We start from the raw sequence: 71,893 nt of genomic DNA on the forward strand, positions 1-71,893 counted from the left end.
TGAACTATTGCATTGAAGACACAAAACAAGTGATGTTTATACAACTATAATTAGTAGAAGTACATGCACTATTTATGAAGGGGTACCTGTTATATTTTTATTCCTTCAGTGAATATAGAACAGTGCAATAAAGTTTTTAACAGCCTCTTTGGGAGACTGGGTTCCCAATTTATAGAACACATCAACACCCCCACTGTAAAAAACGTTATTGCACTGCATTATATTTCTATTCCTTCACATTTACAACCTATTGATCTGCGCTCCCCTACTGTCTACAAACGTCCAACACTGCGGACCGTTCCTTGAGAGTTGAGAAGCATTTATTTACACTTTTGTCTGCACAATTGTTTTCACTATCATATGTATTGTTTTTTTACGGTCACATTCACAGTCATCACTTCCTCCTTGGAGCGCCGTTTTGTGTTTTTTTCTCACTATATTCACTGAACATTAAAATAGTGCCTGCTGTAGGAGATAAGGAGGTTTAGGGCTTGATAATTGGAGCATGATTTCTAATGCACGATTCAAGTTATTCCAGGTAAGATGACCTCTAAGGAACATTGATGTTATCCAACTGGCACAGAAATGGTAAAGTGTATATACAGTACAATCCCTGGCATACAGGCATACCCCGGTTTAAGGACAATCACTTTAAGTACACTCGCGAGTAAGTACATAGCGCCCAATAGGCAAACAGCAGCTCACGCATGCGCCTGTCAGCACGTCCTGAACAGTAATACCAGCTCCCTACCAGTACCGAAGCTGTGCGCAAGCGGGGAGACTATAGAGCCTGTTACAAATGCCTTATTTCCATCAGTTATGCACGTATATGACGATTGCAGTACAGTACATGCATCGATAAGTGGGAAAAAGGTAGTGCTTCACTTTAAGTAAATTTTCGCTTTACATACATGCTCCGGTCCCATTGTGTAAGTTAATGCGGGGTATGCCTGTATTGATAAATTCGGTGCTTATATGGCAGCAAAGTGCATATGTTCATCAAAGCTACATAGACAAGCTTGTTTACATAACACCTTAGCTTTAAAACCAAGACAAAAACAAGTTCAAAATAAAGAAAGTGTTCAAGATGAAAGTGAAAGACAAAACCAAAAAGGGAACGACGAACATTTGACCTAGGATTTGCTGTTGTGAATCCCGCAAGAAACCAAATCACAATTACCAAATGAAGGGACTTTTTCCATAATTGTAACCTGAGCGTTCATATTTTAATAGTTTCTGCTTATATGATGCAATATGTTCACTGAAATATCATACCATTAACAGTTATACAATACAAGAGCCCACAAGCAGTGACATTTAGGCTCCTATCTAATATGATGCAAAGCTGCTCCTCTGGGCTGGAGAAGAGGAGATCAGCGCCCTTCAAACCAATGGGACAAATCTTTTCTGATATGGGGAACAAGCGTTACAGAATATTGAATAAGGGCTGTCATGTACGGCACATTGCGAGCACGCGACCTGCATACGGGACAAGGGTTTCACAATATTGAATAAGGGTCTTAGATGACGTAGATTAATTGTTAGACCTCTAACTGGCCACTTCTTTAGATGTAGATCTTGGGGTACAGGGGCATTTGCAAATGAGTCAAAACATCAGTGTGAAGGGAAAGCCAATGTTCTACACTGTATAGTACTCGCTATCCAACGTTTCCCTTTACAACGAATGGCATATCCAACGCTTTACAATGCAACCACATGGGCCGTTTTTCGCTCACCGCCACTGATTAACATGGGACTCACTTTACAACGGATTCACTATCCAACGTTACTTCCAGAACGGATTCCGTTGGATTACCAAGGACTGCCTGTACTCTAATCTAATTTAAGTGACTAATCTGCCATTGATCCAAAATAAGATCAAATCTGCTTAACAGGCAGTGGTGACTGCTAGTACAGTGGTGCGCAAGATGGGGGGTGTGGAGGTTACAGGGGCCCCGCGCTCTTCAGATGAATGCCAGGGGAGGTGTGAGGCCTCTGTAACTCACTTACCTGCAGCCAGGTCTTCGGCGATGCGGCGTCAACAAGGGGTCATGTGACAGCACGCATCGCCATGCAACGCGCGTCAAATTACATGGTGGAGTCACGTGACGTCGAGCCATTGGGAGAGGGGGGTGGTGTGCGAACGCTGCTGCTCCCGGCAAGGAGTTTGAGAACCCCTGGGCTAGTATACAGACCCCAAGATAAGGAACCACACTAATAAGGAGGAGGACCCTAGAAACAATAACACTGAGTTCAAATCAAGGAAACCTGGTCCAATTCCCTGGCACGAGTGCTGTGTGACTTTGGGCAAGTCACTTTATCTCCCTGTGCCTCAGGCACCAAAATCAGAGAGAGACTGTAAGCTCTATGGAGCAGGGACTGTAACAGCATACCGCGCACTATACTATAATCGTGTAACGCTTGGAGTCCCATTAGGAGAAAAGCATCATCTATGAAATAAAGTTATTATAATTAATATACCATGTGTAGGAGGATCCTGCCCCAAACTGGAAACATACAGTTTTCTCCCAAACAGAGATGTTATTAGATGCTGTATAGAGCACATTATAACATCCGAAATTTGTAAAGGAGAAGTTGAAACAAATACCACATTTGCAAACGGATATAAAATTATTCTACTTGCACATTGTTTATTCTTTGGTTTAAAAGAATAAGAAAGCTGCCATTGAATCAGCTACTTCCTCTCTGCCAGATCCTGCCAGCATTTCTCTGGCTCCTTGCACTTCCCAACGCAAGATCTGACCAACACATTTAAAGATAGGAAACCTGAAGCAATATTTATTTATACAAGTTATGAATTCTGTTTAAAGTCTCAGAGATGCCAGAAACGTTACATAAACTAAGTTAAAAACTAGCAAGATAAAATTCCATGGGCATGAAGCCTGTGTGTGTTTCACAATTACTTTACCCGATTAAAAGTATGACATGTTTAATTAACCGATATCTGTAACCAGCAGAATCATATACTTATTAATTATAATTACATCGATGTAAGAATACGTGGAATAGACTCCATTTCACAAGTATATATGCTGCTGTATATATCCAAGCATTTGAGTACATTAATACAAATACTTTTCCCTATGTCAGATTCGGAGGAGAAAGCATCTGTTTGCGTGTCAGTGTCAAGCGGAGAAATCTGCGCAAATGTAACAATAAGATTTTACTCTACGGTATGCATCAGATCTAAAAATAAAATGATACAAAATGAGAGAAAACAAATTGTGCTATAAAGTAAGTGTGATCACATACCTCAAAAATGACTACAATTTAAAAAATAGTTTGCTTAGACAGACAAAAAAACCACAAGATAATATTGCTCCACATAATTACTGCTGCACCCATTTTAACCATTCCAAGCTAATATATTCCTCTAAGAAACACTGCTATTTCTAACGCATTTCTAAGGCTGCGCTTATAGTGCCAGCGACATCGCTCGAAAACAAATGCATTGTCGCCGTTGCAAGCGCTTATAGTAAGCGCCGTATTTTTGAAGCCGGTCAAATTCGATTTTACAGAGGCTGTCGCCACGTGACAGCCTCTGAACCAAAGACCTGGTCGCCCGCGACGTCGCCAGAAAGCGTATTACAACTTTCGCTAGCGGCGACGTCACCGGTCGCGTCACCGCACTATAAACTCGGCCTAACACTGCCATTTCTACGCTACCATTTCCAACGCTGCGCTTATAGTGCCTGGCGACGGTGCGCCAAACAAAATCCATTTACTCCGTCGCAAGCGCTTATAGTAAGATGGAGCGCGACGGAGCAACCAAAATTTTTGAAGCCTGTTAAATTTGATTTTTTAGAGACAGTTGCCACGTGACTGTCTCTAAACCAGAGACCGCTGCCCGCCCCTTCATGACGTCACTGGCCTTGTCGCTTAAAACTAAAATATAACTTTCGCTAGTGGTGACGTAATCGGTCGCGTCCCCGGCACTATAAGCGCGGCCAGTTACATTTCTACTTCTTTCTAGGAAACCGGGAACCCCTTCCAGGGAGTTATAGGGAAACAGAGTAAATCCCAATTTAAAGAAGACAAGCATGGCAGAAGGTTGGGTTACTTTAAAGCTGTATTTGTCTATGAATCACATACCAATAAGAAACATGCTTGCATTCTCAAGCAAATCTGTAATGAGGCACTTACAGTCTAATCTTTCGTGTTCATAATAAACAATATTGAACGCCCCTTGAAGTACCCCTGCTGGCCCTCCTAGCTACGCCCGCAGAACTCACTAAACATGCCCATGGGATTGGAGGCAAAGGTGAAGTGACCTATAGACTAAATGTAGCATACGGTATAGATATATCTCCATCTATAGATAGATGATATGTTTATGTTTAATGATTTAAAACAAGCGGTGGTTCTGTAAAAGTATTTTAAATAATTTACTAAAATCTCTTATTTTAATTTGCAATAAGGACTGAACTGGGGTATGTATGTATTTATATAGCGCCATTAATGTACATAGCGCTTCACAGCAGTGGGGTGTTATTGTCAATTTTGTCCGTCTACAAATAATGCTCAAACCATTTGATGCCTGTGCCAGCCATGTCAGATTACCTACAACAGAAAGGGAAAGAACGGCTGCGGCAAGGGGGCTGAGACCCACCCACAACCAGAGTGTACCAAGTAAACGTCTCCAGCAACATCAAAACATATTTACAAATATTTCCCTGATTTATCAAAGGCTCCAATCACAGTTATAATCTACCACCATCAGTTTAATGGTTCATAAGTGGGACTCTCGCCATGAAAGAGGACCATCAGTTTGGGTGGTGTGAGTGTATGTAATAAAGGAGTGGAATGGGTGGTGGGTGGGGGAGGAAAAAAGGGGCAGAGGTGGGGGGGGGGGAGAAAGAAAGGGGCAGAGGTGGGGGGAAGAAAGGGGCAGGAGGGGGGGGAAAGAAAGGGGCAGGAGGGGGGGGGGAAGAAAGGGGCAGGAGGGGGGGGGGGAAAGAAAGGGGCAGGAGGGGGGGGGGGAAGAAAGGGGCAGGAGGGGGGGGGGGAAGAAAGGGGCAGGAGGGGGGGGAAGAAAGGGGCAGGAGGGGGGGGAAAGAAAGGGGCAGGAGGGGGGGGAAAGAAAGGGGCAGGAGAGGGGGGAAAGAAAGGGGCAGGAGGGGGGGAAGAAAGGGGCAGGAGGGGGGGGAAGAAAGGGGCAGGAGGGGGGGGAAGAAAGGGGCAGGAGGGGGGGGAAGAAAGGGGCAGGAGGGGGGGGAAGAAAGGGGCAGGAGGGGGGGGAAGAAAGGAGCAGGAGGGGGGGGAAGAAAGGGGCAGGAGGGGGGGGAAAGAAAGGGGCAGGAGGGGGGGGGAAGAAAGGGGCAGGAGGGGGGGGGAAGAAAGGGGCAGGAGGGGGGGGGAAGAAAGGGGCAGGAGGGGGGGGGGAAGAAAGGGGCAGGAGGGGGGGGGGAAGAAAGGGGCAGGAGGGGGGGGGAAGAAAGGGGCAGGAGGGGGGGGGAAGAAAGGGGCAGGAGGGGGGGGGAGAAAGGGGCAGGAGGGGGGGGAAGAAAGGGGCAGGAGGGGGGGGGAAAGAAAGGGGCAGGAGGGGGGGGAAAGATAGGGGCAGGAGGGGGGGGAAAGAAAGGGGCAGGAGGGGGGGAAAGAAAGGGGCAGGAGGGGGGGGAAGAAAGGGGCAGGAGGGGGGGGAAGAAAGGGGCAGGAGGGGGGGGAAGAAAGGGGCAGGAGGGGGGGGGGAAGAAAGGGGCAGGAGGGGGGGGGGAAGAAAGGGGCAGGAGGGGGGGGGGAAGAAAGGGGCAGGAGGGGGGGGGGGAAGAAAGGGGCAGGAGGGGGGGGGGGAAGAAAGGGGCAGGGGGGGGGGGGAAGAAAGGGGCAGGAGGGGGGGGGGAAGAAAGGGGCAGGAGGGGGGGGGAAGAAAGGGGCAGGAGGGGGGGGGGAAGAAAGGGGCAGGAGGGGGGGAAGAAAGGGGCAGGAGGGGGGGGAAGAAAGGGGCAGGAGGGGGGGGAAGAAAGGGGCAGGAGGGGGGGGAAGAAAGGGGCAGGAGGGGGGGGAAGAAAGGGGCAGGAGGGGGGGGGAAGAAAGGGGCAGGAGGGGGGGGGAAGAAAGGGGCAGGAGGGGGGGGGAAGAAAGGGGCAGGAGGGGGGGGAAGAAAGGGGCAGATGGGGGGGGGAAGAAAGGGGCAGGAGGGGGGGGGAAGAAAGGGGCAGGAGGGGGGGGGAAGAAAGGGGCAGGAGGGGGGGGGAAGAAAGGGGCAGGAGGGGGGGGAAAGAAAGGGGCAGGAGGGGGGGGAAAGAAAGGGGCAGGAGGGGGGGGAAAGAAAGGGGCAGGAGGGGGGGGAAAGAAAGGGGCAGGAGGGGGGGGAGAGAAAGGGGCAGGAGGGGGGGGAGAAGAAAGGGGCAGGAGGGGGGGAGAAGAAAGGGGCAGGAGGGGGGGGAAGAAAGGGGAAGAAAGGGGCAGGAGGGGGGGAGAAGAAAGGGGCAGGAGGGGGGGGAAGAAAGGGGAAGAAAGGGGCAGGAGGGGGGGGAGAAAGGGGCAGGAGGGGGGGGAAGAAAGGGGCAGGAGGGGGGGGAAGAAAGGGGCAGGAGGGGGGGAAAGAAAGGGGCAGGAGGGGGGGGGAAGAAAGGGGCAGGAGGGGGGGGGGAAGAAAGGGGCAGGAGGGGGGGGAAGAAAGGGGCAGGAGGGGGGGGGGAAGAAAGGGGCAGGAGGGGGGGGGAAGAAAGGGGCAGGAGGGGGGGGGAAGAAAGGGGCAGGAGGGGGGGGGAAGAAAGGGGCAGGAGGGGGGGGGAAGAAAGGGGCAGGAGGGGGGGGGAAGAAAGGGGCAGGAGGGGGGGGAAAGAAAGGGGCAGGAGGGGGGGGAAAGAAAGGGGCAGGAGGGGGGGAAAGAAAGGGGCAGGAGGGGGGGGAAGAAAGGGGCAGGAGGGGGGGGAAGAAAGGGGCAGGAGGGGGGGGAAGAAAGGGGCAGGAGGGGGGGGAAGAAAGGGGCAGGAGGGGGGGGGGAAAGAAAGGGGCAGGAGGGGGGGGGAAAGAAAGGTGCAGGAGGGGGGGGAAAGAAAGGGGCAGGAGGGGGGGGGGAAGAAAGGGGCAGGAGGGGGGGGGAAGAAAGGGGCAGGAGGGGGGGGGAAGAAAGGGGCAGGAGGGGGGGGGAAGAAAGGGGCAGGAGGGGGGGGGAAGAAAGGGGCAGGAGGGGGGGGAAAGAAAGGGGCAGGAGGGGGGGGAAAGAAAGGGGCAGGAGGGGGGGGGAAAGAAAGGGGCAGGAGGGGGGGGGAAGAAAGGGGCAGGAGGGGGGGGGAAGAAAGAGGCAGGAGGGGAGGGGAAGAAAGGGGCAGGAGGGGGGGAAGAAAGGGGCAGGAGGGGGGGGGGGAAGAAAGGGGCAGGAGGGGGGGGGGGAAGAAAGGGGCAGGAGGGGGGGGGGAAGAAAGGGGCAGGAGGGGGGGGGGAAGAAAGGGGCAGGAGGGGGGGGGGAAGAAAGGGGCAGGAGGGGGGGGGGAAGAAAGGGGCAGGAGGGGGGGGGGAAGAAAGGGGCAGGAGGGGGGGGGGAAGAAAGGGGCAGGAGGGGGGGGGAAGAAAGGGGCAGGAGGGGGGGGGAAGAAAGGGGCAGGAGGGGGGGGGGAAGAAAGGGGCAGGAGGGGGGGAAGAAAGGGGCAGGAGGGGGGGGAAGAAAGGGGCAGGAGGGGGGGGGAAGAAAGGGGCAGGAGGGGGGGGAAGAAAGGGGCAGGAGGGGGGGGGAAGAAAGGGGCAGGAGGGGGGGGGGAAGAAAGGGGCAGGAGGGGGGGGGAAGAAAGGGGCAGGAGGGGGGGGAAGAAAGGGGCAGGAGGGGGGGGGAAGAAAGGGGCAGATGGGGGGGGGAAGAAAGGGGCAGGAGGGGGGGGGAAGAAAGGGGCAGGAGGGGGGGGGAAGAAAGGGGCAGGAGGGGGGGGAAGAAAGGGGCAGGAGGGGGGGGAAAGAAAGGGGCAGGAGGGGGGGGAAAGAAAGGGGCAGGAGGGGGGGGAAAGAAAGGGGCAGGAGGGGGGGGAAAGAAAGGGGCAGGAGGGGGGGGAAAGAAAGGGGCAGGAGGGGGGGGAAAGAAAGGGGCAGGAGGGGGGGGAGAGAAAGGGGCAGGAGGGGGGGGAGAAGAAAGGGGCAGGAGGGGGGGGAGAAGAAAGGGGCAGGAGGGGGGGGAAGAAAGGGGCAGGAGGGGGGGGAAGAAAGGGGCAGGAGGGGGGGGAAGAAAGGGGCAGGAGGGGGGGAAAGAAAGGGGCAGGAGGGGGGGGAAAGAAAGGGGCAGGAGGGGGGGGAAAGAAAGGGGCAGGAGGGGGGGGAAAGAAAGGGGCAGGAGGGGGGGGAAAGAAAGGGGCAGGAGGGGGGGGAAAGAAAGGGGCAGGAGGGGGGGAAAGAAAGGGGCAGGAGGGGGGGGAAAGAAAGGGGCAGGAGGGGGGGGAAAGAAAGGGGCAGGAGGGGGGGAAAGAAAGGGGCAGGAGGGGGGGAAAGAAAGGGGCAGGAGGGGGGGAAAGAAAGGGGCAGGAGGGGGGGAAAGAAAGGGGCAGGAGAGGGGGAAGAAAGGGGCAGGAGGGGGGGAAAGAAAGGGGCAGGAGGGGGGGAAAGAAAGGGGCAGGAGGGGGGGAAAGAAAGGGGCAGGAGGGGGGGAAAGAAAGGGGCAGGAGGGGGGGAAAGAAAGGGGCAGGAGGGGGGGAAAGAAAGGGGCAGGAGGGGGGGAAAGAAAGGGGCAGGAGGGGGGGAAAGAAAGGGGCAGGAGGGGGGGAAAGAAAGGGGCAGGAGGGGGGGGGAGAAAGGGGCAGGAGGGGGGGGGGAGAAAGGGGCAGGAGGGGGGGGGAGAAAGGGGCAGGAGGGGGGGGGGAGAAAGGGGCAGGAGGGGGGGGGGGAGAAAGGGGTAGGAGGGGGGGGGAGAAAGGGGTAGGAGGGGGGGGGGAGAAAGGGGCAGGAGGAGGGGGGGGGGAGAAAGGGGCAGGAGGGGGGGGGGAGAAAGGGGCAGGAGGGGGGGGGAGAAAGGGGCAGGAGGGGGGGGGAGAAAGGGGCAGGAGGGGGGGGGGAGAAAGGGGCAGGAGGGGGGGGGAGAAAGGGGCAGGAGGGGGGGGGGAGAAAGGGGCAGGAGGGGGGGGGGAGAAAGGGGCAGGAGGGGGGGGGAGAAAGGGGCAGGAGGGGGGGGGAGAAAGGGGCAGGAGGGGGGGGGGAGAAAGGGGCAGGAGGGGGGGGGAGAAAGGGGCAGGAGGGGGGGGGGAGAAAGGGGCAGGAGGGGGGGGGAGAAAGGGGCAGGAGGGGGGGGAAGAAAGGGGCAGGAGGGGGGGGGAGAAAGGGGCAGGAGGGGGGGGGAGAAAGGGGCAGGAGGGGGGGGAGAAAGGGGCAGGAGGGGGGGGAGAAAGGGGCAGGAGGGGGGGGAGAAAGGGGCAGGAGGGGGGGGAGAAAGGGGCAGGAGGGGGGGGGAGAAAGGGGCAGGAGGGGGGGGAGAAAGGGGCAGGAGGGGGGGGAGAAAGGGGCAGGAGGGGGGGAGAAAGGGGCAGGAGGGGGGGGGAGAAAGGGGCAGGAGGGGGGGGAGAAAGGGGCAGGAGGGGGGGGAGAAAGGGGCAGGAGGGGGGGGAGAAAGGGGCAGGAGGGGGGGGGGGAGAAAGGGGCAGGAGGGGGGGGGGGAGAAAGGGGCAGGAGGGGGGGGGAGAAAGGGGCAGGAGGGGGGGGGAAAGAAAGGGGCAGGAGGGGGGGGAAAGAAAGGGGCAGGAGGGGGGGGAAAGAAAGGGGCAGGAGGGGGGGGGGAAGAAAGGGGCAGGAGGGGGGGGGGGAAGAAAGGGGCAGGAGGGGGGGGGGAAGAAAGGGGCAGGAGGGGGGGGGGAAGAAAGGGGCAGGAGGGGGGGGGGGAAGAAAGGGGCAGGAGGGGGGGGGGAAGAAAGGGGCAGGAGGGGGGGGGGGGAGAAAGGGGCAGGAGGGGGGGGGGAAGAAAGGGGCAGGAGGGGGGGGAAAGAAAGGGGCAGGAGGGGGGGGAAAGAAAGGGGCAGGAGGGGGGGGAAAGAAAGGGGCAGGAGGGGGGGGAAAGAAAGGGGCAGGAGGGGGGGGAAAGAAAGGGGCAGGAGGGGGGGGAAGAAAGGGGCAGGAGGGGGGGGAAGAAAGGGGCAGGAGGGGGGGGGGGAGAAAGGGGCAGGAGGGGGGGGGGAAGAAAGGGGCAGGAGGGGGGGGGGAAGAAAGGGGCAGGAGGGGGGGGGAAGAAAGGGGCAGGAGGGGGGGGGAAGAAAGGGGCAGGAGGGGGGGGAAGAAAGGGGCAGGAGGGGGGGGAAAGAAAGGGGCAGGAGGGGGGGGGGGAGAAAGGGGCAGGAGGGGGGGGGAAGAAAGGGGCAGGAGGGGGGGGGGAAGAAAGGGGCAGGAGGGGGGGGGGGAAGAAAGGGGCAGGAGGGGGGGGGGAAGAAAGGGGCAGGAGGGGGGGGGGAAGAAAGGGGCAGGAGGGGGGGGGGAAGAAAGGGGCAGGAGGGGGGGGGGGAAGAAAGGGGCAGGAGGGGGGGGGGAGAAAGGGGCAGGAGAGGGGGAGGGGGGGGGGAAGAAAGGGGCAGGAGGGGGGGGAAGAAAGGGGCAGGAGGGGGGGGAAGAAAGGGGCAGGAGGGGGGGAAGAAAGGGGCAGGAGAGGGGGAGAAAGGGGCAGGAGTGGGGGAGAAAGGGGCAGGAGAGGGGAAGAGAGGGGCAGGAGGAGGGGGGGCGCAGGAGGAGGGGGGGCGCTGGAGGAGGGGGGGGGCGCTGGAGGAGGGGGGGGGCGCTGGAGGAGGGGGGGGCGCTGGAGGAGGGGGGGGGGCGCTGGAGGAGGGGGGGGCGCTGGAGGAGGGGGGGCGCTGGAGGAGGGGGGGGCGCTGGAGGAGGGGGGGGGGCGCTGGAGGAGGGGGGGGGCGCTGGAGGAGGGGGGGGGGGGCGCTGGAGGAGGGGGGGGCGCTGGAGGAGGGGGGGGCGCTGGAGGAGGGGGGGGCGCTGGAGGAGGGGGGGGGCGCTGGAGGAGGGGGGGGGCGCAGGAGGCAGACGCCTGTCCTGGGCCTATACCTGCACTGCGCGGCTCAGGAAAGTGCCGGCGCCCGCCGCTAGCTTCTTCACATTGAAGTCCATGCTGCTCCCGGCGGCGGGACTGTCACACTGCGCGGCTCCGGCCCCTCACAGCAGAAGCAGCCCGTGACCGGAAGGCGGCGGCCCTGTACGTCACCAGGGCAAGGCGTAACTGCCGCTCCCCCGCGCGTCACTTCCGGCTCAGCAGAATACCGGAAGTAGTTAGGGGGTTAAGGAGAGAATTTATTATACTCTGAATCACAACAACAATAACTTTATTGAGAGGGAAACGGAGGGAAGTTACATTCCTACTCCCATAGCAGAGAATCTCTCATCGGATATATGTTCCTTTCGTTGTATTCTTTCTATTTGTGTTTATTTATAGACACACACACACACACACACTTATACAGCACATACATACACACACACACACACACACACACACACTTATACAGCACACCCATACATACACATACATACATACACATGCACACACTTACACACCGTTTGTTTTCAGAGGAAGTATGTCACCGCTCCTACTGTGTGTATAAGCATATAGGAATTAATAGTACACAGAGGTTATATTAAAAAACGCTTCTATAGCAAATGTTAATTTGCCTGGAAGCTATTCTAACCTGTGCTGATGGGGGTGCCATATATGTATTGTGATGTGTTCAGGCAGAAGGTGTTTGAGGGGAGGTGCATAGGACCCAGCACCTTCCTGGGTGTGTAAGCTTCCCTCTCACCTGAGCCCTAATTAATGAGCTACAATGTAAAAGGCTTGACAAATCATCCAAAAATCAACTCGCCGAACCAAAAAATGTACTGGCCCAAAAGCCCCGCCCGCTTTAGAAAAAAAAGAAATTGAACTAATAAGTAAGAACTAATAACAACATTCGTTTTTTACATAAGTTTATTTATTGTATTACATTTATATTTTACTACAATTAGTCCTTGTTACGTGTGTGTGTGTGTATGTCTGATCTAGGAAAAAAAGTGTCTTGATGCCCCCACTCTAAAGCAGCAATCCCACCTTGGATCTTATCTGATCCACTGTCCCTCAATATCCAGGTACCCTCATTCCCGCAATGTTATATATTGGAAGGGAGGTGTTCCCTACATGTCTTCTGGGTTAGGGGGGATTCGGATGTTTCCAGTGTGAAGCTTGGGAGTCAGATGTGGAAGAAAGTAGTGTAGGTTATTTCGGTGTAGGTATAGGACAGTTAAGATATTTAGGGTAAATAAGATATCCAGATCCAGAGTTTGAGACAGAGAGAGACACAGAGAGAGGGAGTGTTTGACAGAGAGAGAGTGTGTGACAGAGAGATTGTAACAGAGAGAGTGACACAGAAAGAGAGAGAGTGTGCGACAGAGAGAGAGTGTGCGACAGAGAGAGAGAGTGTTTGACAGAGAGAGAGTGTGTGACAGAGAGAGGCCTTCGAAGAGTTAAATAGTAGGTTTGAAACTGTAAACCAAATGAGTAAGAACTTCTTTGTCCAAGTCAGTGAAGGAGATAAAAGACTCCATGAATTAGAAGATGAGAAGAGACTATTGATAGAAGAAAAGTCAAGACTGCAATTGGCACTGGAAAAAGCAGAGGGTGCATTGGAAAAAGAAAATGACCAGTTGGAAAGTGCCAGGATGATCTTGTCATGTAAGCTGGAGAAGGCCTACGCTGATTCTACCCAGTACCAGAGTTTCATGGATCAAGTTGGCACAGCGTTGGACGTATCTCAGAAAGAAGTTCAGGGGCTGAATACTGAGCTGGAACACTAATGCCAGGAAGGTCATGGTCTAAACACAGGGCTTTGTACAGTGAGGGATGCCTATGAGATGGTCCTAAGGGACATAGAGTCAGTAAAGAAAGAGAACATAAACCTGAAGGATGAGGTTATGAATCAGACTAGTCAGGTCAGTGTAGAGACTGAGAAGCTTCACCAAGCCCAAAAAGTAAAGAATATGCTGCTGAGCCAGCTGCAAGAACTGCGTGCGAGTATGCAGGATGCCACAGAGAAACAGGCGGATGCTGAGGAGAAGCAGCGAGTTCTGCTGGTATAAAGAATCCAGACTACTAACAAAGTAAAAATGCTGCAAGAGCATTTGAGTACCCAGTGTGTTCCTAGAGAGCATGAGGAGCGAAGGCCACACTGAGCATAACCAGAGCCTCGCTGGAAGAGGCGCTTAGAAGCCAGGTAACTCTGTATGAGAGGGAGCACAAGGTGGTCCAGAAACTGAAGCAAGAGCTCGAGCAGAGACACTGCCCCACCCCAAACAGTCAGTACACCCAGGAGAAAGCAACCCTCGAAAAAGCAAGCTGCTGGGACCCTAGCGAATGAATTAGCAGAGCTCCAAAACGTAATGAAGAATGTGTGCAAGCAAGCTCAGAGTAAGCACAATGAAGAGTTGAAGGCCATGAGAGGAGAATTGCAGGATGCACTCAAACAGGGGTCTCTCGCAGAGGAGTGGAAATTGCAACAAAGCCTAGAAATGGAAGAGCTAAAGCTGGCAGCTGAACACACATCCCAGCAACTCGCAGCTCTGCAGGCGCAGATCGCTGAGCTCAAGATATAGCTCACCAAAAAGGAAGAGAGAGAGGAGGTGTCCATTTGTCAAGTGGCCGACCTGACACTGTACTTTGAGGTCAAAATGGCCGATGCCTGCGAATTACTGGACCACACAGCCCATGAGAAGGCCTGGCTGCAGCTAGAGCTGGGCAAGGCCCGGAAGGAGTACTGGCAGCTGCAGGATAGAAATAAGGAAAAGGAAAACGATTTAAGCATTGCTCTGAGTCAGCTGGGAGATGTGGAATCGCGACTCAACTCCAAAGAAGCTGAACTGGCAACTGCATTGAGTGGGAAAAGAAATGCTGAAGGACAGCCTCAAGCTGAAAACTCAGATAGCTAGTCTTAAATGCTCATTAAGTGATACCACGAAACAGCAGGAGACTGGGACAGTAGAAGTGAATTCCGGTCATCAGACAGAATTCAAAAGCAAGCTGACAGAGGCTTTGCAAGAACCTGAGCAAGGATTACAAGGAACAGGCATTTAGTGCTAAACTGAAGTCTGAAAAAATGAAGTTGGAGAAAACGATTCCAGAACTAAGAGAGATATGTTGTTCACAAAAAGAGACCACGGAGAATGAACTCCATGTCCCCACTAACTCGTATGGAAAGCCTAATGCAACCGTTCCTGATGTCCATGCCCCTGCAATTGAGTTGAATGTACCCATCAGAAAGTTCCTTGCAACGCCCGATGTACCAGTTACTGGTCCCTGCGCCATCGTGGTAGGAACAAGTTTTTTCCCCATCAACAAATCACCAGAGAGTCTGCTTTTTATCAAGGTCTCTGGAAAGAGCCTGGAGGATCATCCGGAGAATGCTCTGGAGAGGGGGGAGTAATGTCAGGGTCCCCTAGACATCCTGCTCCCATCCATAGTTAATTTCTCTGTCCACCAGGTGTGCTGCTGCTTTCTGGCTGCTCTGGGGTTCCTCTGTCTGCCTGTCTTCTTGTTGCTCCTGTTCTCTGTCCTTATAGTTTCCTGTCCCTCCCTTGCCTTTGTTTTATGTCCAGACTCCTATGCCCATGCTTCTGCCTCTGATCTGTTCCTGTACCAGTCCTGTTCTGTATTTGAGTGCTGTTCATATTAAAGGCCCTTGCTATTTAACTAGATTGGCCCAGTCTGTTTCCTGCTAGAAATTCCCAGATCTGTCCCTGCTTCCTAGTCTAAGTCCCTGCTCCTTAGTTTAGTTTCTGCTTCCCTGTCCTGCGCCTGCCTTCCTGTTGCCGAACTCTGCGTGTGACCCTGACGTTCCTGCTTGCTGCCTGCCTCCGACCTCAGCGTGTGACCCTGACGTTCCTGCTTGCTGCCTGCCTCTGACCTCACCGTGTGACTCTGACGTTCCTGCTTGCTGCCTGCCTCTGACCTCAGCCCGTGACCACAACAATCCGTGCCTGCTCCCCGCTGTTCCGGCCACCGAGGTCCTACCTGCTCCAGAAATCTCCCCTTGACAACACTGCATTTTCAGGTCATACTAATTTTGCCATGGCTGTCACTACACAGTCCACAGATCGTTTGGACAGCCAGACATGTCTTGTTTCTGTCACCATTCTGCTCACAGTTCTGCCTTCCTGAAAAATCCACTTGTAAGAGATGAGTGCAGAGGTATGCAATGGAGACAGTTTTTAAGGTGAAAATAAAATAAGGCTTTATTCCCTGTTCCTTTAAACAATACCACAACCAAAAATATACATACAACAATGAACACCTATCCCTGTGTAAGGGCTAACTTACTTCTCCAGTCCCTCTCTGCAAGGCTGTCAGCTCCCTTGTGAGCTAAGGAATCACTTTCCTGTTTCTCAGATCAGGCTTTTTCTAAAAGTCCTAATCAGCCAGGTGGAGTCTGGTTGATTGCCTGTGTCCAATTAACCAGCACACTGCTGGATTTAGAGGCAGTTTCCCTCAAAACGTGATAAGTCCCTGTTACACCACTGCTAAGGAAACATGCACTGAATTCAAACAGTCTGCTAAGACCAATGTAACAGATAAAATAGGGATGATTATGGCATGATCTCTATCCCACAAGTCTATATATTGGGATTCCTGGGGCGTTTGGTAAGAAAAAGGCATATCAGAGCTGAAATTCCATTCGGTTGCATTTATTCTCTGCCTGAACCTGCATTGGAACAGCTCTGACAGCGTAACCTCTGTGCAAAGCGCGAGAAATGCGAGTTTGAGTGCCACATTGTCCAGTTTCTGGGATTCATCGTCTCCCCAGAAGGTTTACAAATTGATCTCATCAAAGCTGTGCAAGAACGACCTGTCCTGACAGACATGAGAAGGTGTTCAATGTTTTATAGGATTCGCCAATTACCTGGCTTTATCCAGGAGCTCCCCACAATGGTGTCCTGCCTGACAACATAGGCAGGCCAAGGTCTGGGCAGGCAGCAGTCAGGAGCGTAGTCAGGCAGGAGATCGGGCAGCAAGCAAGTCAGACAGGTGGATACTCTGATCTGGCAACCAGCAAGTGGAAGTGATCCGCTTATAAATGACTTTTGGAGGTGGCGCTATAATGGATCCTTCTGCAGCCTCCTCTCCAGTATTTTTTTGTTCTACCTACATTATCGCTACCATTTATCCTTTCATGCACCCCTACTTTCTTTTATAGGCCAACAGTTTTTCCCAACACCCCCCCTCCCACCCCCCCCACTTCCCCCCTTTGGTTTATCTACCTACAGATAGGGTGGAAGACGTTTGTGTTTCAGGACTTTCATTGTCCCAAGGCTCAACAAAGTATCCGGCCGTTCCTCCTTCTCTTACCGTGCACCCCAAAACTGGAACAATCTACCGGAGACTCTCACAGCCGCCACCAGTCTAAGTTCTTTCAAAACCAAAGCTGTCTCACATTTTAACCTGGTCTGTAACTGTTTCATACGCCTATAATATATATTATCTCTAACTGTGCATGCAATGTATTGTATATAATGTATAACCCTGTTCATTTATGTTACTGTATTTTTTTAACCATATATTATTTGCCATATTAACTCTGTGCCCAGGACATACTTGAAAACGAGAGGTAACTCTCAATGTATTACTTCCTGGTAAAATATTTTATAAATAAATAAATAAAATAAATTTTAAAATACAAAGAAAAGAGATAGCACTCTGAACAACTCGCGGTCTGGATACATATCCTTACATGGGTGAAAGCAACGTCAGTACTGATACCAAAAGATCTTCCTTTATTGCAATAGAACAGCAGCACAATCACAACATGTCGGGCCTGCAAGGCCTTTCCTCAGGTAGGTGTACTCTAGTGTACACGCTACCCAGAGTAATAGCACCGTGCATAGTGGTTGTTCCTAAACATCTATTTCAGGGGTGCACAATTTTTTTTGTTCGCCCCCCCCTGCCTGTCGACCCTGCTCGCCCCACCCCCTTACCTTTTCTCCGGCATCGGCGGTGTAATTTGATGTCACGGCGTCATTTGACCCTGCGTTGTCATGGTGACGTGTCGCCAGAAGCCGCTGGAGACAAGGTAAGGGACATGCTGCTCTGACATTTTATTTAAATGTTGTGGGTAAGAACGCGGGGCCTCTACGTGCTGCGCCCCCACCAAGAAAATGTCACGCCCCCCCTCCCCCCAGTTTGCGCACCCCTGATCTATATACTTCTACATAGTGACGTCCGATGCAGGCCCTTTTTACCTGGACGTTTTGGGCTACTTTTCCCTTGTGCTCCCCTCTATGGCCAGTTTTGCCTTTGGTCCCTGCCACGCCGGTCAGCGTTTCTTCCGTGCGTTCCATGCTGAGCCACGGTTCCATTGAGACGCTCTCCCTGTGCGTGGCGGAAACGTTGGCAGCGGATTATATGTGAGGTCATTTTGGTATTAATTAAAGGACGAAGACACTTCCTACAGGCTACATTCCCTCAGCGAGGCTTTATTATTCTGGGTCTGATAAGCCTTTTATGAGTTTATTTGTTGTCGACTCCGGTCTACGTCTATGCTGCAGGTTTTAAATGTATTTTATTTGTTTTTAAGATGCCCTGTAATCAGGAGCCCTTTCCCTACCAGTTTCATGCGCATTTTCTATGCGCCAAATGTGAGTGCACAGTCACTTGTTCCTATGAACGATACATTCTGTAGACAGATCACACTATCTCTAGTCTTTCTATTTTGAGATCTGTTGGAAGATTGATACAGCACAATGAGGAGATTACATCGGAGAGATATCCTGGCTTCCATCAGAGAGAGAAAGAGTCCCCGATATGCTCTATATCTGTGGGAAATATATGAGTGGAATAGACACAAATTGATACACATTTTTTCTAAGTTGTAAATTGGTTACACTATTGTATATTTTTCTATTTTCTAAATACCGTCTTTGTGAACACTCTGCCCTCCTCTTACCTGGAAGACATCGCTCCTATCATAGGACCTGTGGAACAGCCCTGAAAGAGGGGTTGAACTGCTTTACAAATCACATTAACACATCATTTATAGATTGTAGGTGGTGGGTTCACTTTATTCACTTATTAATTGGATACACATTTCCACTTTTCTTATCCATTATACACTGTTTAAGCACTTATTTAGCACTCTTTGGACTCATTTTGCACACTCAAAAATAGATGTCTATATAGATATAAATTAAAAAGGTGGTATAATTTCCTGACCAAAGAGTCTAAGAGACTCTCTCCTTCTGTGACCGCTGGTGGCAGGAACAGATGAGGGCAGTAGTTTCCCCAAGAGAGTCCACCGGGCTGCTGAATGGATCCAACAATGCTGGGCAAGTGTCCGTTTGAGGTCTGCAAAACCTCTGCTGCTGGGCAGTTGCTGCTGAGCCTCCCCACGGAGGCAGTTTCTGTCGGTGCCTTTAGCCTTCAGTGTCTTGGTAGACTGCTCTGCCTCAGGGTAAGGCTAAGGCCCCGCTCCCTCAGTCAGCACGCCCGCACTGCAGACAGGCGGCGCGCTGACAGACACAGACCGCGATATGCAGTCTGTAGGGAGCCGGAGCGGGAGGGGGGCGGGAGTGGGAGGGGGGGGCGTGGTTTGAGCGGAGGGAACCGCTACTCCCCCCCTCCCTCCACGGACTCCCAGGCTGCAGGAGGGAGCTGCTGCGGGCTGCCGGAAGGTAAGCAGCTCCCTCCCCCTTTCCCCACAAATGCCCTCCTCACATGCTGACCATGGGCGTCCGCAGAAATTTTTTCGTGGGGGGGGGGGCATAATTTATAACCGCAGCGCAATGGCGGTCCCGGCTGCGGCACAGATTGGTCCCGACTTGGGAGTGAGACGGCTTTCATTGGTAAGTAGTGTTACCAATGAGAGCCGCATCACTCCCAAGTGCTACCAATGACAGTGCGCTGCGCTTCCTCCTGCGTAGCAGCATAGGCTAGCCTACCACTAGCTGCCTGCCGCGGCGCCAGGGGCACCCACCCCCTCCGTCCCGGTCCACCCACCTCCGTCCCGGTCCACCCAGAGTCTGTTTTTGGCGTTTATAGCGCCGTTAACGTACTGTACGGCGCCATAAATGCCAAAAACAGCCCAGGACTGCGAGTGATCCAGGCAGAGCCGCCAACAGAAATCATGGGGCCCAGGACAAATTAAAGGAGCAGGCCCCCCCCGAACCCATAGCCCCCCCCGAACCCATAGCGCACCTACCACGAAAAAATATCTTTTAGAGCGCAACTTTTACTTAACTGTTTTCTTATTGTGATACAGAAAAAAACATTACAATGCAACCTGTTTATTTTTATATTTTCAACAAAAGACATGTGTCTGCCTGCCTGGGTGGGTGAGTGGGTGAATGACAGTAGAATGAAAGTGGGTGAGTGGGTGAATGACAGTGGGTGGGTGAATGACAGTGGGTGGGTGAATGACGGTGGGTCGTGGGTGAATGACAGTGGGTGGGTGGGTGAATGACGGTTGAATGACGGTGGGTGGGTGAATGACGGTTGAATGTCGGTGGGTGGGTGGGATAATGACGGTAGGTGGGTGGATGAATGATGGTGGGTGGGTGAATGACAGTGAGTGAGTGGGTGGATGGGTGAATGACAGTGGGTGAATGACAGTGGGTGGGTGGGTGAATGTTGAATGTGGGTGGGTGAATGTTGAATGTGGGTGGGTGAATGACGATGGGAGAGTGTGACTGGGTGACAGTGACTGGGTGGGTGACAGTGACTGGGTGGGTGACAGTGACTGGGTGGGTGGGAGACAGTGACTGGGTGGGAGACAGTGACAGGGTGGGTGGGAGACAGACTGGGTGGGTGGGAGACAGTGACAGGGTGGGTGGGAGACAGTTACTGGGTGGGTGGGAGACAGTGGGTGGGTGGGAGACAGTGACTGGGTGACTGAGTGAGTGACAGTGACTGGGTGGGACAGTGACTTGACAGTGACTGGGTGGGTGACAGTGACTTGGTGAGTGACAGTCAGTGACTGGGTGGGTGACAGTGACAGTGGTTGACGTTGACAGTGGGTAATGGTGACAGTGGGTAACGGTGACAGTGGGTGACAGTGACAGTGGATGACGGTGACAGTGGGTGATGGTGACAGTGGGTGACAGTGACTGGGTGGGGTGACTTACCTTGACCGGGTGGGTGCAGCTTGTTGCCGGACGCTTCCCCCTCCTGCCCCCGATATCCCCTTCTGCCCCCGATATCCCCTTCTGCCCCCGATATCCCCTTCTGCCCCCGATATCCCCGCGGCAGCTGCCAGGGACGGGAGGTGGCTTGGGGAGGGGGCGCGGGAGGAGGGCTCAGGGGGGGCATGGGAGGTGGGCTCGGGGGGGGGAGGGGGCAAGGCCACGGGAGGTGGGCCGGGGGGCACGTGGGAGGTGGGTGCGCGGGAAGCTGGCCAAGGGGGGGGAAGTGGGCCGCAGGAGGAGCTGGTACTTCCCCCTCCGTCCCACTTTGGGACCGCGGGGAATCGGCGCCATTTTTTTAAATTTTTTTTTTTACATTTATTTAATTAACTGGTGCCCGGCCGCGCAGGGAGCCCGGCCTGACCCACGGGGCCCGGGAAGCAGTACCCTTTGTCCCCCCTGTGCCCCCCCTGTTGGAGGCCCTGGATCCAGGGGGGGACAAGCGCCCCCCCTTGCCCCCTCCTGCGGACGCCCATGATGCGGACACTCACACACACACACACACCCCACCCCCTACCTTGTGTAGGAAGCTGTCTGACAGCTCCCGCTCCCGCCCCCGCCGCTGATTGGCTCATCAGCGCACCACGTGACGTGTCACCGCTTGGGATCACAATTTTCTTGCATCCCCTGGCGGCTGATGCGTTACAGCGCGTAGTGAGCCAGCAGCGAGGGGGGACTGGGACCGGCTCGGGAGGATTCCCCTGCTGGTGGGGAATGCTCACGCGGCCGCCCGCGCCGCCGGGCGCAGCGGGTCCCAGCCCTTACTTCCTGGTCTTGCGCGATTGGTCAGGAGATGACACGCCCTCGTCCGGTTTGTCCACCTATGCGCCAGCCTTCTGAGCCTCTCCGCTGAGTGCGAATGCAGGAACAGGTCAGGAGTTAATCACAAAGATCTGTACTAGCTCTTTGTTGCTCCTACGCGTTTCTTCACTTGATGTGAGTTCGTCAGGGATATCTATATAGACACATCTATTTTTGATGCTTTTTAAATTTGTCTATTTCTCATCTCACTACTGTCACACTCTCATGACTTTGTTGGGAGGTGTGAGCATTTAATGTTGTATTGTGTTATTTTAATATCCAAAGTGATTTACAAAGTATTTTTCATTTGATTTTTTGTGCCCCTCACTTTTCCTTTCTTTGGAGGTTATCTCTCTCCTGAGAGGAGTGGTATCCTCATGTGGGGCGTGATACCCTCTCACATGGGGCGTGGTACCCTCTCACGTGGGGCGTGGTATCCTCATGTGGGGCGTGGCACCCTCTCACGTGGGGCGTGGTATCCTCATGTGGGGCAGCATCTTCTATCAAATGAACAGCACAATTACGAAATCATTTCCCACATTTATGAGGACTCTATTTGGACTGATGTGTGGGATTGTACCTGTACTGGCTACTGATTTACATCAATCAAGTCACCGCTATCAGTGGTTATATATTTATTTTATTGTTCTTACATGTTTTATTGAGTATATATATTAGTTATTTTTTTATGTCTTACACATTGTGTTTAATTTCATCACAAGGCATATCCTTCTGGTGGTCGGATTAGGGTCTCATTATAGAGTATAGACCCTTAGAGGTTTACCCACTGTTCATGGGGATAGGTGTGTATTTAGCCAAGTGCACCCCACAAGCACTTCGGTGCATATTCTTCTTTGTCATTTTGCCCACTATATCATTGTTAGGAGCACCAGTTACAAGCCCTCAGGTTTCTTTACAGTAAGGGCAGTTACAATGTGGAATTAATAACCCACGGAGACAGTGATGGCAGATACAATAAATATCTTCAAGAAAAGGTTGGACATATTTTTAGAAAGGGAAGGTATACAGGGATATACCAAATAAGTAAACATGGGAAGGATTTTGATCCAGGGAGTAATCTGTTTGCCATTATTTGGAGCCAAGAAGGAATTTATTTTTCCCTTTATGAGATCTCATTGGATATTTCACTGGGGTTTTTGGTTTGCCTTCCTCTGGATCAATACACTGTAAATACAAGTACAGTATAGGATACGTATGTCATTTAAATTTAGTATAGGTTGAACTTGATGGACGGACTGTATGTCTTTTTTCAACCTCATCTACTATGTAACTATGTAATTTGCCCTGGGCACAACAATATCTAGCTCCTCCTGTGGGTGTAGGTATACGTTACAAAGTGGGGTACATGTGTGTTTGTGTAGTCAGAAATCAAGTCACCCTTGGTTTTATTAAAATTGAATTTGCATTGAATTTCAGTTTACACTTCAATAATAGTTTGGAATACAGTTTCTGTAAAAGGATGAGGTAAGAACATATGAAAAATAGTATTACAATTGATGTAATCACATATACAAAAATATATATATTTCTCTGCATGTTTTACAAGAATATTCTAATTATTTTTACTTCAACAATATTAGCGGCAAAAATCCCTGTAATAGTTCATGTGGAGGTGGGCAATATCCTCAACACTCCCGTGGCTAGTATCGTGGCTAGTATAATGGCCGACGTTTCCTCTGTGTGAGACTTTCTGGACATTCTTGCCTTACTGTTCCTTTCTTCGGATATTTCTTATATATTAAATCAGGGGTGCGCAAACTCTTCTCCCTGCGCCCCCCTGCCTGCTCTCACCCCCTGCCTGCTCCCGCCCCCTGCCTGCTCTCACCCCCTGCCTGCTCTCGCCCCCTGCCTGCTCCCGCCTCCTGCCTGCACGCGCGCCCCTGCCTGCTCTCCCCCCCTGCCTGCTCTCCCCCCTGCCTGCTCCCGCCCCCTGCTTGCTCTCCCCCCTGCCTGCTCCCGCCCCCTGCCTGCTCCCGCCCCCTGCCTGCTCTCGCCCCCTGCCTGCTCTCGCCCCCTGCCTGCTCCCGCCCCCTGCCTGCTCCCGCCCCCTGCCTGCTCTCACCCCCTGCCTGCTCTTACCCTGCCTGCTCTCGCCCCCTGCCTGCTCCCGCCCCCTGCCTGCTCTCCCCCCCTGCCTGCTCCCGCCCCCTGCCTGCTCTCCCCCCCTGCCTGCTCGCGCCCCCCAGTTTGCGCACCCCTCTCTGAGCCCAGCAGTTTGGAAGAGGCCCTGGTTGGTGCAACAATAGGTGCATTTGTCACTTGGAGTGGAGACATTTGGCGTTAGGAGGTAGCAGTGTGGCTTTTATTAACCCTTTACTGATGGAGTGACTTGGCGATAAAGCCCTAAATTGTACAGCATATGTTGTTGCAGTATAAATAAACGTAAATAATCAATATATATGTTACAGTGTTCTTTACTCAGTGAAATAATCCAGTAGGTGTCACTATACTACAATAAACATGTACAGTTATAGCTACATCAGTAGTGCCATACAAAGTATGTATGTGTCCGGAGTGGTGTATAGACTTGTGCAGTCTGGTCAAATATTGTATGCACTATATTGGTTTGTAGACTAAGGGGCCAATTCAGTGCAGTTCAACGCGAACGGTCGCAAACCCCCCATTTAACTGAATAGGGTGGGACTAACTTTGGACTAAATAAAATCAGCTCCTAAAACAGGGGAAGCCAACTCTAGTCCTCAAGGGCCACCAACAGGTCAGGTTTTTGGGATATCCCTGCTTCAGCACAGCTGGCTCATTCGACTGCACCACCTTTGCTGAAGCAGTGATATCCTGAAAACCTGACCTGTTGTGGGTTTTGAGGACTGACGGATGCCAGCTACAACAGCTGTTCAAAGAAAAGCTTTCCACATGGCCCCTAGCGGGAAAAGCTGCGGGGAACGCTTCCTCTGCCTTATTTCTGTTCTAATAGTTATTTTTAAATTGGCCAATGTTTAAATGAACTGGCAAACTCAGAAATATTCCACGGAGGAATATTCCACGGAGAAATATTCCACGGAGAAATATTCCACGGAGGAATATTCCACGGAGAAATATTCCACGGAGAAATATTCCACGGAGAAATATTCCACGGAGGAGCTGGGGACGCGGCTCTGATCTGCAGCTCCAGGAATATTGAACCTGAATTTGCTACCATTATTTGACGGGTAATGAATAGACATAAAAGAGACTGGGACCTCACCTGAGCCAGGCGTGGGGGAGATATGAGCAGTGTCTCTCTGCATCTGCTTCTATTTCCTGTAAAGCGTTAGCACCCAGGCACCTCCTCTGCTCATAGAATGGGAGCCCCCCTCCCCCCGCCACGGTGGTTTCCGAAAAACTTACCGGGTGGGCCAATAGAAACAGAGGAAAAACAAACACACAGCAGGGGGCGCTGCTGCTATCATTAAGCTGCCACATTGTAACAGGCACAGACCGGAATGGCGATGGTTTAGGCGTGTAATATAGTCCTCGCACATTGCTATACTTCAGACACGCGTGTACGGCCGTGAGCGGTGGTGCGGCAGACCAGCAAAAATACAATAAAATTGTATTTTCGCGCTGCAGCCACGCTGCGAACCAATCACAGCGCGGTTTAATGCTGTGACGTCAGAGTCACGTCCCCTAACCGTGCACGTCACCGCTTGCACCCTAGCAACTAAACGCGCATGCCACATGCACCCACAATGCCGGGCGCGCACGCACAGCAGCAAGGATTATATTGCACGCCTAAGTGTTAGATTGCCATTCTAGTTGCTGGGAGAAATCAGCCAATCTGTTTGAGTGGCGTGTAGTTACCCCGAGCAGGAAGGAGGATACAGTGGGACAAGTATTCACATGTTTTTAAGGACATTTGATTAATTTGGCCATTAATTTGGCCATTTAGCCCGCAATGTTGGAAACAATGGAAATTAACACCAGAACCAGAACTATTGTTCTCAATTTCCCAGAAACGCCATTTGCTGAATTGTGCGTTTGCTTTTGCGGTTTAAACAAAGCAGCCTGAGCTATATTAGACAGGTCTGATTTCTGAGAGACTTCATCAAAGGCAATCAAAGCAAAATAAAGGATGGTGCCGTTCTGAATAACGATATTTTCTGGAATAAATGTAAATGTTTCGCGGGATCCAGCTGGCAGGGGGGTGAGACTGGAGATGTTAACAGAAGTGGAATTCGCAAAGTTCTCTCTCAGCTCCCGGGGGTCGGTGCTCATTCTTAAATCGTATCTGGAAGCTGAAAACGAGGAAATTGCAAATCATGACATTTGTAAATATTGTTCCAAGTTGCGCGGTGACAAAGACTTCATGTTAGGGATAGTTTTACTAGCTTCAACAGTCTTCTTGTTCTTACTATTCATCAGTTCTAGGAACGGTGCAAATTACCAGAGCATTATCAGAACATGATAATCTGCCCAGGGAAGTGATTTATCCCACCCTGTCCTTATCAGATACCCCAGGGGTGCTCAGCCTCCAAGCCCCTACAACAGGTCTGCAGGATATATACCAGCTTCAGCACAGGTGATTCAATCAATGGCTGATTGAGCCACATTATGCTGAAGCAATGACTGACTGATCCACCTGTGCTGAAGTAAGGACTGATTGAGCCACCTGTGCTGAAGCAGGGATATCCTGAAATCCTGACCTGGTGGGGGGGGGGGCGGGGACTGGAGTTGATCACCCCTGAGATAACCAATAAAGACAGGAACAAGGGGGGGAATCCGGCTGTACAAGCACATGCTGAACAAGTGCCAGGTGTGGGTAAAAAAGAAGGTATTAATATCCAGATAAGACCCATTAACGGTGTCGCTGGAATGTGCGCACATGTTCTACGCGGGATTGCGGGATCGCGGGATTGCCCCTTTAATGTACTGACTGATGATAGGCATCACAGCGTTCTCTCCGCGCTGTAAGCTTGGGAGCGTGTGTTATGCTACATGGAGGAGGATATATATTATGTGTTTATTATCCACCACCGAGGTGCGCAAGCCCAGTCCTGAAGCCCCCTCACAACAGGCCAGGTTTTCAAGATATCCCTGCTTCCACACAGGTGGCTCAGTCAGTCTTCGACTGCACCACCTGTGCTGAAGCAGGGATTCCTTGAAAACCTGGCCTGTTGGTGGCCCTTGAGGACTGGGCTTGCGCACCGCTGCTTTAAGTGCAGCAGTCCTGATGAAAATTAGGGCCACATCTGTATGACTGTATTTATTAGAACATATTTTAAATATACTCTGTATTGCAGTTTTTGTTAGTGCGTGTGTTGTATTATACCAAGAAATATGTAGGTGCTACAAAGTAACATAAATAGAAAAATATATCCGCATCGTCGGCACTAGAACCCTGGAACCCCTGTGTTAGACACGCTTCAGCACGTCACGTGTTCTCTCATTTCCCTGGGCTGCGGATACGGTGATCTAACCAGCACAAGGAAGGAATTCATTGTCTCCGTGCTCAGCATTGTACAGCTCAATATACAGCACGTCTCATCTAAAGAAGTTATTATCATTCTAATGGGGACAGAAATGGGGAATTAAGCAGCACACATACCGTTCCCCTGGTCCATATCATCACCCGTTGCTGTCCAATACAACACAATGCTGTTCTCTTTAATTCCTGCGTCCAGGTCAGTAATTCTTTCAGGTTTGTAGATGTCTGGTTGAACACCTAGGGGCACGTCAGACACTACAAAAGCCCCCCCTGAGCTTGTCCTGCTGAAAGTTTCCAGGCCGAGTTGATGGTCATTAACTGTAACTACAGGCTTTGGTGCGTTCAGGACAACGGTGCCTACAAGAGAAAGTCATCTGTGTGATCTTTGGTTGTTTTAGAACAGACGGGGGGGGGGGGGGGGGGGTGGTACCTATCAAATCTACCAGCACAGCAGGGAGCAGCTACATAATCCCCCCCCCTCAATACAGTGTATACCAGGTATAGCCAACTCCAGTACTCAAGGCCCCTTAACAGGTCAGGTTTACAGGATATCCCTGCTTCAGCACAGGTGGTGCAGGCTTTGCCTGAGCTACTGATTGCTGAAGCAGGGATATCTTAAAAACCAGACCTGTTGGCAGCCCTTGAGTCTCTGGTTCCTGTACCTATAGAAGCCCGCTGTGCCCGCAGTGTGACGCAGTCACGTGGTGCGGAATACTGGTGGAGAGAACCAAACCCGGAAGTCCTGCGGTGGCTGGCGGTGGAGGAATCGCCGGCGCAGCCTGACTCCCCTGCAGCAGTTTCACCACATACAGGTTATCTCTCCCACAACGGACACAGACTGAGCTCTATTTCCATTGCCTTTATTCTGGAGCTTTTCTGTAAGTTCCCACTGCATCCGTGTGCTCCCTGATGTTTACCAACTAAAATATTTCTGTTTTTCCCACATCTGTGTGGCAATTCTTATTTGTGTCCACTGTGCATGTCTGCATTTCCTGCTGCACTATTTCCCAATCATAGAGGTTTGAAGTAGTGGCAATTTATATCTTTGCCCACTGTGCATGTTTGCATTTCCAGCTGCATCATTTCCTTACCATACAGGATCGCACTATTTTCTGTGTTATGTTTCTTTCCCCCACATGTTCATCCTGGTGTTTGCGCTCCCTGACTTTTTGACACAGCCCTTGAGGACTGGCTTTGCCCACCCCTGGTATAAACCTTCAAAGCATTTGGTTATTGTGCAGACACTAAAAAGTTAAATAAAAAACTGTTGTGTGAATTGTAAAGAAAAAATGGTGTCATTCACCTACATTTAACCTATAGAATATGCCACAGCCATTCGTTCACTTTGGTTCCAGGAGGGACTGCCCCTTTAACGTCACTGCAGCGGTGACCATATACCATTGATTTACACTATGCGCCTCTGAAGGCCATTTCTCCTCTATATCATTTAAAGCAGCAATAGTTCTAGAAGCCTGTAGGAGTTTAGCCCATGTTATGTTAGTATCTTGCACCATGAGCATGTCCTGCTCTAAATAAAACCAAGAGGGGAGTGGGCAGGATAGGGCTTAATCTCAGCATCTGCGGTTACCATGGTAATCTCAGGCTGCAGTGGGCTGTGGAGAGAGCTCCATTTTGACCTTTATTTATTTGAAATGTTTATTTCTCCCGGACGGAGCATCAGATTTAAAAACTGAAACCAGTATTGGAAAGGGCAAGAAGAGACCTTTTTTAATTAAGCAAAAATTCAAGGTCTGCTGCTTCATTTTTTTTGCTTGTTTCTTTTGCCTTTGTAGTTTTCACCAAAACTATGACATATGTATATATTCCCACCTTATTTATGCAAATTTGGGGGGAATATTCTTTTTAACCAGCAATAAGCCACCTATTCTTTAGGATCTTGGCCCCCAAACATACACTTTCCTAAAAATGCAACATTTTTCTTACCATTTATTACATATCCCGGTAAGTACAAGGCACGGTTTTTCGGCGGTGCTAGTCTGATTTTATCTTGGCTCTCAACGCGCACTTTCAAGTTATATCTGCCGTTTCCGCTGAAGGAAATAAAGTATCTGGAATAAACGCCATCATTCTTGGTAATATCCGCACCTTCAAATAAAAATGAAATGAATTCGAACGGAACAAAGCAACAACATAAACAAACAGCCGAACACGCCACATCGCAGTCCCGATTTCCGCTCGCTGGTAGAAAAATAGTGTCAGCCTCACAAAAACAAATCGTTTTCCTGCACAAGACAACATCCTGCCCATAAATACTAATACGTTGCAGGCGTCCCTGACAGTGGGGGAGTTAAAACATTCATTCCAGGGGAAATAGTGGTGTTTAATCATGCAATAAAACTGCCAATCCATTAAGGCAGCAACACTACATCCCCCCCTTTTTCTATTTTTATTATTATTTGTATATGGAAAGCGTGTGGCAATGTATATGTCCACAATGTTACCTAATCAGGCAATCGTTTGGTGCTATAAACTGTAAAATCGTTTGGTGCTATAAACTGTAAAAATCCTGAGTGTGTGACTAACATTAACAGCTGCTTCAGTCAGTGTAACTCAGCAGCTACAATATATCCTTATATTACTAAGGTAATATTATTTATTGTTATAGTTTACAGCAGAAACTGCTGAGAATATTGGCAACAAATTATCACAAGCAGGAAAGCGTTACAAAGCTCTTGCACTGCTGGGGAAATGTGCTAAAGCCTGCTATGAAATCAAAGAATGCTTGGTGTATTAAAACTCATTAAAAATGGCATTAAGAGATTAATGAAAAACAAAAAACCGAGTCACTATTATCTAATACTTCAGAACTGATTTATTTAAAAACCATATAAGATTTCGTTTTGCTGCTTTAAGTGATAAATGCAAATAATCGTGTGTTTACTAAACGGTCCATAGAAAACGGCTGAGTGGTTTACGAGTCTCGAGTATTCCAGAGGAAGGACGAAGGAATATCCTGTGTGCACAGAAGGTTCTTAACCACGGTGTTTGTGCGATCCTTCCTTTGTGTGCGGTGTAGAAAAGTGTGTGAGAGAAATTCTCAATATCAGTCCTTTTCCTGTTTTTGATGGAGATTAACAGTTTATAGTCCAGTTCCAAAGAACCAACAACACGTGTGTGACACCAAACCTTGGTTTATTCACTCACTTGGTGCAATAACAGCTCTTTTTATTGTGGAGAGGGATACAGTGTGTGTGTGTGTGTGTGTGTGTGTGTGTGTGTGTGTGTGTGTGTGTGTGTGTGTGTGTGTGTGTGTGTGTGTGTGTGTGTGTGTGTGTGTGTGTGTGTGTGTGTGTGTGTGTGTGTGTGTGTGTGTGTGTGTGTGTGTGTACGTACGTCCATACACGGTTCTCTAGGGTTTGCACACTAACAAAGTCAGTCATTCATTTATAATTGGTGTTTTCTTTGAACATCCAGAAGACATTGATATTATTAGTATATTGTAGCAATCGGATGAATGTAAAAACAATTCAAATTACCTGCTCCATTGTCCATAAGCTCTATGCTCACCACATTTCCATTCTGTGGTTCTATGGTCGCGGTCACTTTGGCGCCCAGGACAGGCGAGAGCCCTTGATTTACCAATGCATACACAACCATTGGATTGGGATAACTGTTTGTCTCCGTATTCATATGGGTATTTACAACTATTGGGGGTACGTCAGCATCAGCTGCTCGAGAGTTCACTGTTATACCGATGACTTGATCTGCTATTTCACTGTTACACAGACTGTACTTCCAAGATCCTCTCTAAAACGCAATTGAAATACTTATTAGATTTTAACACAATATTAAACATTGAGGAACCTTTGTTCCGTTTCTCAAACATTACTAAAACATTGTACATTATTGTCACGTTACATAGAATGAAACATTTTGAAAGAATTCAGATAGCTTCAAAACAGATTGATCCACTGCCAGCGATAAAGCAATATTGGTTCTGTATAATTCATGATTAATATGAATGAAGGTCATTATAATATACAAATTGACAATTACATTTGAAACAATGACAGTCTAAAATATATTAAATAGCTTTTTTTATCATTAGAATTATACATACTTTAATCAATATATAATACAATATATAATACAGTATCATAATGTAATATTAGTATACAGTTCCTTGATTAAAATTTGACAACATAATCCCATATATGATGATATCTATATGTTAATAGATATGAATGGGCTTTAAAATAGTAGCAAATCGATTAGTTTAGCATTTATGTACACAAACACACACACACACACACACACACACACACACACACACACAATATTTGCTGCAGCTTTCTTCAAAAAGTATTTTCACACCTTGTAATTTACCAAAGGAATCCAAAGGAATCCTAAAAGCGAATAACTTTTATATATTTGTGCCTTTGTGTTCTATCTTTTACGAGTCCTTTTAGAGAGAGACAAACCTTTTATGCAACAGTGATAAGGAGGTGGGGGTTGATTTGCTGTAAATGTAGATACATTTAGATCAACCCCCACCTCCCTATCACTGTTGCATAAAAGGTGTGTGTCTCTTTCTAAAAGGACTCGTAAAAGATAGAACACAAAGGCACACATATATAGAATATGTGTATTATTGTTCTATATATTGTACGTGGACACCACTGCATACAGGACAAATAATGCACATACACAACTTAGATTTCTAAATCTAAGGGCCTCATGCAGAGAGCAGCGCTATTTCAAAACTCGCCATTTTTTGGGGAAAGTCACGCAGAAAAATGGCGAAAATGGCGAGTAACGGAAAACGCGCCATTTTTTTTTTTCGTTTTCAAAATCTCGCCACGCGGCTGGCGAGAACCTACATCTCGCCAGTTTTAAAAATATCCTAATGCAGAGAGCCGCGAACGGCATCTAGCGGCTGTTCGCGCCAAGAAAATGGCGCGATTTGCTACTATTTGCCTCGCCAAGAAAAGTTGGCAATTACATGGAGCTCGCCACCTATAGGAAAGGGAAAAAAAATGCGCGATTTTTTTTTAACACATTTCTGCAGCGCGCATCTCTCCAATTCTAACTCGCCACACGCATTAATGACAAACATTGCAGAATTCGCACGTTTCTGCACATCGAGAATAAAACTCTCCAAAAATCTACTTTTTATTAAACTCTCCAATTTTTAAATTCGCTGCTCTCTGCATGAGGCCCTAAAAATCTAATGTCCATAACTGCGTTTCTTCGGGAGCGTCCAGATGTTACTCCTATTTTGTGGTATTCTAATAACCCGGCCATTAAAGATATCTATTTTTTAACCTCATCCAAAAAAGGCATTCCTTCTAAAAAAACATAATAATTTCTACATGTTTTACTATACTTTACCAAAGTAACCTTTCGACTGGAGAGAGGCCGGAGAAATAATAAGATGAACGGCAGCAAAACAGTAACTTTGAGCTTTGTATTGTGATGCATTACTTTCAACACTACTGCTTATTAAGAGTGGAAAATGTAATCGGGAGCAAAGATGACTGTTTAGCAGTTTGTGTACCAGGCGTATTATGGACATTCCCATCATTGTGGCCATTTCTGTAGTGATGACTTGGTCACAACCAGCTACCCTCTCCCCGACATCAGGAGGGAAGAGAAAGTTCCTCCTTTTTTGATTGGCTCTAGTGTTCCAGACCCTGTAATGGTCAATGACCGTCGGAAGGGGGATACCTTAGTGTAGAATGCTGCATGTGAAAACACAGCCATTAAATGGGAAGATTAAATAACATGACTTATTCGTAGACAAAAATCCGCCATATTTTACCTCTGCCGTGCCGGGAATTATGAGACGAGCGGATTTGGAGACCGTGTCACTCACGAACTGGGCCCCCATGTAAACTTTTCCTTTTGGGTCGTTCAGGTTAATATTGGGGATCGTTCTATCCCAAGTAACTAAAAAGAAAGTGTCATTCCCCACCGTGCTGTCAATGGTTACAGCGCCTGTCAGACACGCTGCTGGCGCGACGCTTACTGCTGTACTTTCAATCTGTTGCAAAGAAAGAAAAGTGCACAGATGCGAGAAATAAAACATGTTTAATGTTTAAATAGAAACCGTGCAGAGTAACATTACTATACAGTAATATGCAGGTAAACGCTAGGGTGGGGTTATCAGCACCGGCGTGCTCAGCTCCCGTCCTCCTCCCCCCTCCAACAGGCCAGGTTTTCAGGATATCTCAGCTGACTTAGTCAAAGACTTAGCCACCTGTGTTGAAGCAGGGATATCCTGAAAGCCTGACCTGTTGGGGGGGCTTGAGGACAGGAGCTGAGCGCCCCTGATATAACACTGTGTACCCCTATATCTCAGCTATTCTGTTAAAGCCGCAATCCTTCTGATCAATTATTTTTTTTAACATATTTATTTTTACATAGCGCCATGCATGTGCCCAACACTTTACACTAGGATACAGGGGGAGGGGGGAGGGGGCAGGGAGGGGGGGGGAGAGGGTGGGGAGAGGGAGGGGGGAGAGGGAGGATATCTAACATCAAAGCACGTGACAGAAACGCGGCTCCCTGCCCTGTACTGGATTTATAAATGTTGAATTGACGTCAGGGATAAAGTATATCGCCACTGGATCAGTGAGGCCAAAAGAACGTTTTAACGGTATTGGTTTAATCATATAATACAAGTTGCTGCATTCTGTGAGATTATATATATATATATATATATATATATATATATATATATATATATATATATATATATATATATACACACACACACACACACTATATATATAATATATATATATATTTAAAAAAAATCTAGTTCGCACTTTATTACTAAATTGGGCTTTTACATTTGTGAAGTCAATTCAAATCTATGCATTCTCATAGCCCAATGTGAGTGCCTCTTAGTATGTCATTAGTTCTAATTGTGCAGTAATATGTTTGATTTATGTGCATTAAACAGAACAAAAGGAAGGTAAAAGCGATACCTTTAACTAGAGTGCATGATTACAGGGCCACTATAGTCCTTTATGCCGGCAAATCTGCCCTAATATGGGACCTTATATTGTCCTAAAATTTTGCAGTGCCTTTGAATGTGTTTTTTTCTTATCTTATTTCACCCTTGGGCTCAAGACTATCTAACCTACAAAAACGTGTTTTATTTATTATTAACTCGTCAAGTGCCCAGCTTCTCATGGGTTACAGTACTCGGGAGTCACAAACCCGGGTCTCCCCCCCTCTCCCAGCCCTTCCTCTCTCCCTCCTCACCCTCTCCCTGACCCCTCCCTCTCTCCCTTTCCCTGCTTCCTCTTTCCCTTCTCCCCCCTTCCTCTTTTCCTCACCTCTTCTTCTCTCCTTCCATCCCTCCCCCTTCTTCTCTCTTTTCCCCCCTTCCTCTCTCTTCCCCGCCTTCGACTGTCCCTTCCCCCCCTTCGACTCTCCCTTCCCCCCTTCCTCTCTCTCTCTCCCTTCCCACCCTCCTCCCCCTCTCCCTTCCCACCCTACTCCCTTCCACCTTTGCTCTCTCCCTTCCCCCTCCTTCTCTTCTCTCTTTCCCCCTATCACTTTCCTTTAATACATTATGATGTATTGTCACCAATTATTTCCCGCTGCTTTCTGTATAAACGTTATAGTTATCTGGCTCTCCTTTTCTGCCACCAGGCTATGTGCATTATGATGTCACGTGCCAGATTAGGGTTGCCATATTTAAGCTTTTATAATAGGGACGCGAAAATCGGGTATGAAATATCACTCTTACACCCCCTCTCACCCAATCCCACTACCTTCATTCCCCGCCCTCTGAAATCCCACTCCCTCCTTCCGGTGCAGCTTGGAGTGAAGACTGGGCTGCAGATGGAAAGAGCCGGAACCGGATGCCAACAGAGGCCCGGCAAATATGGGACAATTATGCATCCTGGCCGCTCTTTCAGGGACAATGAGATAATTCACTGGAGAAAGGGACAATCCCATATACAAGACGTCTGGCGACCCCATGCCAGACACGTACAGGAGCCTTCCATGTACAACACCCACTGGCTGACTTGCTTACTAACTCCATAGAATAAATGCGTTTCAGTTAAAATAATAAAAGAACTCCCAGGCGCCCATCTGTGGGGGGGCGGGGGTGGGTTTGGGGGCACTAGTACGCATGCAAAGTTTCAGGTGTCTTGGTTTCCTGTCCTTGGAGAGATGGTCCTGACAGGCTCATTAGTATAGATAATAATACTGTTAGAATGAGATACAATACCTGAAGGGATTGCTGGCTGATATTTCCACTGTTGGACACAATTCCACTGAAAGAGTCAATTAACCCATTTGCATCCACTACATCTGATGCATATAGTTTTAAACCCCCTGAAAGCAAAGAAACATTTTTTGTTACAGAATGTAAAATGGAGGAAGCAGAATGTTTTCAGCTCATGTTTAATCTCAGACAGGTATAGCGCGATGTGAATGACTAGATCTGCTAACACAAGCCCCGCATGGCGCTCTGCACACATTAGATTGCCCACCTGTCAGGTCTGCTATTTCTTCAAGGGCTTTTGATGCACTAAGTCCCAGAGCGATGGTGTGAATGATTGCTCCGCTGGCTTGTACTTCCGGAAAACAAAGGCTTGTATCAAAATTATCTTCTCCGTCTGTTAATATTATAATTTCGGTGCCATATGTACTTCCATCGAGATTTTTGTTTACCTGCATTTCAGCCAGACAGAATATCAAATGCTATTAATACATTGTTATACTTGTAGATCCCCCAATTCTGCTTATAAAAATAAAACATAATAAGATGTGATTATCTGCTTTAGCAAAGTAAAACAATACTTAGAGTATTATGGGTTGCAATTTTAGTTTAAGTTATACACATCTGTACATGTTCCATTTTATCGAACATTTTATGCTTTTAACAGCGATTCATTGTTTTTCTTTTTATGGTTTGAAGATTTTAAGGGGGCAAAACATTGCTAATATAAATGGTGTTTGCTGTATATACGGACGTGTACTGTTCCTGTTCTATGGTCCGTAGGTATTACTAAAATCCCCCCCCGCCCCCCCAGTGTGAGGAAGACAGCTGTGTAGCTAATTCCATCGGGTCCTCAGACTTCATCGTCGGTTTGGGGGGCACTTTGTGATTGCGTAGCTGTCTTTCTCCAGTTATACTACACCAGAGACGCTCAACGCCAGTCCTCAAACCCCCCCACCCCAAAAGGTCAGGTTCAGAATATCCCTGCTTCAGCACAGGTGGCTCAATCAGTGTGGCTCAGTCTTCACCTGTCCTGAAGCAGGGATATCCTGACCTGTTAGAGGGGCTTAAGGCCTGGCGTTGAGCCCGCTGTACTACACCACGCCAGAGGGTCTGCTTGTGTTTCTGGCTCTTTGTCAGATTGTGTTATAATTCTATTTATTAGACATGGTTTTTTATTTCTAAATAAAGAAAACAAAAGTAGTTGTAAGAAGATCTGCTGATAGAACAGGGATGCCGTAACATACATATAAAGACTATAGCAGCTGTTCTGGTGTTACTCTTAAATGATATAGTTATATTGATGCCATAGCCAGAACTAAGCAATAGTAACAGTGTAACTTGTATTGCTGCACAGTACAAGAAAAGTACAGTCATGTGCAAATACAGAGTATAGTATATAGTATAAATGAACCTGTATTTCTATAAAGGAGCGGTGCCTCTTGTTTTTCTGTTTGTGGGATACAGGGGTCTTCGGAGCTGAACCGCATTCATTTCAGCTCCAGGGACCCCTTCTTCCCCAGAGATTTACAGCTTCCTGGCTGGGCACCCCATGTTTAAAGCTCACATGTCCCTTGTGGATTATTATTGGTTCACGTGACGCGGTGCTTTAAACTTAATAGCGATACCGACACCACCTTTAACCCCCTGCTTCATACCTGAGGGAAAATACATGTTTGTTTTTAAAGGTACCGCTCCTTTAAGGGCCTATTCAGGTCGCTTCGATAAGTAGCTTAGCGCGTATTAAGTGCACTCTCCGAGCTATTCTGCGTGTGCAGCTATTCTGCGTGTGCAGCTATTCTGCGTGTGCAGCTATTCTGCGTGTGCAGCTATTCTGCGTGTGTAGCTATTCTGCGCGTGCAGCTATTCTGCGCGTGCAGCTATTCTGCGCGTGCAGCTATTCTGCGCGTGCAGCTATTCTGCGCGTGCAGCTATTCTGCGCGTGCAGCTATTCTGCGCGTGCAGCTATTCTGCGCGTGCAGCTATTTTGCGCGTGTAGCTATTCTGCGTGTGCAGCTATTCTGCGCGTGCAGCTATTCTGCACGTGCAGCTATTCTGCGCGTGTAGCTATTCTGCGCGTGTAGCTATTCTGCGCGTGTAGCTATTCTGCGTGTGCAGCTATTCTGCGTGTGTAGCTATTCTGCGTGTGCAGCTATTCTGAAAGCTTCGATAACATGTAAAACTCGCGTGTAAAAGTATTTTTAACGATCGTTATCACTCTTTCTTTGACAAGCCATGCTGTATCTCAAAAAAGTCAGAAACGCACATTTTCTGCCAGTAACTGCTATTCGGGAAGCTGCAATATGCACATCACGCAATTAGTTTGCTTTCGCTACCTTTGATTTGGGAATTGCGATGTCCCCCCAGATCCTGGGTTAGCTCAATGCTAGATCTGCTGCCTTGAATAGCAGAAGTTATGGGTTCTGATCCTGTTGGGTCTGACACTGGTGCCCCCTTCGTCACAAGGGTCTTTAAAATCATTGGTCTTAAGGATATATTTTAAGATGTGTGACTCGCTTAAATATACTTTGATTAGACATTAGCATATCTCCCAGGGTACCTCAGGCATGTTCAGTTTTCAGCCCAGGCATCTCTCCCTAATTTATTTGGAGGGAGGCTTGAGGAAGCATATCTATAACTGGAGATAACTACAAGGCTCCTCCTCCTCCATTCAAGTCATTTCGCTTGTAAAGTAACTACAAACTCGTGCAGTATGTCATTTTGTATCAAGCGATATCTCACTGAATTCCGTTTATACACAAATGTCACACTGTACGGTGGGAACATGCCCGCACGTTCGATGTCGCCGTGATACCGAAGCTGCCCGAATCCCCCCATAGTGTGAAAGCGTTGCCAGCTCTGCTGGTCTGGGGAAATTGAGGTGTGTTTATAGAGAATAAATCTTCACCTGAAGTCCCATCACGATTCCCGAGCAGATGTGGGTCCCGCCTTGGGCTACTGTTGGAAGAAGTAACTTCAGTTTTTCACGTTGAAAAGTATCGAGTATTTTAACCAGTGGGGACTCGATGGACGCTGCGCTGGAGAATTTGACAATACCAACATAGGAGCCGGATTCTACGATTTGCATAATGAATACTTCTGCTGCCTGATACATGCGACCGATCCGATTAGACTGCAATGAACAAAAATATATCAGTACAACAGCTATATAGGGAGGTATCAACAATTCAAAACCCGACTCTAAAACTTCCAGGCATCACTTTAAAATGCACCTAATACTATGGTTAACATTTGGGACATACTGTATACCAAACACAGTCAGGTGTTTACACTTGTGATTTAGGCATCTCAATGTACTTTTGTGTCTTCCTTCGCATTTTGTGGATAGAAGTGCATAATGTATAATGTAAATTCACATCTAACAGGTCCCTATTAAAATCCCATGCTCAGTATAAAGGCTGATAGGGTTTCTGAAGAGAAGTTTGTGGCGGAATGTGCGGATTCATATTATACCTATATATTATACCTAGTAAACTTAGTGCATAAAAGAACAGGTGTACTCACTCAAAGTGCAAAATATACCGCAAAGTCTGCAAAAATGTTTATGTTTAGCCCAAGGGCTTATTATTACTAATTATACAAACGTAATATGTCATCCTTCTTTAAGGAAGTATGTATAACTTATTTATTAATTGGAATTAAATATGCACATTAAGGCAGGGTACAAGTTATGGCATGTGCTTTAATATAACTTGGATAGCATTAGGAACACCGCAGCAATCTGCCAGCGCTGGAGGAGCGCAGAATCTCACATAATGTGCTACACGGTTTCCTGTCGTTTCACTCATTTTGCTCAGAACTATTCACTATATCTCTTTTCTCTGAAAATATACTTCCAACAACTTTGAAAAACATCTTTCCATGCAAACACCCCCATATATGTGGAGCACAGGCACATTATAAGGACACCATTTACTTGGTGGAACATGGCTGTTCATAGGAAGACACCAACACTTAGGGGCTTCTTTCTACATCTGCTGAAGTGGGCGATCGAGACGTTTTTGGCCAAAATTATTGGATATAGAGTAATAAGCATCTTATTCTATGTCCGTGATTCATCTGATGCATGAGGCCTTCAGGCTTTATAACACAGAACCAGCTCTATGACTCTAAGTAATTACTAAGTTAGGCAATGAAAACAGACGTATTCATTACTTGTTACCGCCTCAGGATACTGACATTTTTGTTCCTTCAGAATTGGCGAGATTTAATACAAATCTTTCTTTGTTCCCTGTCACAGTTACCTGGATTTCGGAGATTTCTGGGCTGTTTGTCATAGTCTATAAATATTTGCAGATAATTAGCTGCCTGTAATTGAAGCGCTGACTGACCCTCTCACCCCTAGGAGAGGGATGTAAGTGTGAGGGAGAGTTACAATCAGGTTTATTCTATTTTTATTTTGGAATCCCATCTTATTGACACCGTCCCAAATTTTTTTTTTTTTAACTAAATATAAAGCTTATCATTGTTTTTGGTTCAATCAGTGTAGAAAAGTTTTTTACCTGGTTCTTGCCCAAAATAGTCATTTGTGCCACAACTCTTAGGCCCATATTCACTAAGGGGTGCTATGCTTTAGCACAGCCTAATGAAGGGGAGTTAAAAAGTGCTAAAGCTTGGAACCCTTTAGTACATATGGGCCTTAGAGAGTAAACGTCTAAAATATGATGTTTTTCCACCCAATAGATATGATTATACCGGGGGAGCAAACAGCAGCACAGGCGGCTCAATCAGTGGCTCAGTCGAAGACTGCACCACCTGTGCTGAAGCAGGGATATCCTAAAACCCTGACCTGTTGGTAGCTCTTGAAGACTGGAGTTGGCAACCTGACTATATACAGGACATTAACAAGCATGTTAGTATGGACAACGTACCCCTTCCATGCTTCCGGAAACATCCAGAACCAAAGTGACCACTCTCTCCTTATACTGCAGCAGTGAGAAGGACGGAGCCGGGATGTTTGGGTCACCCAGGGGAGAAGTGCTTTTCATGTCAGGGGACTGCATGATGACGTCCCACGTGCTCTGGAAGTGACACATTCGGTTCTGCTGGTTCGGAGCCTCTGTGTTATGGTTACTTTGATTGCAGAACTCGTGCACCTGCAAAGAAATAGAACAAAAGGATGTTAGGGGAAACGCAGAACAATGGGAAGGTCACTTTTAGAAATGGTCATTGTTATGTCTTCTGCACATAGTGCGGACATCCAGTAAATGTTTTAATATATTTAACATGTTTTCACCTCTCCAAAAATACGTTATTTAAAACCATTGCTTTACTGGCTCATTCTAATATTTCTGACGGTGTTTTTTAAACTATATTTTAAAGAAGCATTTTTGATTTAAAGAGGCAATCCAAGCAATATCCTACGTGTTTTTTTTAAATAAATAAGTTCTGTTGTATTAGATAATATTTACTAAAAAAAAACATTTTATTCAACTCTTAATACCATTTTTAATGAGATTTAATACACAGAGTATCCTTTGATTTCTCTAGCAGGCTTTAGCACACTTCCCCAGCAGTGCAAGATCTTTGTAACACTTTGTTTGTGATAATTTGTTGCCAATATTCTCAGCCATTTGAGCTGCAAACTGTAACAATAGATAATGTTACCGTAGTAATATGAGAATACATTGTAGCGCTGCTGAGTTGACTGAAGGATTGATTTGAAACTGAGTCAGCCATTTAGTGAACCCTGGAAACAGGATATTTGCTGATTGATTACGGGAGAACCAATCGATCGGCAGCTTAGGTAATACATTTTCAATAAAGGTAATCAAAGGCTGCATATATTAAAACAAAAACCAACAGTCAACATTCATAAAAACACAGTATTCCAATAACTATTAGTTTGTTGTCCTAAATGAAACTGTATAAAATGTAGCATACTGTCCTATGCATACTGTCCTATGCCTCTTGGACAGTAAAGGCCATATAATATAAGTGGTGCAAGTCTTAAGGCACCGTATGGCCCATTTATTAGAACTGGTCACATGGGACCTTATCATTTAGCGCTGCTTAGTATATCAGGGCCTGTGTCACAGTTATACATCTGTTATTCTTGTAGTGCCACTCACAGATGGAAGTCCTTGACTGTACATAATTGATTCTTTGACCGTCTGACTCATCTCAGGCAGAAACATACAGCCATCTTCATAAAGTCCGGTGACCGAATCGAACTCACAATCTAAACTCTTGCATACAGTTCCTTGACACACTGGAATTTTATTTTGACCTATAATATGCATAGGGCACCTGAAACAGAAAAGGGCAGATCGTGTTATTTCTAATATGATTTATGGTTTTGTTTATTTTTTTACCATAGTTTAACACTCTCCAGGATCCCAAAGAAATTGTAAAGAAAAATTAACGTTAGTAAAACGTAATTTAATATTTTCATCCAAATACTGTGTCGGGCTATTCTCACCACGCACTATACGTGAAGGTCTGACAGTATCCTACATATGTGACCAGTGTGGCTGTTTAAGCTGATTTCATATATTTGATATTTTTTCAAGCATCATCTTCCAAGACCAAAGTACCCAGTGAGAGATTGTAACAAGTTCTGATACAACGCTGTAAAGATTGGATATTGAGGGCACTCACCTACTATAATAATGCAACATTCTAGAAAGGTGCTAATATAGCTAGGGTGGGGACCCGTGTACCCAGCAGGAATTAATCAAATACAAGGGGGGCCGCGGCACTCTAAAAAGTAAAAATTGTGACAAACTGCTGATAATTTGAAAAAAAAAAAGATTATGCAGAGTGAAGTACTGTATATACAGAAAAACAGCACCATGTTTTGGGGTTCGTCTTCATCAGGTCCCCCTGCATAATACATCTTTTTTCTTTATTCAAATTGTCCGCAGTTCCTACCAATTTTTCCTTTTTAGAGGGCTACGGGTCCCCTTGTTTATGATTCCACGCTAGCCAAACGTCCCACCTGTATGTGGACTTGTACAGTTCATCATTCTCCGATTCCAATGCAATGAATGAGAAATTACACACAACATGTTGCTTATTGTGGCATGTACCCGTCTGCCACTGAATGGGTTAGTTTCACCTTTTATTTTTACAAGTTATTTGTTTTACTGCTTAGAAATTGTATCTCAACTAGACTGTAAGCTCCATGGAGCAGGGACTCCTCTTCTTAATGTTACTTTTATGTCTGAAGCACTTCTTCCCATTATGTATAATTTGTTATTTACGTGTATATGATTGTCACGTGTATTACTGCTGTGAAGCGCTATGTACATTTATGGTGCTATATAAATAAAGACACATACATACATACATACATACATACATACATCTCAATGTTTTTTTTAATACTATTATTATTCAAACTGAAAAAAATAATGATACATCAGAAAATTCCCCCCGGGGCTTGTTCAAATTCAGACCATGATCCAGATACAGAAGCATCTGGCAAAGGGTTAATTATATATAAAATGTAGGAAGCACTTGCATAGTGACATTTAAATAAACCCTAATATGTTTATCTACTCCCTTTATGTATCCATTGATTATGTTGTTTGAAATATTTGAAATTATTTAACAGGTACAAATAACAGATAGTATACTCAAATAATGTCAATACTAAAATCATTTCTTTGTGATCTGGTAATATGCACATTTTCTACAAATTCTAATCATCTTAAGATGTGTTAATAGGCCTACATGCTGCTTATAAGGCAGTGTATCTATCTGAGTGTTATGTTTCACACACAAACACATTCCCGTTTCACCTTGTTGCCTCCACTTGACGTTGCCCAGAAAGGTAGTAAGGCTGATTGTCATTGTACTCATCAAACACGCCCCATCGAAGGTGAGCCCATTCATGGACGAACACTCGCCCTGTAACGAGAGATCAGACACATTGGGGCACACAGGAAGTTCTTGTTTCTGGAACACCCCAAAAATACCCAAGAAAAAGAGCAGAGGATAAATAAGCGAAGAGATTCGATGAATATCCTGCTCCGCCTTTTTAGCTGTGTTTGGTACCCTAGGAACAAAGCCGCTTTGCAGAGAGGTATTTTCCATCATCGACTCAAAATTGTTCACATTCTGGTCAAAAAATGAGCATTCGTAGATTAGATGGTAAAATCACCTATTTCCTGCAGATTATACAGTATTTACTTGTTGCAACATAAATAAATTTAGTAGCAGAAAATAATAAAAAAATATCTGTTACAGGATAAGTAGCACGGTTCTTATTACATTGTGTAACATTCTAAGCACTTTTACCACCTTCTGTTGATATAATGACGTCAGGTCTATAAAAGTTGAACATATTAGCACATATAAGCAATCAATCTGTTGTATCACGCGTACTGCCGGTTACATTATCTGTTTCATGCGTTTGTCTCTGGTGATATAGAGTATTAGGTTATAAAACCGGGTTTCCAGCCAAGCTTCTTCCGTTACATATACGCTGGTAGTGCTCTGTGTTTTTAGAACAGTGGTTTCTAAACAATATTTACAAGATCTAGCATCATTTTCTACTTCTACAGTGCAATTCTATGCCAAACAATGAATAAAGCCCAAACAGGTGGGACGGCCCTGCACGTATCCTAAAATGAACTCAAGCATGTTTAATGAAACTTGTTACACATGAGCAGAATTACCCATTACATTGTGGCACTATATACGGCTTAAGTATTTACATACATGGACAAAGCTACGTGTGTCATTGAATTTACCTCGAGGTCCGTACACGTGGAGCAGTTTGTTATTCAGTAAGAAGTTAGGCGTCAGGTGAATGTATTTTCCTTTATCTCCACAACCTCCGTATTGCAGGGTGTACGGGTCATCTCCATACAAGAAGGGGTCAGCAATGATAACATCTGCCTAACAATATCAAAAGTATTCGTGAGAAAAATAAACTCATTGTTAGAAGTAATTACTTTCATTAATGCTTTTATCTTTAGTTCATGTTTGTTCCCTTTTCTGTTGAAGTATCACATGACTTAAGATTATCCCGCCCAGCAGCAGAGCAGCTAATGATTACTTCGAAAAATGCATTCATTATGTCAATGTGTCATAACCAAACCATGTCCCCCTTTAATTTGGGTGCAGACCTTTTACTGATTGTATAAATCTGCGGCCACGCTGCCACTGAGAGCGGTGACATCACCAACTCTCCAAGCATGAGCGCAGGGTGTCCTGCATCATTTTGCAAGCGCGGGCGGGGGGTCATAGATCGGGGCTATTTCTGTGTGTAATGTGTGTGTGTGTGTGTGTGTGTGACTGAATGTGTGTGGCTGTGTGTGTGTGTGTGTGCGCATTAACTGCTGCTGAGCGCGCTTCAAAATCAATTTTGTTTGTCTCCCCAAGCTTGGGAGAGCGTACATGCACACTCACGAGCGCGCGTCAGCATGGCTGTACCAATTGATTTTAATTTTTTAATTGCAGAGAGCGCACCAAGCGCACTCAGCAGCAGCGTGGACGCAACCTAAGGCTGCGAACCCGCTGCGGCCGGCGAGGCGCGTGGCCGCGAGACCGCGGACCACCAGACCCTTGCCTGAATGGTACCTGCCCCCGCTGCCTCCTTCCGGCAGGGCTGACTACGTACTGTGACGCGTCAGCCGGCCGATGCTGCAAGATCCTAGTGATTTTCGGCGCTGACGCATGACGTGGTACGCGAGTCAGCCAATGGGGAGGAGGGGAGGGAAGGAGCTAGATGGGAGGCGCCTTGGGCAGGGAGCAGGGAAGGAGCTGCGGGTTAAAGTGTGTGAGTGTGTATGTATGTGTGTGTATGTGTGTGTGTGTGTATGTGTATATGTATATGTGTGCGTGTATGTATGTGTGTGTATGTGTGTGGGGGGCTGGACGGCACCACGATCAGATTCCGCCTCCCTCCCTCCCACTCCCGCCCCCCTCCCTCCCACTCCCGCCCCCTTCCCGCTCCCTGCTCCCTACAGACCGCATATCGCGGTCTGTGTCTGTCAGCGCGCCGCCTGTCTGCAGTGCGTGCGCGCTGACTGAGGGAGCGGGGCCTTAGCCTAAGACTCTGTAGCTTTGCTGTATGCGCTCTGTTATATTGTCGGGAAGTCTTTAATGGGGCAATTCCAGTGTGTTTAATCAAATGTAACTGCCATTAAAGGAAACATTTGACTTGATTCTATTGTTTGGCAAAGTTTTTCTTTCCAACAGGGACCCTAAAATGTGTCTGTCTTTATTTGTTTCTATAATAGATGATGGCAAGATACCGCTCAAACCCAAGTGTCAAGATGTATAGAAAAACTGGTGCATGGGGAAAATATACGTATCAAGATACAGAGAAAGTGACAAGGTCACAGCAGTCCCCTTTTCACATTGCACTCAAGGTAAAATAAATAGTAATGTACATAAAGATATAGTATCCACCAAAGGAACTATTGTCCCATAAAGAGTGTAAATATGTACATAAGGATACAATATCCAGTGAAAGAACTGATGTGTCCACAAAAACAGAAAAAATGCATAGGGTCAAACAGGAGACCATATACTCCCGCTTACGTTATACCTAATAGCCAAAGGAAATTGCACAGGCAGCCACTGTTAAAATACAAAACAATAACATTGAAATAATATCAAATAATGACGCCGAAACACAAGTGAAAATCAATACAACGTGTGTGACTAAAATATATGGAAACAATGACCCCTATTAGGGGAGCGGGTTGGGGGTGGTAGTAAAGAACACTTAATGCTCATGTAACATGGTATATGCAATAGTAAGAGAAATATGTACAAGTGAACTACTCAAACGGAACTACCAAAACAGCGGGGTGCATGTGCAGATCACAATATGCAGATAGCCCGATAAGAAGCAATTGCATATAGTACAAGGTCTGAGCATGAGTCTCTCAGCTTCAAGGGGTAAGGTAAGGTCTGATGTGCACAGTAACAAGGTCGTTAAGCAATAAGTATAGCCACAACATACAGACAAAAATCCAATGGGTGCCAAGGGTTAAATGACACAGCACAGAGGCACAGAAGTGAGCCCCAAGGATCCCCTGTTCCCTATACAACCGTGCTTCTATGTGATGACCGGACTGCTAAAGAACCACCAGCGGGTCTTACTGTGGCGTTTAACGAGGGGATTTCTTGTTCTATTAGTTCCTATGAGGAGTCATCCCGCCAACGCTGGGATCCCTCATGGGTGGAGGCGCTGCACTAAGAGAGAGAGCTCACCCCAGGCTCCCAGAAGCGGAGACTCAGGCCCCCTGTGAGCAGACAGGTAACAGCAGCACGCGTAGTCGCCTGCGGTTTCCCTTAGGCATAGGAAAAAGGGGCTATATATATATATCTACTATATATTTGTGAAAGTGACCTATGTGTCCGTGTCTGTATGTGTCTCCCTGTGTCCCTCCTCGTGTCCCTAGCGGCAATCCCATTGGTCCCTTGGCCCGCCCGCCCCCGCACACCTCTCATTGGCCTGAGGCGGAGTGACGGGCCAAAGGTCACACACACACACACACACACACACACACACACACACACACACACACACACACACACACACACACACACACACACACACACACACACACACACACACACCCTCGCCCATCCACCCTCTCACCCCCCCCCCCACCCTCCTCAACGGCTGCCCGGCCTTGACCCCCCCCCGCCCTTCCCGGTGGCTGGCCCGCAACAACGGAACCACCCCCTATCACCACTCCGCGGGACCTCACAAACATCACCCTCTCTCCCGGTGCTCCCTCCCACAGACCGCTCCCCCCGCCCCCCCCAGAGCACGCTCGCACCTTCAGGCCTAGAGCCCGCGCCCCCAGCTCACCATCCCGCGAGCGCTGCTCCGGCTCTCTCACCACCTCCTGACCTGAGCGTCTCAGCTCCGCATCGCCGGGGGAAACGGAGACCGCCGAGGAACCCGAGGAGGAGGAGCGCGGCCCGGTGCGAGGTAAGTAACCGCAGGGGAAGGGATCTTTCACCCGGGCCCGGCCCTTCACCCCCCCCGGCCCGGCCCTTCACCCGGACGGCCCTTCACCCCCCCTTGGCCCTTCACCCCCCCCCCCGGCCCTTCACCCCCCCCTTCACCCCCCCGGCCCTTCACCCCCCCCCAGCCCTTCACCCCCCCCCCAGCCCTTCACCCCCCCCCCAGCCCTTCACCCCCCCCCCGGCCCTTCACCCCCCCCGGCCCGGGCCTTCACCCCCCCCGGCCCGGCCCTTCACCCCCCCGGCCCGGCCCTTCACCCGGCCCTTCACCCGGCCCTTAACCCCCCCCCCGGCCGGCCCTCCCCCCCCGGCCCTTTCCCCACCCAGGCCGTGCCCTTCAACCCCCCCCCGGCCGTGCCCTTCACCCCCCCCGGCCGTGCCCTTCACCCCCCCCCGGCCGTGCCCTTCACCACCCCCCCCCCGGCCGTGCCCTTCATCCCCCCCCCGGCCGTGCCCTTCACCCCCCCCCCCGGCCGTGCCCTTCACCCCCCCCGGCCGTAACTTTTTATTTTCCGAATTTCATTCAGTTATAACAAATTTGGTGATGGGAAAAGAAAAGGGAGGGGGTGTATTCCAAAAAGTGTGATGCGGGATGGCACGGGAGAAGGGTGTATACAGATACAATTAAACGTGGTTCATTGCATTCTACTAACATATTTTATATACCGTATAGCTGTAGAATAGCTGGTGTGTGCGCACGCACTGCAGTATATATTCTAGAAGGCTTTATTAGCTGAATAAATCATTGATTATTATCTTATCAAGTATTTTAATCCAGTTATTTTAACCATACATAGCACCTCCCTGTTTCAGATTGAAATTGTGCCTGTGCTTTAGGTTCTGTGGCGATGGAGAAATAATGCATATACATTACTATTGTCAGGTCTTACATTGTCACATCTTACATTGTCACGTCTTACCTTGTCATATGACTCTGTTTTCGGCCTTTCATATTTGCTATTTTCTGGCCAAGTTTGGGGAATTAGAATTTTTGCGCTCCTGATAAAAAGTCTTTGCTTTGTAGCATGAAGCAAATAGGTAGAAGCCTCGGTCACCATTTCCTTCCATCGAAAAGGAAATAAAGGTTAGGCAGGATAAATAAATACAAACAGCTTAAAGACACTGGCAGTTCCAAAAGATAAGAGTTAAGGAAGGAACAGAAAGCATGGTGTTCTATGCTGGACTTTGAATTTATAAAGCCCTCGCTAAAACATTGCCATGAAAACGATATGTCCTTGCAGTGATTAGGTATCCGGAAAGGAGAGTTGGAGCACAGCTAAACGAAATAAATTTGCTAGAGAGTGTGTCCCAAAAGTTAGAGGTTTATTATTCGTCAGTACATGGTAACAAGAAAAAAATGAGCCCTCAGGCCCCCACCGACATGTTTCGAGCTTCCGCTCTTTCTCAAGGTGTACCTTGAGTGATCACTTGCAGTGATTAGAATTGAAATCTCAAACATCAAACTTTGATAGAGACACTAACAAGAAAAATGTCGGTCTAACAAATTTGCTACAATATTATAGTATGTGTATTTAAAAGCCAAAAACGTTAATGTGTGAGAAGTTTACATCGCTGGGTGCAAATGTTTTCACCATTCTCACACATGAAACAGGTGAAATCAAGTGTATCTTACTTTTATTCTTTCAATATATTTAACATCTTCAGGTATTCGTGGATTAATTGCAATAACGATGTCTTCATATCCATTGTTTTTCAACTGCACCAAGGATCCTTCTGTTGAATGTAGCACTTGAAATGCTGAGATTAAAGCAAGTATCTGCCACAATTCCATCTGAGTTCTCTCTCTAGTACCGCTGGGTAATGCAGGTAAGAGGTTACACCGGCGAGTACCGCTGGGTAATGCAGGTAAGAGGTTACACAGGCGAGTACCGCTGGGTAATGCAGGTAAGAGGTTACACGGCACTTATATATACTTGTTCAGTTGTATCCTATCTTGAATTCTTCCAGTGACTTCCGTATCTTATTCAACGTTGACAACAGCAAATGAATTGACATTCTGAGATAATGAAGCAGAGAGAAAGCAGTTAACAATAGAGTGAAAGAAAATTCCCCTGGCTATTCTTCCTTATTCGCTCATTAGGTTACGGTCTGTCTAATCTCATCAAAATGATAAGCTCCCTGGAGATGCTTGTACAGTATATGTTTACTTATAGAAACAAAACACAGGAGGGCTGTGCACACAGGAGGGCTGTGCACACAGGAGGGCTGAGCACACAGGAGGGCTGAGCACTCAGGAGGGCTGTGCACACAGGAGGGCTGAGCACACAGGAGGGCTGTGCACACAGGAGGGCTGAGCACACAGGAGGGCTGTGCACACAGGAGGGCTGTGCACACAGGAGGGCTGAGCACACAGGAGGGCTGTGCACACAGGAGAGCTGAGCACACAGGAGGGCTGAGCACACAGGAGGGCTGAGCACACAGGCTCACAGGAGGGCTGAGCACACAGGAGGGTTGTGCACACAGGAGGGCTGAGCACACGGGAGGGCTGAGCACACGGGAGGGCTGAGCACACGGGAGGGCTGTGCACACGGGAGGGCTGTGCACACGGGAGGGTTGTGCACACGGGAGGGCTGAGCACACGGGAGGGCTGAGCACACAGGAGGGCTGTGCACACAGGAGGGCTGTGCACACAGGAGGGCTGAGCACACAGGAGGTTTGTGCACACAAGAGGGCTGTGTGCTGATAGCAAGATACCAGGAAAGCAGACAACTATCCAGACCCAGAGACTGACATGAAAGGCCTCCTGCTTTAAGGTACCTCTTGAGACTTGGGGGTGATAGGCCTTCACTCCCAGTCTTGCAGAGAGGGGCTGGGGAAGTGTAGCCCTTACACAGGGATAGGCTTCATTTCCCCAAAACGGTCTCCCTGAATGTACCTGTGCACAGGTCTCTAACACAGACTGAAGCCGGGAGTCTCCGGAGCTGTCACGCATTAATACCAGATCCGGAGACCCCCGCATTAATACCAGCTCCGGAGACCCCCGCATTAATACCAGCTCCGGAGACCCCCGCATTAATACCAGCTCCGGAGACCCCCGCATTAATACCAGCTCCGGAGACCCCCGCATTAATATCAGCTCCGGAGACCCCCGCATTAATACCAGCTCCGGAGACCCCCGCATTAATACCAGATCCGGCGACCCCCGCATTAATACCAGATCCGGAGACCCCCGCATTAATACCAGACCCGGAGACCCCCGCATTAATACCAGCTCCGGAGACCCCCGCATTAATACCAGCTCCGGAGACCCCCGCATTAATACCAGATCCGGAGACCCCCGCATTAATACCAGCTCCGGAGACCCCCGCATTAATACCAGCTCCGGAGACCCCCGCATTAATACCAGCTCCGGAGACCCCCGCATTAATACCAGATCCGGAGACCCCCGCATTAATACCAGATCCGGAGACCCCCGCATTAATACCAGATCCGGAGACCCCCGCATTAATACCAGCTCCGGAGACCCCCGCATTAATACCAGCTCCGGAGACCCCCGCATTAATACCAGCTCCGGAGACCCCCGCATTAATACCAGCTCCGGAGACCCCCGCATTAATACCAGCTCCGGAGACCCCCGCATTAATACCAGCTCCGGAGACCCCCGCATTAATACCAGCTCCGGAGACCCCCGCATTAATACCAGCTCCGGAGACCCCCGCATTAATACCAGATCCAGAGACCCCCGCATTAATACCAGCTCCGGAGACCCCCGCATTAATACCAGCTCCGGAGACCCCCGCATTAATACCAGCTCCGGAGACCCCCGCATTAATACCAGATCCGGAGACCCCCGCATTAATACCAGACCCGGAGACCCCCGCATTAATACCAGCTCCGAAGACCCCCGCAGTAATACCAGCTCCGGAGACCCCCGCATTAATACCAGATCCGGCGCCCCCCGCATTAATACCAGCTCCGGAGACCCCTGCATTAATACCAGCTCCGGAGACCCCCGCATTAATACCAGACCCGGAGACCCCCGCATTAATACCAGCTCCGGAGACCCCCGCAGTAATACCAGCTCCGGAGACCCCCGCATTAATACCAGACCCGGAGACCCCCGCATTAATACCAGCTCTGGAGACCCCCGCAGTAATACCAGCGCCGGAGACCCCCGCATTAATACCAGATCCGGAGACAGTACATTTACAGGCAGCTCCATTACCTTAGTGGCTAACCGCTAAGGCAATGAAGGGGCTAAATACCAATGCCCAGTTTATTGTGGGTAGCGGTGCAATTTGGCTCGTGGGTGTTTAGGCTTTGCAGGAGGGTTGCGGGAGGAGTTAACCCCTTCATTACCTTACCAGTTACTAATGAAGTGGTTAACCCCTCCTGCTACCCACCGGTAAGCATAAACATCCACTGCCAACCCCTCCAACAGGGGGGATGGGTCTGCCGGGGTTTGCGTCCCGGGCCCGGTGAGTCAGGGGGACGAGCCGCTTGGGCCCCCTGCGTGACCGTGCCAGGGTTTAAAAAAAAAAAAAAAACGTGTCAAGAAAAACAAAATTCCGGCGATCCCCGTGCGCATTCGCATAGCAGATGTCTCGGCGCGCATGTGCAGGGTGTGTGGCCTTGTTCCTCCTGCCCCGCGCAGCAGCCACGGGGACCAGGGGCCGGGGGGAACTAGATCCTGCCGAGGGGGGGAGAAACTAGATGTGCTCGGGAAGAGAAACTACATGCTGCCGGGGAGGGGGGGGGGGGGAACTAGATGCTGCCGAGGGGGGGAGAAACTAGATGCTGCGGGGGGGGGGGGGGGGGGCGGGAAGAGAAACTACATGCTGCCGGGGAGGGGGGGGGAACTAGATGCTGCGGGGGGGGGGGCGGGAAGAGAAACTACATGCTGCCGGGGAGGGGGGGGGAACTAGATGCTGCCGAGGGGGGGAGGGGGAACTAGATGCTACTGGGGGAGGAGGGGGGGATCTAGATCAGCCTGCCAGTCTCGCCCCCCCCCCCCCCGAGTCTACCTCCTGCCCCGGGCAGCAGCCGCGGGGATCGGGGGCAGCGGGGGAAGTGAGGCAAGGAAGCAGCACCCACCTGGTCAAGGTCACCCACCCAAGGCAGTCAAGACAGTCACCCACCCATCCACCCAACCAGGTAGTTAGTCATCCAAAGGGGGAGTCAGTCACCCATTAACCCACCGACCGATTGCCTGGGTGTGTGGGTCAGTCAGTCAGTCACCCACCCAGGCAATCAGTCACCCACTCAGTCAGTCAGTCAGTCACCCACCCACCCACCCACCCAGGCAGTAAGTCAGTCACCCACCCACCCATGCAGTCAGTCACCCACCAAGGCAGTCAGTCACCCATCCAGGCAGTCAGTCACCCACCCACCAAGGCATCACCTAGGGCAGTCATCCACACAGGCAGTCATCCACACAGGCAGTCATCCACCCAGGCATTCAGTCAACCCACATGGTAGGTGCACTATGGATTAGGGGGAGCTGCTCCTTTCATTTGTTTTGGGCCCCATGATTTCTGTTGGTGGCCTTGCCCACTGAGGGCCAAATACCACCTTCACCCACCCCCACTACCCCCAATAAACCTTATAACACAATACTATCCAATACACCCATTGATTGCCAGTGTGGTTACCTATGCCCTCAATGGGAGCAAAGATAAACCCAATGGCAATGAATGGGCACCCACCCCCTCTACCCCCAACAAACTTCTCCCCTAACACATACTGTACAGTAATGTGCAAAATAACTATTATCCAGATAATAGCTCATTTGCTCATTAAAAATAAAACATTATCCTGCCAAGATGAAGGCCCGCCTCATCACCGTCCTCCGCGTCCTTGTCCTCCGTGGGCAGCAACAGTACAATCAAAAAACAAACTAATGGCCACTAACCATTAATCACCTTAGCGGTTATTAACCGCTATAGTAATTAAGGGTTAACCCTCCTCCCATGCAAACACCTGGGAGGCCTAACCACCCTCCCCAGGGCAACTGCACAACCCCCCACGCCCGCTACCCATTCATTGGCACAGTGGTAAACCATGGCCATAATATGGGCTGATGTACCATGTGACAGGTTGTGACCGGCCGACAGTTTCTCCTGCTCTCAAGTGAATTGAGATCAAGACTCGCGACAGAGCACTAGACCACGCCCCCTGAGGGCGAACCTACCGGGTGACGTCATAGCCGCCAGGTGTCCTGCTCTGTGGGCAGGACATACTTGAAAACGAGAGGTAACTCTCAATGTAATACTTCCTGGTAAAATATTTTATAAATAAATAAATAAATAAATAAATGTACGCGCGCGAGCGGGGGGCATTGTGGGTAGTTGAGTGAGCTGGAAAGTATAATTTTTTGTTTACCTAAGCGCCAAGTGTGTGCCCGCGCATGAGCGCGCGCACAGCGTGAGTGGGGACTTACATACATCTATATGTGTAAGTAACCGCCGCCCGCTCAGTGCTAGCGGGGACGCAGCCTTACAGACCCCGGCAAGATCGCACGGGGGAGAACTTTGAGGCTGAGGTCACATCGCTGCGGTCCCGAGCGGTATTGGCATTTTCCGGCCTCACGGTTTGAGACTTGTGGAAATGGTTTCTGATTCTTTCTGAACACCGCGATAACACAAATGTCAGACCGTTCAATGGGTTATCGAAGCTGCTAGAATAGGCCCCAATGAGTGGCAGATAGAGGGGGGGGGAGTAAGTGGGGGCAAGAAATACATTGGGGAGGGAGAGAAATAGACGGGGTGAGAAAGTGAGGAGGTCTGTGTGTGAGGGGGGGGGGGGGTAAAAGAAATTATCGGCGAATTTCACATGGAAATTACACTTTTTGAAATAAATTTTGAGGAAATGTAGCAAAATTTCAACTTTTAATTATTTTGTACAAAGAAATTGTGAACTGAAAAGGGACAAGTTGATACATCTCTAATTGCTACCCCAAAAAAGATTGAGAATCATTTATTTAATCATTTACAAACAGCTTGAAGCTGAATACTCAGTCCTCGTAGATAATTCTGTAAATTATCCATTTAATACTTCTAAGGTATCAAGAAAACTAGTATAGGGAAGTACTATTTGCTGTCTCTATATTCATTTGTGACCCGGACATACGTGAATATATATTTTGCGCCCGGTAAAATATTTAATAAATATATCTTTAAGGGGAATGCTTTCCAGGACCAAAGTGTACTAATGACAATGCCACGTTTATGTGGTTACGTCTGGGTGATTTATGCCTTTATTTATATCAAAATCTGACACATATAAATATGTTTTAATTTCCCACAAATATGAAAATGGCCGCACACTCAGAATATTACAGAAAGTGAAACATCTGATGTTTTCCACCCGTAAGGAATCCAGCTCATTATAGTTTAACCCGGAGACAAGACAAGCTGTTCTCCACTATAAAACCATACAATGAAGAAGGAAGTCCTTTGTGATGTGCACAAGTTTGTACTGGCTTTGCTGAAATGTTTAACCTTTGATCTTGCAATGTGTGGCCAGAGGGAAAATGAAACAAAAACCTGCATGTCCCTGACAGGAGGTGGGGTTCTCGTGACGCGGTATCGTGACGGGGTATCATGACAGGGTATCGTGAGGCTCACAGTTTGTTTATGTCAAATGTGAGCCTTGCAGTGGCCACTTAACAGTGCAAGATAAGGAGCAGTGTGCTCGTGTCAGTGAGGTGTATAAGGGGTTAAATCTGGGTGTTTAATGCATTTTTTTTTGCCAAAATCTGACAAATATAGGTATTTTTTAAATCTATTTTTTTAAGCCAATTTGTATACAAGGTGAGAGCCAAGACTCGGGCGGGGTTACATGTCTCCTGACTTGTAGGGTAAAGAAAACACGTGTCTGGCAAATACAAAGAAACTTAGAGGACACCAAGACATTACAATTGTAATTCATTTTTAAGAACCAAAATCTTTGCTTTTAGCATTGTTATATATTTTGTTTGGGGGGGGGGGGGAGGAGGATAGGCAAATAGATGTTAATTTCTTTACAAACTTTTTTTGGGACGGCTATGTGGGATTGCAGCTCTAATGCGGCCGCCCCCTTGTTTTACATAAATCTTTTTATCCGACCTGAGAGACAAAGACCCACACAGCAGCCAGACCCAGTGGCTCCTTACAGGTGATCACACTGGTCAGACGTTTCCAGGTGTACTACCCATGTCATTCCTCTGCAAGATACCTCTTGTATTTGGACAAACAATTGATATTATAAGACACACTTTCAAGAGTTCTCTCTCTTCCTCAGGTGGGTAATACTGATTTACGGGGATTCCATGAGCCCCGCCCTGCACCCCTCCCCACCCTCACACTGCTGATGGATGGATGGCCCTACATGCTCTCCAGTTCCCACTACCTCTTTCATCCATGTATTGCCCTCCCTGTTTATTTACTATTCCCTCTGCCGTTCCTTCTCTGCCTCCTCTGCCTTAGATTGCTATTTCACATCTGTAACTCGGTATCGCTGCCCCGAGGAAGAGAGGGGAACTAGCAAAATCTTGTCCTAAAATATCAATTGTTACTCCAGTCGCAGCTGCACTAACACGGCTACTTCATGCGGTGAAACATGAAACTGTTAACTTCCCCTCCAATGAGCGCTGAAAAAGTTAAAGTTCTTAGGTGAAGTAGTTCAAATAAATAACACTATTTAAAGGTGACCCCCCCCCCTCCTTATCAGAGAGTAGAGTTAGGGGGGCTGGGACTCGGTCTAGACAAGAACTCACACTGACGTCAGACAAAGGGGACATCCAACCCCAAGTGTAACGTGCAAAAATATTATAAAATACTCACAGGTGTCAGATATAAAAAAAAAAGGAGAGAGATTCAAAACTATATATGTAGCACAAATAATATCATTTCGAAATTCTTAACCATACAATAGCGGCGCTGCAACCACCACAAGAGCGGCGCTGCAACCACAAGAGCGGCGCAATTCCAGGATCTTACTCACACGTTGTTATATCCACAGCCCCCGTTTAAATCGGCAACCAACATGTTGCATTTCTTTACAATTTTGAAGCATTGGAGCTGAACCCCGTTAATTTCCACCCCGGGGACGCCGCTCTGGGGTCGCACGCCGCTCGGGGACGCCGCTCGGGGACGCACGCCGCTCGGGGACGCACGCTGCTCGGGGGACGCCGCTCGGGGACGCACGCCGCTCTGGGGACGCACGCCGCTCCGGGGACGCCGCTCCGGGGATGCCGCTCCGGGGACGCACGCCGCTCCGGGGATGCCGCTCGGGGACGCACGCCGCTCTGGGGACGCACGCCGCTCTGGGGACGCCGCTCCGGGGTCGCACGCCGCTCCGGGGATACTTACCTGTGAATGAGGGGCCAGCAGCCGCTCTCCTCAGCTGCCAGGGTTCACAATATGTCTGCTGTTGAAAGTTTTCGCGTCCTCTGGGCCAATAGAAAGCCGCGCCGTCACCGGTGCGGCTTCCTATTGGCCCATGGGACGCGGGGACGTTACATTTTACAGCCGCGCTTCCTGAGCCGGAGCTGCTACCGGCACCTACTGTGGAGGTAAATATCTCCCAAAGTAGGGGGTCTCCGGGGGTGAAATGAATGGGGTTCAGCGCCAGAGACCCCAATGCTTCAGTGCCTTGGATTGCTCCTTTAAAAAGTGCTTCCTTTTCTTATGCCAAAGACAGCATCATTCATTCTCCTAAAGTACAACCTTATAATAAGATTCTATTCCAGGGAGCCGCGGGCTGTCTTACCGAGTGCCGGCGTCCGAGGCAGGCAGGGGTGTACCGAACCCTCACAGGCACGTTCCAGCACAGATAGAAGCATGTCAGCAGAGTGCAGTCTTTATACTGCAGCGCACGCCCTCTTTTCAGTGTCTGTGCCCAGCCCGTGTGTACTGCCCAGCCCCTGTGTGTACTGCCCAGCCCCTGTGTGTACTGCCCAGCCCCTGTGTGTACTGCCCAGCCCCTGTGTGTACTGCCCAGCTCCTGTGTGTACTGCCCAGCCCCTGTGTGTACTGCCCAGCCCCTGTAATAGTAACTCCCTCTGGAAAATCCAAGATCTAAAAAGATAAACTCAAGGAGATATCAAATTACATCTCCCCGCGCTGAACACGAGCTGCTCTACATCCACTTTGATGGTGCAACTTAATCGGTACATTATGGGCATGTTGTTGAAGCAGCAACCTCCCCTGATTTGTTTTTTTACATGACCGGAATTCTTGCGTTTTCCTGGAACACAGCGCTGAATGAGCGGCTCAGCGAGTAACCACCCAGACTCTGAGAACAATGACACAGAGTGTGAATCAGGGGAGCCGGGTTCCTCAGTGTCTGCTCCTTCTGACCTTGGGCAAGTCACTTTATCTCCCTGTGCCTCAGGCAGCACAAACAGAGTTGTTATTATTCATAGAAACTGCCCTAGTTTTTCCTTCAGGAGTCCCCATGGTTTGAAAACGATTTGGGAGGTTACTCATTAAACGGCGAAGTTAGTGTGAGTTTCTGTCTGATACTGCCCCAATCTGCACTATCAGAGGTTAATGAATAGCCCCCTTTTTGTCTCATGTTTGAGCCACTAGGGGCGGTAAAATGAATCAATGAGTGAGTCAATATTAGAAATATCATGGTGACGTGAATCGTGGCATAGCCACGCTCTCCCCCGGTGTCTGCCTCAAGTCTAATGATTGGTTTATAGATAAATCAGGCAGATTTAAGTTGAATCAGGAGGTAACCTGTTTGTAAAAACTCTACAGGATGATGGAAAGATATTGAGGGAACAATACTATATACAATATACTGTACTAGTGTAACGGCTGGACCCCCCTTGTCTGACCCACCCAATCTCACATTGGCCCGTGTGGTCTAACCGGTCCCCATTACAAGGTCGTGTGTGGTGGTGCACCTGCAAGTAACAGGACTCCTGAGTCTCCCGCTTGGTGTTATAGAGGATGGCAGCAGGACAGGTATCTGAGGTAGTGGTTACGAGTCCAACTTACTTCATGTGCAGCGCCTCCACCTCATCAGGATCTATGCTTCCGCAGGGAGATGGTCCTGGTGAGGAACTCCTTCTCGGTGGTGACTGCCACTGTTGAGTAATCTCACACTCACACAGTGGGGGTTTCTTTGAACACGGCATCTTTATTGTGGATTGGGATGTAGCAGACTGCCCCATGCAGCTGCCGGCTCTAGCCGCACATCTCTCCGTGCTGTCCCTTTGCCAGGTACGCCCTCCCGTATTGAAGTGGGATTCCCTTTCTCCTAGGGAGATCACCACTGCGCCAGGTCCCTGGACACAGTGTGGCTTAGACAGACTTGATTGGTCACTCTGCTACCGCTAGTTACTGCACTAGGGTCACAAAAGTATTCCTCCAATCCCTTATGCCGTAGCATACATTTTACCAGCTGCTTCACACAACTGCTGGCTAACACAACACTAACTGTCAGTGTTGTGCCCTTTATACCTCAGGGGGCAGGCGCATCTCTGATGTCACTATCCAGGGACTCAGAGCATACAGCCACTCCCTTCCTTACACAGGGCACCACACCAGGGTGTGAGGGAAAACCTCCATAACTACTGTTGGCAGGCCTGTACTTACCAGGACTTACTGCCAACAGGGAAGATGTACGCAGTCATTATTATGCATGGCTACACTAGTATATGTGTACAGTGTGAAGATACCACAAGTTATAGCCACAATTCTGTGCTGGTCACTTAACCCTGCTTTCTGACCTCTAACTCCCTCACAGCCTCATATGGAAATCATTTTGTCCCCAACGTCCCTGCTTAGTGTCAGTGCTCCCAGATTTACGTGGAGAAGATAGAAGTCACATGGATTATTTTGCAGCATTCTGTGAGGTGGTTCTCCCTACCTGAGCAGCTCTTATTTTAGCTCTGAGGAGCCCCATGTTCCCTAAATACAAAATGACGTCACATCTCGTGGGTCCCGTGGTCCAGGAGAAAGCCGTTGACCACATTGGGGGTCTGTCATTGCCGCTTCCCATTGGATGGCTCTGTAAATGTCCCGGGAAACACTGGTAACTAAACTGGTAAATATCTCGGATACCGAAGCGTCCACCGGAGCAACAAATACCGCCGGTCAAGTCCGAAGGTCACCCTTTCCGAATGCCCAATTTGAAAAACATTTGTGGGCAGGACTCTTGCATTAAAGGAGCCGTCCATGCTTTGCTCCCCATTTTTGTGCACTTAGGTGGAAAGCAGGAAGCCCCCGAACATAACCTCCTGAATATGAGCACCGGGGACCCCCTTGTTCTCGAGTTACATACTGGGGAAGGTGGCGCCAGAACTTTCTGGCATTTAAACCGCACATCACTCGAGCCGAGGGGAAGCCACGATGGGTCATGTGGTGACTTTTTTATTCACTCACGTAATGTGGGAGATTTAATCCGCCATTTTGTGTCCCCTGAAGGGGATGGTGCTGGCGCTACCTTTACCAGAAGTATCTCAGGAACCAGGGAGTGCCCGCGGCGTAAAGGAATGAGGTTCAGCTCCAGGGACCCCCGTTTCCAACACATGGAGGGGAAAGACTAGCAGGGGGAAATTATCCTTTAAAACTCCCATAAGTGTTAGGAAACATCGCACATATCACAACATGTTTGATATTGTTGTACTGTATTAAATTGTATTATATTGACATAATAACACCGGGCACAATTTTTGCTTAAGATATGTTTGTGTCCTGACTTTTTCCAAATATCCTTTCAGTGTACGCTCTTTCGCTATCTAGTAATTACACGTGGCACCTTCATTCTAGGAAACTAGTCCTGTTTATCAGTGTCACGGGAGACCAGGACTAATACCAGGGATCAATATCGCCAAACAGAACACGGGAGTTTATAAAATTAATTTATTGGAAAAACATATCCACAACTATACAAAAGACACAAACATCACACATACCCAACTGGGGACACTGGGGGATACCCTGCCTAACTAGTCACAGGGACCTATACCCAACTGGGGACACTGGGGGTACCCTGCCTAACTAGTCACAGGGACCTATACCCAACTGGGGACACTGAAGGATACCCTGCCTAACTAGTCACAGGGACCTATACCCAACTGGGGAAACTGGGGGATACCCTGCCTAACTAGTCACAGGGACCTATACCCAACTGGGGAAACTGGGGATACCCTGCCTAACTAGTCACAGGGACCTATACCCAACTGGAGACACTGGGGGGTACCCTGCCTAACTCGTCACAGGGGCCTATACCCAACTGGGGTAACTGGAGGGTACCCTGCCTAACTCGTCACAGGGACCTATACCCAACTGGGGACACTGGGGGATACCCTGCCTAACTCGTCACAGGGGCCTATACCCAACTGGGGTAACTGGGGGGTACCCTGCCTAACTAGTCACAGGGACTTATACCCAACTGGGGGACACTGGGGAGTACTCTGCCTAACTAGTCACAGGGCCATATACCCAACTGGGGACACTGGGGAGTACTCTACCTAACTAGTCACAGGGCCATATACCCAACTGGGGACACTGGGGGGTACCCTGACTAACTAGTCACAGGGACCTACTTGCAGAGATTTCCCCTGTTCTCTCTTTCTTTACCCAGTGCCTACAGGACTGGTTTTCAGGCCTGAGACCAGTACTGAATTGGACACTGCAGTTTCTCCCTGTCACAACCACACCTCTGTAACTCTCTGCAGGCTCTGTCTGCTAGGGGTCTCCCTCCCCGTCTGCTAGGGGTCTCCCTCCCCGTCTGCTAGGGGTCTCCCTCCCCGTCTGCTAGGGGTCTCCCTCCCTGTCTGCTGGGGTTCTCCCCCCTGTCTGCTAGGGGTCTCCCTCCCCGTCTGCTAGGGGTCTCCCTCCCCGTCTGCTAGGGGTCTCCCTCCCCGTCTGCTAGGGGTCTCCCTCCCCGTCTGCTAGGGGTCTCCCTCCCCGTCTGCTAGGGGTCTCCCTCCCCGTCTGCTAGGGGTCTCCCTCCCCGTCTGCTAGGGGTCTCCCTCCCCGTCTGCTGGGGTTCTCCCCCCTGTCTGCTAGGGGTCTCCCTCCCTGTCTGCTAGGGGTCTCTCTCCCTGTCTGCTAGGGATCTCCCTCCCTGTCTGCTAGGGATCTCCCTCCCTGTCTGCTAGGGGTCTCCCTCCCTGTCTGCTAGGGATCTCCCTCCCTGTCTGCTAGGGATCTCCCTCCCTGTCTGCTAGGGGTCTCCCTCCTTGTCTGCTAGGGGTCTCCCTCCTTGTCTGCTAGGGGTCTCCCTCCCTGTCTGCTAGGGGTCTCCCTCCCTGTCTGCTAGGGGTCTCCCTCCCTGTCTGCTAGGGGTCTCCCTCCCTGTCTGCTAGGGGTCTCCCTCCCTGTCTGCTATGGGTCTCCCTCCTTGTCTGCTAGGGGTCTCCCTCCCTGTCTGCTAGGGGTCTCCCTCCCTATCTGCTAGGGGTCTCCCTCCCTGTCTGCTAGGGGTCTCCCTCCCTGTCTGCTAGGGGTCTCCCTCCCACCTTTTTATGCACTTAAACCATAATATTGCAACACTCAGGAGCTGCCTACATGCCCAGGCCCTGATTGGGGGGTAGGAAGGTGCTGCCTATATGCCCAGCCCTGATTGGTGGGTAGGAAGGTGCTGCCTACACGCCCGGCTCTGATTGGTGGGTAGGAAGGTTCTGCCTACATGCCCAGGCCCTGATTGGTGGGTAGGAAGGAGCTGCCTACATGCCCAGGCCCTGATTGGTGGGTAGGAAGGTTCTGCCTACATGCCCAGGCCCTGATTGGTGGGTAGGAAGGTTCTGCCTACATGCCCAGGCCCTGATTGGTGGGTAGGAAGGTTCTGCCTACATGCCCAGGCCCTGATTGGTGGGTAGGAAGGTTCTGCCTACATGCCCGGCCCTGATTGGTCGGTAGGACTGCAACATAATATTTGCAACAATTCTATGCAAACATATTAACCCCAGATTCCTGAGGTGCTGGAACCAAGCCAAGACATACACATATGTACACATATATACACATATATACATAACATACAATACCAATGTATTACTGACAGGTAGGGGTAATGGCAGACTTAACCTTTATTAACAGCAGCCATATTTTCCCCTACCGTCACAATTAGCACAGTACAGTTTTTGCTTTTTCAGTCTGCTCATCATAGCACACAAAGTATATAAGGAATGAAACATACATGTAAAATAAAAACAGAAAGGCCAGCGCATCATACACAATGGCACAACATGTAGTGCAATACCTCAGTGCTAATCTGCTCATGAATAAGGGTCATTTAGCTAAACCTTTTGGCCAAAAGGTTATAAGCCACATGTAAAATAGTTTTGAAGTTCATCTTTTCCCTCTAGATAACTGCTTTGTAAGCAGGGAATTTCCCAGTTACAGTATTTGCTTTGGACCTAAGGAAGGAATTAAACATCCTTTACTAATCCACACCAAAAAAAAAAACAGGTATGTGTGAAAGAGCTATCCCAGAACATAGAAACACACGCTCCAGCACTCAATGAAAATACAGAATATAGACAAAGTATGGGCAGCAATCGCGTATTTTACTGACTAAGTGAACACAATTGCATGGATGATACATAGAAATGAACATGAATATTCAGTGCAAAAACCCACAATGCATATAGATCAGACATTGCCAGATAATAATAACATTGTGTCACAAAGCGAAGAGGGAGAGGGGTGAGAGGGGAAGGGGGACATTGGTGAGAGGGGAAGGGGGACAGGGGTGAGAGGGGTGAGAGGGGAAGTGGGGAAAAAACGCAACATATGGTCAAAGGTGAACAATAGGAACTACCAAAAAGGGAGTGAGGAGAAATAAGGAGGAAACGGGAAAGGAGGGGGGCGGGAGGGGTAATTTATTTATTTACCAGGAAGTAATACATTGAGAGTAAGGCCTCGTTTATAGCTGCGGCGCCAGCGCGCGCGAAACCTGCACTGCAGGCTGGAGGCATCAGGAGTATATAGCAAACCGAGTATAAGCTCCGGACCAAAAAGTCTAAAATAGATAAAAGTATATGATGGAATAAAAAACGGAGCATTGGTCAGGTTAAGAGGGTGTAATAATGTACACAGGAGGACAGGAGGAAACACATTCATGGGGAATTGTAGAATTCACAAATAAAGAGAGAACATGCAGAAAACGTACTACAGTATGTGCCAGAACAGACACACTGATACATGGATACATTGTAAAGAATAAGTGACCTACTCAGTGAAACGTGAGAGCACACAGATATACACATACTATCTAAGAGGGCAATCAGTCAAAAGGTTCGTGCAGATATACTGTAAAAGGCGACCAGGGTGTCCACACAAAGGAGGGCATTTATATAGTAGCGATATATATATTAATCTTGTCACAATCTTTAAAGAATAAATATGCACTTGCAATCATACACCAATATGACAATGTTTGCGAATTGACTCCTCAGCAATGAGTATTGAACCAAAGGACATTTTCTATACAACAAAAGGAACCAGACAAAATAATCCTATCCCAAAATGATATTTTGCTATAAGCACAATACCTGTTGACAAAACGGATATCTCAAAGGAAATCTTGTTAATTTGAAATATAAAGAGGATGATAGAAATAATAAAAATTAAAACAATATTGGCAATAATAATAATAATAAAAAAGATAGGAGTATACTGTATTATTGAAAGAATATACTGTACTTCAAAGTATAAGAACTGAAAATCTAAGTACGAATACTCAAATGATTATCAGTGTTCATAAAAGTAGAAATAATTCGATAAAATGATGAAATGTGGTGTCACATAGTGTTCTTTTTTATCTGATTTAATTAGCACGTTTTTAAGGTTTCTTCCTCTTTGGTATGCAAATCTAGGTGTTGTTTTACTTATCTTATTTCGTGACGTGTCCCTTTCCAAACCCCATTCAATGTTCCAGAATGTTTTGTTTAAGGAGTTTACTTCCTGCGGTATACTTGGTAACAATTGTCATCCTTTCTGTCATCATGGCGTTGTGTTTGTGTAATAGGTCTATTAAAAGCCTTTGCTACTGCAGTTTTAGGCCGCGCGTATAGTTCCCGCACGGGCGACGCGACGTCGCCCAAAAACAAATACATTGGCGCCGCCGCGTGTGCTTATAGTAAGCGTGACGGCGGCAATGCGAAGGAGCGACATCGCGTCGCGGACTTTGGAAGCCGGGAATATTTGATTTTTCACGGGCTATCGCCTCATGTGACAGCCCCTGAACAAATCAAATGCCCGGAAGCCCGTGCCGCCGCCGCAAAGCGAAATATAACTTTTGCCAGCACCGACGGCGACGGGTAACATCACCCATCCCATCGCGTCACCGGTCGCGGGCACTATACGCGCGGCCTTATAATGTCCCCTTAGAAGAATGTCCCCTTAGAAGAAAAGATTGAATCTCTTTATATGTTTCTTCTAATTGTAGTGGTCTATCCACACTTCTTGTGGCACCGACCTTCTGTGAGACAGGTAACATGCCTTTAAGGGAGTCTGGATGAAAGCTTGTCCCGTAAAGGGTAGCGTTTCTGTCCGTGGGTTTTTTGTACAAATCAGTGTGTAAGTTATTACCACTCTTCGTCAATAACACATCCAAAAATGCAATTTGGTTCTCACTCCAATTATTGGTGAACCTAACAGGAGTTTCTAAAGCATCCAAGTAATTGAAGAATTCCGTGAGCTCCTCCGACTGCCATCCCACAGGAAGAACACATCGTCAGTGCAGCGACAATAAAAAAGCATTTTTGGAAAATAGACTGTATCATAAATAAATATTTTTTCAAAATCTACCATAAAAAGATTGGCATAAGAGGGTGCCACGTTGCTGCCACGTTGGTGCCCATAGCCGTGCCTGTTGTTTGTCTATGGAATGTTTTTTCAAACCGAAAATATTTTTTAAACAGAATAAAATGTGGTAACAGTAAAATATAATCCAATGGGGGTTCTCGTAAGTGAATGGCCCCCTGTCTCTGCCTAACTACATTCAGAGCACCCTCGTGTGGTGTTATGGCACATAGGCTGGTTACTTCCATTGTTACCATAAGAAATGTTTTACCATTCAGTGGCAATGCCCGGATTTTATCTAAAACAAACAAACGTATCTTTGACTTACTGTATGAATCATTGCTATTACAAGTGGTTGCAAAACAGAGTCTACATATATAGCCAGGGGCTGATTAATGGCGTTAGTGGCTGAGATAATTGGTCGGCCAGGTGGATTTTGAAGACTTTTGTGTATTTTGGGCAGTAAATAAAATAACGGACGTCGTGGGTTTTTCATAACTAAACACTCGAATTCATTCTCTTCAATCCATTGATTGTCCAATCCTAATTGAAGGATAAGTTTCTCCTATAGCACTGTTCATTATTTAGTTGTCTTAATGCCTCATTCTTATATTGTGAGTAGTTTTGAAAGACCAGTGCCCTGCCCTTGTCTGCTTTTTTAAGTTATGTCTTTGTTGTCCATCATCCCATTAAGAAGCTTTTTGTCTTCTAGGGATATATTATAGTTAATGTGATGTTTCCTTTTGTGATAGGTGTACACATCTCTTTTAACTAATCTCATAAACACATTGACAGATGGGTTCTTAAAAGGTGCTATGAATTTAGATTTCAATTTACATACCGTCTTTTGCTGTAAAGTTTGCTGCTGTTGGGGATCTGTAGAGTCAGGCAACCTGCTAGAGAAAAAAGATTTGAGATTTAATTTTCGTTCGAATCAGTTCATCCTCCATGTCAAACAAATTGGGAATTGTTGTTGGTAGAAACGATGGACCCTTTGATAAAATGGCCACTTCTGCATCTGAAAGCGAATAGTTAGACATATTAATGATTAGATTTTGCGCACTGTTTAGTGACGTGGACGTAGTACTGGCGGTGTCCTTGCGCCCTCGTTGCCCCCTCTTGGTTTTCTTTTCCTTTCGCTGCAGATCCTCTCTCTTGTCCTAAAAAAGGGGTTCTTTCTCGTGGCGTCTGTGCATTAGTACCCTCTGCTGAGGTGCTTGCTTTGGAGTCACTTGTGGGGGCACCTGTCCTTTTTGGTCCAGGTCTAGTGCAGGCCTGATATTTAACTCGTCTTTCTTGTTTTGACCACTGATATACAGTACCTTCCTTAAAATCTCCAACAACTTTTAAAAATGTTTGCTTCTTAAAATCTACCAAATCGTCTTTGAATTTCTGTAATCGATTTTTGTCCTTCCAATAGTTCAACAGTCATGTCATTTTGATGTGTCTGTTCTATTGTGATCTCAATTTTTAATATCTCATGTCTGACTTTAGATAATTGGTTGCCAACCTCCTCCCCAACTAATAGTATTAGATCTAATGATGCTCTATTAAAAAATCTTGCACCAATTGTCACAAAACTCTACACTATCATGCCTATAGTGAGTGCGATTCCGTCTGCGTAATCCCCTAGGGATTCATTTCTGTTTGTAATATTCGGAAAGAGGGTTCCCATGTGAGAACAACTCAATCTGTTTTCGTTTCAATCTCTCAAATTCCTTAATGTGGTCTGTCGGTCTGTCAGGGCCAAAAGCCTCCTCTGGCGTGGATTTAAATAATATTTTATCCACTTCCAATTCATTAAACCTCTTTGGGTATAGAGCAGATTAAAAGAGCAATTGCAGGACCGGATAATGATGTAACATTACTGGAACGTGAAGCGTACTGGATTTTCACCCTAGACACAGTATTCCCAAAGGGACTTAATGACAATCTAGCTGTAGGGTGATTTTTGACAGAACATTGAACATTAGGGCACTGCACACAGAATAACATTGTCCTTTATAGGTTCCACTTCTGCTGCTGTTGATGCTATCTGTTTGAAGTCATAGGGGCTGTATTTATGGAATTTTTAACTATCTCAAAATAAACGTGTTTAGTATGGTACTGTCACTGTTTGTATCACTATATTTATATTAGGTGATTATATTCAGCACGTTATTTATGGAAAAAAAATTGGGGTATGAAAGTGTCGCTCCCTAGTTGGATTTGCAAAAAATCTAGCCGAACATTGCAGAAGGGTAATAAAGAACCGATTTAAAAGACATTTTATTATGATATGAATAACATGATCCTGCCTTACAGCCACAGGAAGGGTCGCTCGGCAACCAATGTAAAAATCCATAGTGCCCTGTTTTTTCCACCCTTTTGTGTGTGTGCATTCTGTGTGAGTGTATGTGTATATGTAGGGGTCAGTGTGTGTGTGTGTGTGTGTGTATTCTGTGTTAGTGTATGTGTATATGTAGGGGTCAGTGTGTGTGTGTGTGTGTGTGTCTGTGCACATGCATTCTGTGTTAGTGTATGTGTATATGTAGGGGTTAGGGTGTGTGTGTGTGTGTGTGTGTGTGTGTGTGCATTCTGTGTTAGTGTATGTGTATATGTAGGGGTCAGTGTGTGTGTGTGTGTGTGTGTGTGTGTGTGTGTGTGTGTGTGTGTGTGTGTGTGTGTGTGTGTGTGTGCACATGTATTCTGTGTTATTTATTTATTTACAAAATATTTTACCAGGAAGTAATACATTGAGAGTTACCTCTCGTTTTCAAGTATGTCCTGGACACAGAGTTAAGACAAATAATACATGGTTACAAGTACAGTTACATAAATGAACAGGGTATACATTATATACAAGACATTGCATGCACAGTTAGAGATAATTTATATTATAGGCGTATGTAATACTTACAGACCAGGTTAAAATGTGAGACAGCCTTAGATTTGAATGAACTTAGACTGGTGGCGGATCTGAGAGTCTCTGGTAGGTTGTTCCAGTTTTGGGGTGCACGGAAGGAGAAGGAGGAGCGGCCGGATACTTTGTTGAACCTTGGGACCATGAACAGTCTTTTGGAGTCTGATCTCAGGTGATAGGTGCTGCATGTGGTAGGGGTGAGGAGCTTGTTCAGGTAGCTGGGTAGCTTGCCCATAAAGAATTTGAAGGTAAGACAGGAAAGGTGAACTTTGCGCCTAGACTCTAGTGATGACCAATCTAGTTCTTTGAACATTTCGCAGTGATGTGTGTTGTAGTTGCATTGGAGAACAAAACGACAAATTGAATTGTAGAGGGTGTCAAGTTTGCTAAGGTGGGTTTGAGGTGCTGTGCCACATAAGTATGTGTATATGTAGGGGTCAGGGTGTGCATGCACATGCATTCTGTGTTAGTGTATGTGTATATGTAGGGGTCAGGGTGTGCATGCACATGCATTCTGTGTTAGTGTATGTGTATATGTAGGGGTCAGGGTGTGCATGCACATGCATTCTGTGTTAGTGTATGTGTATATGTAGGGGTCAGGGTGTGTGTGTGTGTGTGTGTGTGTGTGTGTGTGTGTGTGTGTGTGTGTGTGTGTGTGTGTGTGTGTGTGTGTGTGTGTGTGTGTGTGTGTGTGTGTGTGCATATGCATACTGTGTTAGTGTATGTGTATATGTATGGGGTCAGTGTGTGTGTGTGTGTGTGTGTGTGTCTGTGTATGTGTGTGTGTGTGTGTGTGTGTGTGCATATGCATTCTGTGTTAATGTATGTGTATATGTAGGGGTCAGGGTGTGTGTGTGACATGCATTCTGTGTTAGTGTATGTGTATATGTAGGGGTCAGGGTGTGTGTGTACATGCATTCTGTGTTAGTGTATGTGTATATGTAGGGGTCAGTGTGTGTGTGTGTGTGTGTGTGTGTGTGTGCGCACATGCATTCTGTGTTAGTGTATGTGTAAGGGTCACAGTGTTTGTGTGTGTGTGTGTGTGTGTGTGTGTGTGTGTGTGTGTGTGTGTGTGTGTGTGTGTGTGCATATGCATTCTGTGTTAATGTATGTGTATATGTAGGGGTCAGGGTGTGGGTGTGACATGCATTCTGTGTTAGTGTATGTGTATATGTAGGGGTCATGGTGTGTGTGTACATGCATTCTGTGTTAGTGTATGTGTATATGTAGGGGTCAGTGTGTGTGTGTGTGTGTGTGTGTGTGCACATGCATTCTGTGTTAGTGTATGTGTATATGTAAGGGTCAGAGTGTGCACATGCATTCTGTGTTAGTGTATGTGTATATGTAGGGGTCAGTGTGTGTGTGTGTGTGTGTGTGTGACATGCATTCTGTGTTAGTGTATGTGTATATGTAAGGGTCAGAGTGTGCACATGCATTCTGTGTTGGTGTATGTGTATATGTAGGGGTCAGTGTGTGTGTGTATTCAGTGTTAGTGTATGTGTATGTGCAGGGGTTATTATAGGAAAGTATAATTGTATATTTATATACTTGTTTATACCGGGATGTTGCCACACTAGCAAGGTTTATGGATACACTTTCCTATTCGGGTTATGTACATATGATTCATTACCGTTCTCCACGCATTATTAGTATTGTGAGGTTGGTCTGCTGTACATTGGTAGCAGTTTGAAGTACATTAGGACTCCTTATAGAGTTATTTTTCTCTTTACGTATGTATTATATATAGGAGCCTCTACTATTACTCATTTGCTTTCCATGCAGTTTGGTATCATTATAGCACTCGGAGACGGCTCACTGTGTTTTCAGTGTTTTATTATAGTCTGTTTGTCTTCATTCGGCTGTTTGATTAATAAGGTTTATACTTTGGTACTCATACCTGTGTGCCTCATTTTTGAGCCTTGGTAGGTCCTGTTCTATGGGACAATCTTTTCTTTTTTGTTATCACTGAAGCATTTGCCTGTATGGGAAAGTGTACTGTGCATTCCTAGCGTGATACAGATGTTTCAGTACACAAGAAACAGCATGTGTGCTGCTTGCCACAGCGCGGAGTTTCCTGTGTGCTGGTGTTGGCAGTTTGAGCTACAAGGACGTTCCAGCAAGTAAACATGTCTCTTAGGGTATGTGGGAATTCCAGTCACCACGTGATTTCCCATTCATTCAATAAATATCCACCGTCACAAATAGGAAGTAGGAAACAAACATACATTATTGAAATGTTTTTCCCCAGGAGTTAATAGGAAATAAACATTTTTGTTTTTCTGTAATGTCACTTTTTCTGTTCGAGGCAAAGAAAAAATACTGCTTATAAGCATAAATCTTAGGGGTTTATATGGGGGCAATACCTGTTCTATCAGTCAAATGTTCATTTTTATTAGCAGTATGTATACGTAATAATATATATGTTTATTATTTAATATTTAGGGTAAGACAAACATAAAAAGGTCTAGCTCCCACTAGTATTCATAATCTCTAAACATTATAATTTAATAATATTCACACCACGTTCATCCATCATTTTACAAATATTAGAATCATTGGCGGTCACTATATGGTCATGTATATATCACCCGGACCTCGGAGTAATAACACCAATATATATTTATTATTTAGAACTGTTTGTTTATTATTTTTCAAAGGGGAAAGAAAAGGGGCATAGTGAAAATGTAAGCTCAGAACGTGTAACGACACATAGCATTTGGTTTACAGCTTATTGGGGGAGGGGGGGTAAGGGGGAAAACATACAGGGCAATAAGGGGAAGGCATAAAAGGAAATAAAAATAATGACAGAATCAAAATAATAACACCCAATTTCTAGGCCCAGTCTCACATCCAACACTTCCTTACTACATTCAGCACTATACAGGGAATCACTGATTATGTTAAAGCAGAAGTTCCTAACACCCACCCCCCCCCCCAAATACTCGTTAATATCAGCTCCGGGGCCCCCCGGATTCCTGAAGTACTTAGCGCTGGTACTTCCTGGCATTTCCATTTCACTGCATCACGTGGGCCAATATGGCGTCACTTCCTCATGGCCGTGTGACATAGGAGATTTTCACCGCCATTTTGTTTCCCCTGGAAGGGACAGAAACAAGCAACGTTTACCCAGCATGGATCTTGACATCTTCTTTAAACTCCCCTAAAGCATCTAAATTCCCTGGGACACCCAGCGCGTTGAAAGGACGCGAAGAAACCCATTGCTGGGATCTCTGGCAGCGACAGGGTTAATCCGAGAACGGTCACTCAATATATCTTGTCCAGCAGGTTTATAAAGGATGCTCGGCCTCTAAGGAAACGGGACTGTGACACGTATTTATAACGGGTCAGATATTAGGCCTCCTATTCATTGTAACCTGCTCGCGGTGGGCTTTAGCGATTGTGACGGCGGGGGCCGCATGGCACCAAGAATAAAGGTTACGTCGCATGCTGCCCGTGCCCGTCAGTAAGGCAAACCTGTGCTAAGGATTAACATGCCATTCTAGGGTTGGAGATTGGCCCCGTTACATATTGTTCAGGGTGGTTTGTGTACGTTTCTGTATGACTCATTGTATGCGTGACAATGACAATGGCTCATACAATGAGTCGGGCGCTAGTCATTGTGTGGGCCAGATACTGTGTCCAGGAACAATGGAGACCAGGGAAGGACGTGCCTGCCTGCTGGAGAGAACACACTCCAAGGCAGGAGCATTGTTCTCTCCCCGGCAGCATGGTGTCCAACCCTGTGCGGTGCCTGGAACTGATCATTCAGTGCTAGCCCCATTAGCGTGGATCCTATTGGTCAGTTCTAATTTCCCAGGCCCACCCCCTCTCTGGATTGGCCCGTTTCAGATACCCCTCCCATTGCAAGGGTTGGCTCAGCAGTTAAAGGGATACAGCTGATTGGACGGCACCAGGGCCTTCATGATCCTGAATGGAGACCGGGGAAACAAGCTGGACTTGACTGGAGACCATCCTATCCCTGGACTTTACGGTCCCCCATGTAATTGGGAACTGGGAATTGACAAACTTCCTGTTAGCTTCGGCTAAATAAACGTATGTTTATTAACCCCTGTGTTCGGCCTGGTAATTACAATCCAAAGGTAGTCTGGTCAACTCGATAGTGAAAGTGATACAAATATAAGACATTGTTTCAAAGACCTTTCTGTAACATTTCTGGCAAAGCATTCACAGGCAAGTCTCCTACATTTTTCCAGTGATACATTTCCTCCGGGGGAATTTCCCTCAGCTGAAATGTTTCACAACCATGAACTTGCTATGCCTGGAAAACGTGTTTCATATAAAAAGGCGAGGAAGTTTGTATAGGCTTTGGGTGACCAGATTTACAAAGTAAAAACCGGGACACATTAAAAAAAAATATTTATAAAACATATGACATCAGCAACTGCGCCCCTCTCCTTTGTCTCTCCGCCCCTCAGGTCCCCCTTTCTCACACACACACCCCATTATCTCCCTCGTCCCTCCATTCTCCCCCCCCCCCCATCCCCCCATTCTCGTTCCCCCCATCCCTCCATTATTTTTTTCCCCCTCTCATCTCATTCCACTCTTCCATTCTTTCTCTCTCCCCTTTCTGTGTCTGTCTCGCTCTCTTTCTCTCTCCTCATTCTGTCTGTCTCTCTCCCCCTTTCTCTGTGTCTCTTTCCCCCATTCTCTGTCTCTCTCTCTCCCCCATTCTCTGTGTCTCTCTCTCCTCCATTCTCTGTGTGTCTCTCTCTCCCCCATTCTCTGTG

General features: G+C 48.0%; 2 protein-coding genes across 5 annotated transcripts in view; both read right to left on the minus strand.

Annotated features, from left to right (window-relative positions):
* The window catches only part of SH3GLB1 (SH3 domain containing GRB2 like, endophilin B1), a 39,634-nt gene extending 28,477 nt beyond the window's left edge, over positions 1-11,157 (minus strand). For 3 of the 4 annotated variants that reach the window (XM_075615612.1, XM_075615611.1, XM_075615610.1), the window contains exons 1-2: positions 10,978-11,157; positions 1-4 (exon numbers count right to left, since the gene is read on the minus strand). The exon at positions 1-4 is cut by the window's left edge and continues 138 nt beyond it. In XM_075615612.1, the coding sequence (XP_075471727.1) occupies positions 1-4; positions 10,978-11,040 (67 nt within the window). In that variant the 5' untranslated portion in view covers positions 11,041-11,157. The remainder of the gene's footprint in view (positions 5-10,977) is intronic. The other variant, XM_075615614.1, reaches the window with a different exon arrangement.
* An 11,942-nt stretch (positions 11,158-23,099) lies between these two features.
* Positions 23,100-56,375, minus strand: LOC142503442 (calcium-activated chloride channel regulator 1-like). The gene is made up of 15 exons (XM_075615615.1): positions 56,244-56,375; positions 48,166-48,549; positions 47,453-47,593; positions 43,292-43,439; positions 42,338-42,446; positions 40,664-40,841; positions 39,464-39,688; positions 37,480-37,704; positions 34,843-35,023; positions 34,578-34,684; positions 32,148-32,369; positions 29,863-30,133; positions 28,310-28,471; positions 26,486-26,722; positions 23,100-25,175 (listed from the first exon to the last, which is right to left on the minus strand). The coding sequence occupies exons 2-15, from the start codon at positions 48,322-48,324 to the stop codon at positions 24,826-24,828; spliced, it is 2,715 nt and encodes a 904-aa protein (XP_075471730.1). The 5' UTR covers positions 48,325-48,549; positions 56,244-56,375; the 3' UTR covers positions 23,100-24,825.
* Between the last annotated feature and the right edge of the window lie 15,518 nt (positions 56,376-71,893).

The sequence above is a fragment of the Ascaphus truei genome, chromosome 10, assembly GCF_040206685.1.
Source record: "Ascaphus truei isolate aAscTru1 chromosome 10, aAscTru1.hap1, whole genome shotgun sequence".
In the NCBI taxonomy this organism is placed as follows: domain Eukaryota; kingdom Metazoa; phylum Chordata; class Amphibia; order Anura; family Ascaphidae; genus Ascaphus; species Ascaphus truei.

What these genes read in the sequence shown, in the direction of transcription:
- LOC142503442 (XM_075615615.1), bottom strand. Translation starts at nt 48,324, where the DNA reads ATGGAATTGTGGCAGATACTTGCTTTAATCTCAGCATTTCAAGTGCTA. An exon ending in AGAAATAGCAGACCTGACAG is followed by an intron (nt 34,685 to 34,842) that starts GTGGGCAATCTA and finishes CTTTGCTTTCAG; the next exon opens with GGGGTTTAAAACTATATGCA. An exon ending in TCAGCCAGCAATCCCTTCAG is followed by an intron (nt 32,370 to 34,577) that starts GTATTGTATCTC and finishes TCTTTGCAACAG; the next exon opens with ATTGAAAGTACAGCAGTAAG.